This window comes from Cynocephalus volans, chromosome X (assembly GCF_027409185.1).
Source record: "Cynocephalus volans isolate mCynVol1 chromosome X, mCynVol1.pri, whole genome shotgun sequence".
NCBI lineage: Eukaryota > Metazoa > Chordata > Mammalia > Dermoptera > Cynocephalidae > Cynocephalus > Cynocephalus volans.
The window spans coordinates 53,563,578-53,635,666 of NC_084478.1; the positions used below are offsets into that span (position 1 = coordinate 53,563,578).

The 72,089-nt window shown below is 36.8% G+C and overlaps 2 protein-coding genes across 2 annotated transcripts; both read left to right on the forward strand.

The window, feature by feature from the left end:
• The first annotated feature begins 22,682 nt into the window (after positions 1-22,682).
• Positions 22,683-27,956, forward strand: LOC134367992 (histone H2A-Bbd type 2/3). The gene is made up of 3 exons (XM_063084623.1): positions 22,683-22,875; positions 24,521-24,628; positions 27,619-27,956. Exons 1-3 carry the CDS (start codon positions 22,683-22,685, stop codon positions 27,954-27,956), a joined length of 639 nt encoding a protein of 212 aa, XP_062940693.1.
• Positions 27,957-30,531: 2,575 nt separating this feature from the next.
• LOC134367993 (lanC-like protein 3) lies at positions 30,532-45,208 on the forward strand. The gene is made up of 4 exons (XM_063084624.1): positions 30,532-30,631; positions 36,766-36,975; positions 38,063-38,270; positions 45,049-45,208. The coding sequence occupies exons 1-4, from the start codon at positions 30,532-30,534 to the stop codon at positions 45,206-45,208; spliced, it is 678 nt and encodes a 225-aa protein (XP_062940694.1).
• The last annotated feature ends 26,881 nt before the right edge of the window (positions 45,209-72,089 follow it).

Consider the following 72,089-nt stretch of genomic DNA (forward strand, 5'->3'; position numbering starts at 1 on the left):
GAGAGAGAAAGAAAAAGCACACAAAGATTATTTAAAGATTTAATAGTTGAAAACTTTCCATATTTAATGAATAGCATCAATCTCGACATCCAAGAGGTTCAAAAAGCTTCAAGTTGGATAAACTCAAGGAAATCTATACCTAGACACATTATAGTCAAATTGTCCAAGGGCAAAGACAAAAAGAGAATCTTAACAGAAGCTGGAGAAAAACGACTCATCGTGTACAAGAAATCCTCAATAAGATGAACAACTGACTTATCATTGGAAACTGAGGATTCTAGAAATCAGTGAAGTAAAATATACAGAGTGCTGAAAAAAAAAGTCAATAAAGAATTCCATGTCCAGCAAAACTAGTCTTCAAAAATGAAGGAGAAATCAAGACTTTCCTGGATAAACGAAAACGGAATTTCTCACCAGTAGCCCTGGCTTACGAGAATGATGGCAGTTTTTCAAGTTGAAATGAAAGGATAATACACAGTAGCTTGAACTCACATGAAGACATAAAGAACACTGGTAGAACTAAGTAAACAGAGAAGTATAAAATATCAGAAATGTATTTTTAAATATAATCCAAAGAGCTTCTTCAGATTTATTGTTCTGTATGCATTAATTTGTATGTGAATATATAGTTCTATGCAATTTTATCCCAGGTGTAGCTATGTGAAATTACCACTACAATCAAGATATTGCATTGTATTATCAACATGAGGCTCCCTAACACTACCCTAAAACAGCTATACCCAGCAACTGCCAACCCCCAATTAAAAAAATAATAAACTTTATTTTTTAGAGTAATTTTAAGTTCACAACAAAATTGAGTAGAAACACAGAGAATTCCTATGCACCTCCTATTCCTACACATACGAAACCTACCCACTACCAACATCCCACACCAGAGTGGTACATTTGTTACAACTGATGAATCCTTGTTGACACATCATCACCTAAATTCCATAGTTTTCCATTAGGATTCATTTATGGTGGTGTACATTCTATGTATTCTATGAAGTTTCTAATGCATAGTGACCTATATCTACCATTATAGTATCATACAGAATAATTTCACTGCCCTAATAATCCTCTGTGCTTTGCCTATTCATCCCTTCTTCATCCCTAACCCTGAGAACCATAAGACTTTTTGCCATTTCCATAGTTTTGCTTTTTCCAAAAAGTTAGTTGGAATTATACAATACAGAGCTTTTCGGATTTGTGAAGCAAATAATTCAAAATATATAATAAAAGGAAAAAAGTAAGTTAAAGTGTGCACTAGAAAATATCTAACAGAAAAGAACAAATTGCAAAGTAGCAGATGTATATCCTATTTTACTAGTAACTATGTTTAATGCAAATAGCTTAAAAGCTCCAATCAAAAGCAAAGATTGGGAAAATACATTTTTAAGACAAAACAAAACATGATTCAACTACATCCTATCTGCAATATACATACTTTAGACCCAAGCACACAAACAAGATGAAAGTAAAATAGTGAGAAACAAATAAAAAATATTTGCCATGCAAATAGTCACCAAAACAGAGTTGGAACTGCTATACCTGAAGAAAAAGTCTGAGAGAATAGACGAGAGAAATATATCATTCAATGGCACTACTTAAAGCCTTTAATATCCCACTTAAAAAGTGGATAGGACAACTAAGTAAAATATCAACAAAGAAACAGAGTACTTGAATAAAAGTATAAACCTATTTGTCCTAAATAACCAACGTACAGCACTCCAAACAACATAATGCATGTTCTTCCCAAGTGTGCAGAGAACATTCTCCACAGTAAACTTTATTCTTGGCCATAAAACAAAACTCAGTGTAATTTTAAAAACCTGATATACTTCACAGTATATTATCTGACTACAAACAGAATTAGATTAGAAAACAATAACAAAGAGAATTCACAAATACATGAAAATTAAACAACACATTCTTAAATAACAAATGGGATTAGGAAGAAATCAATGGGAAATTAGCAAATACTTTATGATGAATGAAAACAAAGTCCAACACACTGAAACTAATAAGATGCTTCTAAAGCAGTGCTTAGAGGGACATATTTAGCTATAAACACTCATATTAAAAATGAGAAAATTTCTGAAATCAGTGACCTAATTTTCCACCTTAAGAAACTAAAAAAAAAACAAAAAACAAAATAAAAACAAAAAAAACGCAAAACAAAAAACATCAAACTAAACACAAAACAAGAAAAACAAAAGGAAATAATAGAGATTAGAACACAAATAAATAAAATAGGAAATTAAAAAATCATTGTAGAAAATTAATAAAAAGTTGGTTTTCAGAAAAAATCAACAAAATTGAAAAACATAGCTAGACAAATCAAGGAAATAAAAGAGAAAGCTCAAGTTTCTACAGTCAGAAATATAATAAATGACATATAAATAGTTTTGCCAAAATAAAAATAATTATAAAAGAATATTATTAACACTTATGTGCCAAAATTTTAGATATCTGAAGTTAATAAATTCCCAGAAAAACAAAAACTATGAAAACTGACTCACAAAGAAATAGACAATCTGAATAAACTTACAATAAGACTTTTCATTCATAATGATGACAATAATAAAAATAAATCCCACAAGAAAATTTCAGGCCCAGATGGCTCCAGTGTTTTAATACTATCAGAAACTTCAAGAAGACTCAATACCAATTTTTTACAAACTCTTCCTAAAAATGGGAGGAGAGAGCACTTAATATGTCTATGAGAATTACATTATCCTGACACTAAAACAAGACAAAAAAAAAATTAAAGACTAATGTCTCTCTGACTATAGACCCAAAAACCCTCAACAAAAATTCTAGCCAGCAAAATACAGGAACGTTATAAAGCATCATACTTGATGACCAAGTAAGATTTATTCCAGGAATGCAAGTTCAATTTAACATCTGAAAGTCAATCAGTATAATACACCATATTAATGGAATAAAAGGCAAAATTATATGATAACCACAATAGACACAGAAAAATATTTGACAAATTCTGCACACTTTTATGATAAAAACACTAAAAAAAATGAAGAATAGATGGAAACTTCCTCAGCTTGATAAAGAACACATATTTAAAATCCAGGTATGGTGAAAGACTAAATGCTAAATCAGGAAAAAGACAGAACGTACACTTTTGCCACTTCTATTCAACATTGTACTGAAAGTTTTAGTGAGAGTAATTAGGGAAAAATATTAAAAAGGAAAGAAAAACTATCTCTAAATTTAAATGACATGATCTTGTGTATATAAAATCTAAAGAGATTCCTCAAAAATTATTGAGTAATAAATAATTTTAACAAGTTTGCAGTACACTAGATAAATACAAAACTTTATATGTATCTTTATCTCTGGCAATAAACATTTCAAAAATAAAATTAAGAAAACAACTCTATCTACAATTGCATCAGAAAGAAAAAAATACCTAGGAATAAATTTAATAATAGCAGTGCAAGACCAGTACATTTAAATGCACAAAGCATTGCTAAAAATATATTAAAGGAAGTCTAAATAAATGAAAAGACATCCCATGTACATACACAATATGACAATATATTTGAGATGACAATATTTTCCTAATTGATTTACATATTTAATGAATTTCTTATCAAAATCCCAGCTGATTCTTTTGCATAATTTGAAAAGCCATTTCTAAAATTTTAATTGTAAATATTAGAGACTCAGAATAGTCTGAACAATCTTGAAAAGAAGGAACAAACTTAGAGGACTCATGCTTCCCAATTTCAAAACTTACTACAAATTACACTAATTAGTACAGTGTAGCACTGGCATAAAGATAAACAGATAAACCAATGGAATATAATTGAGAGTCTAGAAATACATTCTTTATATTTATGGTCAATTAATTCTGATGAAGGTGCCAAGAAAAACAGATACAATGGAAAAAATAGTATTTTCAACAAATTGCTCTGGGACACCTGAATATCCACATGCAAAAGAATTAAGTTGGACTCTCCTATGGTCTGAATGTTTCTATCTCCCCAAAATTTGTATGTTGAAATCCTGCCACCCAAGCTGATGGTATAGTGGCAAATTCCTTGTCCTTTCCTTGTTTTAATCCTCATTTTAGTTTTACAGTTAAAATATGCTTGCTTATAAGAAATATCTAGAGTTGTGTTAAAAGTTAACAGCCGAATGCATTTCTAAATTCTACAGCTCTGCAGTTTGCAATTCTGTCAGTTTTTGACCTTCCTGTGTGAATGAGAGACTGAGATGAACCTCGGCCTGTCACCATTTCCCATGTGGATGAGTGACGAAGTTGCTCTCTAGCTCGCTTTGCAGAAAGCCCCCTAACCACATCCCCCATCTCCGTAACCCAGTTTGCCCACCTGGTGAAGCCGCCGACCCCAAGCCCCTTACTCACATTTAACCACCTAGTGAAGACCCCAATTTGGGGACTCTGCCTGGATACAGACAGAGAGCCAATAGAAAAGCTTGCTTGCTTGCTCAAGAAAGGTATATAACTCCAGTTCTCCCTGCATTCAGGGCTCAGGTTTTGGGGACGGTAGTTCCCCTGAGACCACTGGAGTAATAAATCACCTGACTTCTCCATTTCTCGAAATATCTGTGTTTCCTTTGGCGACTTTTCTATAACAATGGTATTGGGAGGTAGGGTATCCTGGGAGGTGGTTAAGTCATGAAGACTTTGACGTCATGAATGGGTTCAGTGTCCTTAGAAAAGAGACTCCAGAGAGGTAGCTATCACCTTCTATGATTAGGAAAAAGGCCCTCCCCAGACACAGATACTGCCAATGCCTTGATCTTGAACTTCCCAGCTTCCAAATTGTGAGAAATAAATTTTTGTTGTTTATAAGCTACTCAATTTAAGGAATTTTGTTATAGTAGCCCAAACAGATCAAGACAGACTCCTGACACATCATATAAAAAAATTAACTCAAAATTACTTGCAAAACTAAATAAAAGACGGAAAACTTTAGTACACTACAGGGGTAAATCTTTGTGACCTTGGATTTAGCAGTGATTTCTTAGATATGACATCAAAAGAATTAGCAAACAAAGAAAAAATAGATGAATTGGATTTCATTAAAATTAAAAACTTTTGGAGGATTTTCAAGATGGCGGCGGCTGCGGCGGCTGGCGCGGAGTAGCTGAGGTGGAAAAGGTGGCCACTGGGCCTCAGGCAGCCGGGAAACTTGTGGACCTTTCTCTGGCCATCTCTTAAGGGAGGACTGCTGCTGCTGGCCGGTCGTGGGGGCTCAACGCCACTTTGCCCCCGGCAGGAGAGGCTGCCTCATTTACAGGCAACAGCTTTGAAGTGTGGAGCAGGAAAAGAACTGATTCTTAGCTGCAAAAGTGAGTCTTGAAACAGGGAACACGGCGCCAGGGCTGCTGTGGATGCAGCCAGGATCCCGGAGGCTGGGGCCGCACTGAAGGCGGCCAGCTGCCCTATCCAGGATTCGAGGTTTCAGGCCGGCATTAAAGAAGACTCCTGGGAGCGCCCAAGCGGCGCCGCAACTGAACAGCCCGAGGCGGCAGCGCCGAGAACACGGAAGGCAACAAACCAGAGACAGAGCGAGCGCCCGACCTGGCACAGCACTGTGAGTGATCCCTGGCACAGCTCTGTTCGGGGGGTGGATGCCCACGCGGCTCCCCGCCTGCACCACCAGGCCACTCATTGCCCCGGTGCTGCCTCCATTTTCCCAGGTGCGGGCAGCTCCGCCCTGCTCGGCCATCACTGAGCCCATTTGCTTGGCCTGGCGCGGGGCTTTCCGGACCATGCGGGCCGACCTCCTCTCCCACTCCCTCCACGGTTCTCTGGCAGGGCTGGGGGTGTGGGGCGTCCCGACCAGTTTTGGGAGTGCTAGGAAGTACGGGCGGGCCGACTGTCACTCCACCACACCCTGGACTCCGGCCCCGGTAAAATTCCTGTTACTGGGAGGCAGATACCATCTCTGCGACCACCAGTTTGGAAAAAAGCCTAACGAATTTCTGGTTGGGATTAGTGTGGTTGGAGAGTTCCCAGGTCTGCTTGAACCTGCCGGAGAGCAGGCTGCAGGCAGGCACTAGACTCGGTTTATACCGGGGGGATACAAAGGTGAACAAGACCCGAGAAAGATCTACACAGTGCTACAAAGGCACCCAGAGAGACTGGTCGTCTGTGCCTAGCAGAAACCTGGTAGACTTCCTGGGCGAGGCGGTGCTGAGCAGGGTCTTGAAGGCCCAGCTGATAGACGAGGGGTGCAGAAGACACGCCCCAACCCAGCACAGTGTGCACAGAGGGGGGAGACGTGCGGCCAGGGAGGCGGAGACTCGACAGAAACCACACACCCGGTGGGGTCGCCACTGCACGATCTAACAGCCTGGGCCAGAGCACACTGAACGGGGAGAAGTCCTGTACAGAAAGTGAAAGCTCAACAGAGATCACACACCCTGTGGTACGTGATCCACCAGCCCAGCAGAGTACAAGCTGACCAGAAAGGTGGATCCCCGGAGAAGCCCAAGACCCGAGGCAACCACACACACAAGACACTAGAGGCCAACTGAGCAGTCACGGCGGGAGCCATACCAAATTGGCAACCACAGCAACATCCTAGTTAGTCATTAGTCTTAAACCGGTGGACTGTGAAACCCCCTGCCACAATGAATAAACACCAAAAAAAAGACACCAGAAATACAAAAAATCAAGAAAGTACACCACCAAAAGTTAATAAATCTCATACTCTAGATCCTATAGAACAAGAAGCCCTTGAAATAACTGATAAGGAATTTCGAGTGATAATTCTAAGGAAACTGAATGAGATACAAGAAAACTCAGCTAGACATCATGATGAAATGAGGAAAAGTATACAGGATCTGAAAGAGGAAATATACAAAGAAATCAATGTCCTGAAAAAAAATGTAGCAGAACTTGCTGAACTGAAGAAGTTATTCAGCGAAATAAAAAACACAACGGAGAGTTTAACCAGCAGGCTTGTCGAAGTTGAAGAGAGAACCTCTGAACTTGAAGATGGGCTGTTTGAAATAACACAAGCAGACAAAAAGAAAGAAAAAAGAATCAAGGACATGGAAGAAAATCTGAGAGAGATATCAGACAACCTCAAGCGCTCGAATATCCGAGTCATGGGTATTCCAGAAGGGGAGGAAAATGGAGATTCCATTGAAAACATATTCAACAAAATAGTGGCAGAACACTTCCCAGGTATAGGAAATTCACAGATCTTCAGATCCAGGAAGCTCAACGATCTCCAAACGTATTCAACCCAAAAAGGCCTTCTCCAAGACATGTCATAGTCAAATTGGCAAAACTCAGAGACAAAGAGAGAATCTTAAAAGCTGCAAGAGAGAAGCGTCAAATCACCTATAAGGGAGCCCCAATTAGGTTAACATCAGACTTTTCATCACAAACCCTAAAAGCTAGAAAGGAATGGGATGATATATTCAAAATACTAAAAGACAAAGATTGCCAGCCAAGAATACTCTACCCTGCAAGGCTATCCTTCCGAAATGAGGGGCAAATAGTATATTTCTCAGACAAACAAAAACTGCGGGAGTTCACTACCACAAGACCACCCTTACAAGAAATCCTCAAGGGAGTACTGGGTTTGGTTCCTGAAAAATAATTACCACTGCCATAAAAACCTAAGAAAAATCTAAACCCGCTAGTACAATAAAAATGGCATTCATGAAGAGAAAACAAGCTAACAAAAACACTATCTACAACCTAAGGAACCAACAAACAAAGAAACCAAACAGTAAATCAGAAAGCAAGGAACAAAAGACACCTAAGACAACCAAACAACCAATAAAATGCTAAGAATAAATCAACACCTTTCAATAACAACTCTTAATGTTAAAGGCTTAAATTCCCCAATTAAAAGACACAGACTGGCTGACTGGATCAAAAAGCAGGACCTAACTATATGCTGCCTACAAGAGACCCTCCTCACCCATAAAGATTCACACAGACTAAGAATGAAAGGATGGAAAAAGATTTACCATGCAAACAGAAAAGAAAAACGAGCTGGAGTGGCTATTCTTATATCTGACAAAATAGACTTTAAACTAAAAACCATAAAAAGAGACAATGAGGGACACTACTTAATGATAAAAGGACTGATCCATCAAGAAGACATAACAATCATAAATATGTACGCACCCAATGTTGGAGCAGCCAGATTTATAAAACAAACTCTATTAGACCTAAAGAAGGAAATAGACACTAATACCATAATAGCAGGGGACCTGAACACTCCACTGTCAATATTAGACAGATCATCTAGGCAAAGAATCAGTAGAGAAACACAAGATCTAAACAAGACTCTAGACCAATTGGAATTGGCAGATATCTACAGAACATTCCACCCAACAACCTCAGAATATTCATTCTTCTCATCAGCACATGGATCATTCTCCAGGATAGATCACATATTAGGTCACAAATCAAGTCTCAATAAATTCAAAAAAATTGGAATTATCCCATGTATCTTCTCAGACCACAATGGATTAAAACTAGAAATTAATAACAAACAAAACTCTGGAAACTATACAAACACATGGAAATTAAACAGCATTCTACTTAATGACATATGGGTCCAAGAAGAAATCAAGCAGGAAATCAAAAAGTTTATTGAAACTAATGAAAACAATGATACATCATACCAAAACCTGTGGGATACTGCAAAAGCAGTATTGAGGGGAAAATTTATTGCATTAAATGCTCACTTCAGAAGAATAGAAAGATGGCAAGTGAACAACCTAACACTTCACCTTAAAGAACTAGAAAAACAAGAACAATCCAATCCTAAAGTTAGCAGACGGAAAGAAATCATTAAGATCAGAGCAGAACTGAATGAAATTGAAAACCAAAAAACAATTCAAAAGATCAACGAATCAAAAAGTTGGTTTTTTGAAAAGATAAATAAAATTGACAAACCATTAGCATGGCTAACAAAAAAAAGAAGAGAGAAGACTCAAATAACAAAAATTAGAAATGAAAAAGGCGATATTACAACTGATTCATCTGAAATACAAGGAATCATTCGAGACTACTATAAACAACTATACGCCAACAAATTTGAAAATCTGGAGGAAATGGATAAATTTCTGGACACACACAAGCTCCCAAAACTGAACCGTGAAGACGTAGAAAATTTGAACAGACCAATAACAATAAAGGAGATTGAAGCTGTTATCAGAAGGCTCCCAACAAAGAAAAGCCCAGGACCAGATGGATTCACAGCAGAATTTTACCAAACATTCAAAGAGGAATTGACACCGATTCTTTACAAACTATTCCAAAAGATTGAAACGGATGCAAATCTCCCAAACTCATTCTATGAAGCAAACATCATCCTGATACCAAAACCAGGTAAAGATATAACCAAAAAAGAAAACTACAGGCCGATATCCTTGATGAATATAGATGCAAAAATCCTCACTAAAATACTAGCAAACAGAATACAGCAACACATACGAAAAATTATTCATCACGATCAAGTGGGATTCATCCCAGGGATGCAAGGTTGGTTCAACATACGCAAATCAATAAATGTGATACACCATATTAATAAACTCAAACACAAGGACCATATGATCATCTCTATAGATGCTGAAAAAGCATTTGATAAAGTTCAGCACTCATTCATGACAAAGACCCTCTATAAGTTAGGTATAGAGGGAAAGTATCTCAACATAATTAAAGCCATATATGCCAAACCCACTGCCAATATCATCCTGAATGGGGAAAAGCTGAAAGCTTTTCCTTTAAGAACAGGCACTAGACAAGGATGCCCACTCTCACCACTCCTATTCAACATAGTGTTGGAAGTACTAGCCAGAGCAATCAGAGAAGAGAAGGAAATAAAGGGCATCCAGATTGGAAAAGATGAAGTCAAACTGTCCCTGTTTGCAGATGACATGATCCTATATATCGAACAGCCTAAAACCTCTACAAAAAAACTGTTGGAATTGATAAATGATTTCAGCACAGTAGCAGGATACAAAATCAACACACAAAAATCAGTAGCATTTCTTTTCTCCAATAGTGAACATGCAGAAGGAGAAATCAAGAAAGCCTGCCCATTTACAATAGCCACCAAAAAAATAAAATACTTAGGAATTGAGTTAACCAAGGAGGTGAAAAATCTCTATAACGAGAACTACAAACCACTGCTGAGAGAAATTAGAGAGGATACAAGAAGATGGAAAGATATTCCATGCTCTTGGATTGGAAGAATCAACATAGTGAAAATGTCCATACTACCCAAAGTGATATACAAATTCAATGCAATCCCCATCAAAATTCCAAAGACATTTTTCTCAGAAATGGAAAAAACTATTCAGACATTTATATGGAACAATAAAAGACCACGAATAGCCAAAGCAATGCTGAGCAAAAAAAATAAAGCTGGAGGCATAACACTACCTGACTTTAAGCTATACTACAAAGCTATAATAACCAAAACAGTATGGTACTGGCATAAAAACAGACACACTGACCAATGGAATAGAATAGAGAATCCAGAAATCAACCCTCACACTTACTGTCATCTGATCTTTGACAAAGGCACCAAGCCTATTCACTGGGGAAGGGACTGCCTCTTCAGCAAGTGGTGCTGGGATAACTGGATATCGTTATGCAGGAGAATGAAACTAGATCCATACCTCTCACCATATACTAAAATCAACTCAAAATGGATTAAGGATTTAAATATACACCCTGAGACAATAAAACTTCTTAAAGAAAACATAGGGGAAACACTTCAGGAAATAGGACTGGGCACAGACTTCATGAATACGACCCCAAAAGCACGGGCAACCAAAGGAAAAATAAACAAATGGGATTATATCAAACTAAAAAGCTTCTGCACAGCAAAAGAAACAATTAAAAGAGTTAAAAGACAACCAACAGAGTGGGAGAAAATATTTGCAAAATATACATCTGACAAAGGATTAATATCCAGAATATATAAGGAACTCAAACAACTTTACAAGAAGAAAACAAGCAACCCAATTAAAAAATGGGCAAAAGAGCTAAGTAGGCATTTCTCTAAGGAAGAAATCCAAATGGCCAACAGACATATGAAAAAATGCTCACCATCACTCAGCATCCGGGAAATGCAAATCAAAACCACATTGAGATACCATCTAACCCCAGGTAGGATGGCTAAAATCCAAAAGACTATGAACGATAAATGCTGGCGAGGCTGCGGAGAAAAAGGAACTCTCATACATTGTTGGTGGGACTGCAAAATGGTGCAGCCTCTATGGAAAATGGTATGGAGGTTCCTTAAACAATTGCAAATAGATCTACCATACGACCCAGCCATCCCACTGTTGGGAATATACCCAGAGGAATGGAAATCATCAAGTCGAAGGTATACCTGTTCCCCAATGTTCATCGCAGCACTCTTTACAATAGCCAAGAGTTGGAACCAGCCCAAATGCCCATCATCAGATGAGTGGATACGGAAAATGTGGTACATCTACACAATGGAATACTACTCAGCCATAAAAACGAATGAAATACTGCCATTTGCAACAACATGGATGGACCTCGAGAGAATTATATTAAGTGAAACAAGTCAGGCACAGAAAGAGAAATACCACATGTTCTCACTTATCGGTGGGAGCTAAAAATTAATATATAAATTCACACACACCCATACACACATACACACACAAACCGGGGGGGGGGGGAAGAAGATATAACAACCACAATTATTTGAAGTTGATACAACAAACAAACAGAAAGGACATGGTTGGGGGGGAGGGGGGGAGGGAGAAGGGAGGGAGGTTTTGGTGATGGGGAGCATTAATCAGCTACAATGTATATCGACAAAATAAAATTAAAAAAAAATAAATAAAAAAATAAAAATAAAAATAAAAATAAAAAAAATTAAAAACTTTTGTGTTCAAAGGATCTCATTATGAAAGAGAAAAAATATCTAAAGATTTGGAGAAAATATTTGCAAATCACATATCTGATAAGAGGCTAGTCTCCAGAATATATAAGGAAGTCTTACAACTCAGCAATAGAGTAACATATAACTCAATTTTTTTAATGGGCAAAAAAATCAAAAAGATATTTTTTCTAAAGAATATATGCAAATGGTCAATAGCACGTGAAAAGATGACTGACATGTCTTTTCACGTGCTATTGCATTTGCTAAAATGCAAATTAAAGTCATGAGTTACCACTTCACATGCACTAGGATGGCTATAATAAAAAAAGATTGACAAGAACAAATGTTGGTGAGGATGTGGAAAAATTGAGACTTTCTTACACTGCTGTGGGAATGTAAAATGGTGCAGCTACCTTGGAAAATACTTTGGAAATTTTTTGAAATGTTAAATACATAGTTGCCGTGTGTCCAAGAAATTTCACTACTAGGTATATGCCCAACAGAAATGGTAACATATATACACAAAAATACCTATTCATTATTGTGAAAAGTGCAAACAATCCAAATGTCCATCAACTGATGAATCAATAAACAAAATGTGTATGCTGTGCAATGGAGTATTATTAAGCAATAAAAGAATGAAATATTGATACCTGCTACAGCAAGGAAGAACCAGAAGCATGCTAAGTGAAAGAATCAGTCACAAAAGAGCACAAGTTACATGATTTCATTCATATAAAATGTACAAAATAGGCAAATCCACAAATACAGAACATATATTGGCAGTTGCCATGGCCTACAGAAGGAGGATTTGGGGGAAAATAGGGAGTGACTGTTAATGGTTATTGGGTTTTCTTTTGTGGTTATAAAGATATTCTGAAATTAGATTGTGGTGATGGTTGCACAACTCTGTGAATATATTAAAAACCACAGGATTGTAAAAAAATTATATGCAACATTTGTCCACTTTGATATATGTAAATGTCATTAAAACCCCTTTAACATGTAATAATAATAATGTAGGGAGATGTGGAGTGAATGAAGGTATAGATGAAATATCATCATGTTAGTTTTTTTAATAGCTTTGATGTGGCATAATATATATCAACTCCCTTAAAAGAAGTGCTTTGAGAGTTGTTATTATGATAATGCAGCAAAGTAGTGCTTATGGAATAGTTAGACAAGTTTGTTTTGTGAAGATACAGAGAGCAGGTGCTTAAATTTTGCCTTCAGGATAAAAAAGCCCTAAGCATTTCAGAGTGTAATGCTTTCCCAGGAGGAGTTCCTAAGTTGGGTGATGACTACCAAACCTGAAGCAGAACTCAGTCAGAATCGTTCAAATTGCCTTCACAGATATAAGGATTTTAAATATATATATATATATATATATATATATGTATACACACACACATATATATAAGGAAATAATCTCAGTAGAGAAATAGACTAATTTCACTTTACCTGCAGAGTAAAGCCTTTCACAGTGAGGATATTGTTGGGAGTGCCCATTTGCTTGTCTGATTTCTAACCACTAACCCCACAAGATAGTCAGTTAGTTGTCATTCTCTGTGGAGAAAACGGATAAAAATAGTTGCAGAAGAAATTAGTGGAGTAGTTAAGATGAATTCTTAAGCCATGTGTGTCTATTCAAATCTATGTTTTGCTGTTTAATAATCTTGTCACTTTGGGCAGATTCTGAACTGCTGTGTATAAATTTCCTAATATAAAAAATGGTGATAAGGAGTCAACCTTTTACAGTTGTTGATAGTATTAAATGAGCTACTATTTCTGAAATGCCTGGTGTGTAGTGAGGGTAATATAAGTATTAGCTATTATTATCATTAAGAATAGTGTTATTAACTATTTTTGAAAAATCACCCAGGTCTCTCTTTGATAAATATGAAATGCTTGCAAGGATTAGCAAGCAAGTATGGTAAATAAAGAGCATGAAAAACTATGACAAAAATAATAAAACAAAATACTAATCTAAGATATAATGCATATATAAAAAGTAAGAAACAATAACTACCTTAAAAACATTTTAATTAGTATTTTCAGAAATATTTGGTAAGAAAGGAAGAAAAAGAAAAAAAAGACAGTTATAGATAAATCAGAAAATAATTAAGATTATAGCTAAAATATGATTTCTGACATTTTTCATCAATAAAGTATTGTATAACAAAATAAACTGTGTAATAAAAATATAATAAAAATAAAAATATAATAAAATAATTTATTTTATAAATAATTATATAATAAAATATACATGAAGGTTGAATATATAACATAGTAATTATAATTAAGGAAATAACCCAGAATATAAAGGACAAAAACAAGAAACACAATAAAAAAGCATAAAGAGAAAGAAAATACAATAAAAAAAAGTTTTGTATAATTGAGGAGAGATTCAGAAAATTCAATTCTGACTAGTTGGAGTTCCAGAGGGTGAGAACAATTTTAGAAGTTAAGAAAATCGATAGCAAAAGAATAAAAGATTTCAAGTTTCATATGTAAAAAAAAATGTACAAGAATTTTCAAAAACATTTTGAAAAATGAATTATTTGATTTGGAGAAAACATGCATGCCCTACCAGGTATCATAACATAGTAAAGATACAGTAATTAAAAATGTGTGCTTTTGGTGTAATAAAAAAATGCAATAATGCAACAAATTATTAGACCTACATAAAAAAACATGTATAAATGCTAAAGTATCATAAAGATAATATTAAATTCATGATTGCCTGACAGTTGACTATACTTTATATAACAAGTAGTGTAGGGCTTGACTGTAGAATAAACGTATACTGAACCATATGCAAATTCCTAGTGGATTTATATTACATGTATGTTTAAAAACTATACAAAATTGTAAGAAAGTATAAAGTATTTAAAAATAATTTTATGACTGAAAACATAGTTAACATGTTGTAACCCAGAAGCCATAATGGCAAATATTGCTATGTTTTACTAAACAAATATTTTAAAATATTGGATAGCAAAGGATACAAGAAACAAAAGTAAGTTGGATTTAAATCTTTTGATTTCAACCTCACACCAGCTGGCTCTTAATTATGTGGAAATTTATGATCTGATATGAATCCATTTAATAGAAGAATGAGTTTTCTCATTATCAGTCAAAATAGTTAATTCTGAAGAGTAATTTAATAGGATGCCAGACAGACTTATGGGTATTTTTGTACAGATATTAATCCCACTGCCTAATACTCTGTCATTTGGAATCCAAAAGGCCTAAAATTGTATCACCTGGTGAAGTCATGAATAAAGACTTAATCAGTGAAACATCAATCTTTTTTTGAAGCATTATGTGATGCGAGATGTAAGACAGGCACCTAGACTAAGAGTGAAGATGCTTATCCTTGGCAATAAAGAGGAAGGATATAAGAACACCATGTAAAACTTCTTTACTTCAAACTTATGTGTAGTGTCAGTAGAGTGTATTCACGCTGCTGATGTGATTATCACTTTTGCAGTTATTTGGATAATTAATTCAAGTACCTCAAATCCTATAAGGATAGTCATTCAATGAACAAATACTTACTGGGTACCTACTGGGGCTGCATTTGTTAGGCACTAGAAATTTAAAAGAAGGAGAAGCAGCAGAAGTAGAAAAAGAAGAAGGGGCAGGAGGAGGAGGTGGAGGAGGAGGAGAAAAAGGAGGAGCAGGAGGAGCAGCAGCTTCTGCTGCTTTTGTCCTAAAGTAACCCCCCAAACAATGGAGGAATAAGAGCTGGGATTTATGGAGTGCCTACTAAGTGCCAAACACTATGAAATATTCTTGATGTACATCATCTCTAATTATAAAAATAGAAAAAAAATGCTATTTGGGGATTATTACCTAAATTTGGAGGAGGAGGAACCTCAAACTTTGTTTAAGAAAGCCATATGGTGCCAATAAAGGAGTATGATACAAATGAGAATCTGCTCATGACAGATCAGTACATTATTTCATACTATATTCAGATAGGTGAAACATTCACTTGGATAGCTAACATCCATTGTCTTATACATGCCTGTTACCAAACCCAACAGTAGGTAATGAAATAAGAAGTTTAGTGATATAGGCAAATTTCAATTTCCATGTACTTTTTTTCTGAATAAATTCCTTATTTCACAATTTTATTACACTTATTACTTAGGTTGCACAAACTTTTAGAACATTACTTATCCAGACGTTTTTCTCAGTTCAATCGTAGGTCATTGTTTCTGTAAGTTTCAAGAAGCTTTAGCAATATTCTGTGCTATAAGTGCTCATGTGTATGCATGTGCACACACACACACACACAAATATACAGAGGTTCTTCATTCTAACAATATATATGTAGTCATTCCGTGTTTTGCAAATGTCCTTAGCTAAATTTAATAAATAAAAGAGCAAATTAAAAAAAAATCAAAGGCTTTTCTGATGCATAGATGTGGAAAATTCTTTCTTTGATGGCCTCCAATAAATCACAACATTTTAATGTCCAAAATTTTGACTAGTCTCCTCCCATATTGACCATGAACTTGCCCATGTGATTTCATTTGGTCAACTTGACATCAATAAATACGAGGCAAACAGAGGTGTAATAAGGTCTTTACACGCTGGAGGCTTCTTTCATAACCCTCAGAAAAACATGCTGTGAAGTGGTCAAGGACAAAAATAATGAGAAGTAAGGATCTTCCATCTCAGTTGTTCTAGCTGAGCCTTGCCCCCAGTTGACCCTTGAGAAAAATGCAGTTGCAAAATGAACTCAAGTAAGACCAGCAGAAACCCCTGGTCAATCAATACAATCGTGAAAAATAGTAAATTGTTCTTGTTTTATGTTGCTAAATTTTAGGGCAATCTATTTTGCAGCATCAGATAACCGAGGCACTTGTTATCTGCTTTTTCCTCAGTTTTTTCATGAGCTGGCAAGTCTCTTAAACTCTGAGATTTTTCCTCATTGATAAAATCAGGGTAATAATAATAGGCAACAATTGTATAGAGTTTACTATCTATTCCTCACCACATCCAATCCTCATTGCACCTCTATGGGCAGTACTGTTTTATTGTCTACATGTTTTGGAAGAGGAAATGGAAGAGAGAGAATCAAATGCGTCCAAAGTCTACTAAGAAATGGCTGTAGAGTCTGTGCTTTCAGTTACTATTCAATACAGCCTACTGTGTTCCAATCTTTAAACAAGAAGAGAAGTTCTCTATTTTTTTTTTCCATTAGTGTCCTGCATGTCAGTTTTGATACATATCAAGTAGATTTTGAATATGACCAGTAGTTCTTTCTGGTCAGTTTGTGGGATTTCTCTCTCTAGCTGCCTGTATTTTTGTGGTTTTGCTAGAGGAACCCTCTCCCCTGTAAAATCCTACACTGTTCTATTGTACTCTGGAGGGCAGTCCATCTGCTTCTGCTGCTTTACAACATAACACGCTCTGCTTAGGAACCTAAAAAGACATAAATGTGGAACTACAAATCCGTGCTCATCAGTGCCATATAACACAGCTCCTGTTCAGTAATTATGTATGATAAACATTCTGATTATAATACATCTTATCCACTGAGGTGGTCTGCTAACATACACATAATACTGGTTTACTGGTATATTAGGCTATATACAGGTTTTTAATGTGCTATCTCCTGAACAGAGAGATTTCTTTTTATCTCTTTCAAGATTGTTCAAACGACAGTGTCTTGCATCCTGAATGCACAATTTACATTCAATTAAAATTTGAGGCCTCAGACTCTCCTAATTTGCTCCAAATAAGTTTGCTTTCATACCAGTGGTCCATTAAGAGCTAGTACTTTTCAGGCTGTACAGATTTAATACTGACAAATTATGAAAATTATACTTCTAAATAATTTTATTTCTCAATTTTCTCTAAGTAATCTTTCCCCACATGTTTTAGTAAGCAATATTTGTTCATCTGAACATGCTAAATCAGACCTCACAAAAGTGAACAAAATGAATTCATATCCACTACAACTAAGCATAGTACTGGTTATTTGTACCACAGAAACAAGACTTGGGATAGTCAAGCCAAGAACCTACTCACTCTAAATTTTTGACAAATTAGAAAACATTCCTTTAAAATACATCAAAGAAAATTAGTGTCATAATGCTAAATAGTTGTATGAAATTTATGAAACAGGAATAAAGCCCCTCTTTGTGGTCATATTTAAAAATATGAGTCCAAGAAAGTGATCAGTATTAATACTTTTAAGAGTATTTGGCATCCCTGAAATATACGGCTGTTAAAATAATACGGTGTCTGCTTATGACAGCTAGCACACCTGGATTTTTAATTAAAAGTGCCCCAAAACTTATAATATTGAGCATTCAATTTGAATTTAGAGGAAATGGATAATAGCTTCTTCTGGGAAAACTAAAAGCTCAAAGTCAATGTAATGAGATTTTAGCAAATATTGCATGCAAGATCTTCTCCTTCTTTTTCAAGTTCTCTTTTACTCTCTAGGAGGTAATTCCATTTGCATGCATAAGAAACTTGACTTGTTCCCATAGAGGATTCTGGAGAATTTACATTCTGATTTACTCTTCCTTTGCCAAGAAAGACTCACTGTATACACCTGTGGTCTATATAAAGTCCCTAACACTAAAGAAAGAGAAGGAAGTTAAACATTAGGAAAATAACTGTGGGTTCTTGAAATAATATTTACATGATGCTGTTTTTCTGTTCTACCCTTAAAGATGTTTTCTTACAAATATGCCTTATTTAAGAGATGTTTATTGTGTCTACTTATTTAAGATATATCTATTTAGCTACCTACCTATCTACCTTTCAAAATCTCTAAACTAATATTACCCAACTCACTTCACATTCCTTTTAATTTTCCACATGCTTGAAGATCTAAGAGTCACTCTATAGGCTATAGCATTTATTATCAACACATTATAAAAAGCACACATTTAAGTATTATTTGAAGGAAATGGTTAATGGACTTCTGTGGACAGCACACAAGGACGTGTTCACTTGGTGAACTCGCAAACGAGTTAGCCAAGAAATGTCAAGGAACAATCCTTGACAACACTTGAAGTCATGAGAAAACTTTCTTGGGATGTTCCCAGGAGACACAATATAACCAAGTGCTTCAGAAGGGAGGCAACGGCCTTCTGCTCTTGAGAACAGTAAAGCAGAATTTATGCATTAATGCTTATCTTGCATGCACTAGCTTGCTAAATGTAATAAAAGCTGTAACAGCGGCTGGGTCGGTGCTATTTGCCTGAGAGAGCAGTAGCCCCCCACTCTTCACCTGCATCTCGTCTGCTGCGTCTTCCTTCGCGTCTCTGATCATTTTAATCAACATCTGGGGCCCAAACGAGGGGCACGAAAGGTAAGACGTGGGAACAGACGGAACTGAGGAGGTTTTAACAGACAGCGAAGAGTTACGCCATCTCTTCCGGAAATTTAGAGTCGGGGCATAATGGGGAATTCCCCAGCAGTGTTAAGTGTTAAGTGTTAATGATCAGTGTTAAGAGATTATATGGCAGTATTGAAATCATTGTTGACTGCTTCAGGATTAAAAATTAAAGAGAAGGTTTTACTTTCATTATTAAAAATGATACAGAAACATTGCTATTGGTTTACTCCAGACAATAAGAACCAATTTGATTTAAAAATTTGGAGGCAGGTCGGTAGAGCATTATGGAGAGCTCATCAGGCTGGAGAAGTTATATCGGCAGAGGAATGGGCAGCTTTTAACATGGTGGTTTTAGCCTTGCAACCTCTTCAATCTGATTCAGATGACAGCAGTCAGCATTCTCAATCTGATTCAGTAAAGCCACAAAAGAAAATTTTTTCTCCACATATGCATGAGACTCCTGCTGAGCCTTCTGCCCCTCCCATGCCCAGTTCAGAGTCTGATGATCTTTCTGATTTTTCTGATGATGAGACTGAGATTCCAAAACCTGAATTAGAAAAGAAATGTCTGATTCAATCTAAATCATACCCACCATTACCTCCGACCCCTGACGATCCAAAATTGGATGCTTTGGACGATCTTATTCAAAAACTGGAGGCTTGCTTACAGGATGCACAAGCTTTCCCTGCTGTACGGCAGAAATCAATCCCTCCGTCTGCTTCTGCCCCTGGCATTCCACATCGTATTTTTAAGTTTCCAAATTCGCCTCAAATGACAAATGTTATGTTAGATGCTGATTCAGGGGCTCCCCAAAAGACTCTTCCTGACATGCCTCCTAATGGACTTTTTAATTTTCCCATTTTAAGACAGGAAATGCCTCCTAATGAAGAACTTCCTAATGGAATTTTTCAAGTGCAATATGATCCTGTCGGTTTTCAATATTTAAAGAGACTTAAGCAGGCTGTTAGTACTTATGGTACTGCCTCCCCTTATGTTACTGGACTTTTAATGTCTTTTGCTGAGGACAATTTACTTATCCCAAAAGATTGGGAAATGCTTGCTCGTACGACTTTAGAATCTCCTCAATACATACAGTTTAAATCATGGTGGCGAGATGAAGCAGAAAGGGTGTCTCGCCTAAACGCTTATCAGTGTAATGGAGGGCCTGACGTGGAACAGCTTACAGGTACTGGTGCCTGGGCTGATCTTCAACAGCAATGTCAGATGAACCCTGCTGCCCTTGCCCAATTAAAGGCAATTTGACTTACGGCTTGGCAGTGGATTCAAGACTCAGGACAATCCCCCCAAACTTTTGTTAAGATAATACAAGGTCCTAATGAACCTTATACTGATTTTTTGGCCCGGCTTCATGTTGCTGTCAAAAGAGCAATTAGTAATGAGTAAGCTCGGAAATTTTACGGGTTCAATTTCCAGATTTGAAATTTATTCATTATATGGATGATATTTTAATTGCTATGCCTCCAACTTTTTCTTGCCCCAAATTGTTACAGATTATTCATGCCACACTTCAGGATTTTGGTCTTTTAATTGCGGAGGATAAGATTCAATCACAACCTCCTTTTTCTTATTTAGGACAAAAGATTGATGAACAAATCATTATTCCCCAAAAGGTACAAATTCGAAGGGATTCATTGAGGACTTTAAAAGATTTTTAGAAGTTATTGGGAGATATAAATTGGCTTCACCCTTCATTGGGTATCCCAACATATGCATTGCATCATTTATTTTCAACACTAAAGGGTGATCCAACCTTAAACAGCCCTCGAGTGTTATCCCAAGAGGCCGAATCTGAGTTACAACAATTGGAAAATATTATCCAACAAGCTCAATTGCAAAGAATTACTGACTATACAAATTTACAACTTGTGATTTTTCATACACCTCATTCACCCACCGGTGTGTTACTACAACAAGATAATATTATTGAATGGCTTTTTCTTCTGCATAAAACTACTAAATCATTGGAAACATATATAGATAAAATTTCTGTTTTGATTACTAAAGGACGGCTCTGTTTACGTTAATTAACTGGTCAAGATCCTTGTATTATTGTACTGCCTTTGTCTCACAAAGAGATACAATCCTTGTATGCTTTGAATGTACGGTGGCAATTGGCTGTTAGTGAATTTTTAGGAAGTTTTACATCTCATTATCCTTCTCATAAGATGCTTCGATTTCTGCAGAGAACATCTTGGATCCTTCCTCATTGCGTTACATTTTCTCCTATATCTAATGCAAAAACTTATTTCACAGATGCTAACAATTTTGGCCTGGCAGGATATACGGACACAGTAAACCATAAAGTCCTTCAAAGTCCTTATACTTCGGTTCAGAAAGCTGAATTATACGCTATATATTTACTTTTAATTGATGTAGGAGATATTCCTTTAAATATTCTTTCAGATTCCCAATATGCTGTCCAAGTGGTACAAACTATAGAAACTGTTACTGTTCCTTCTGATTCTAATGAATTACATGCTTTATTTCGCTTACTGCAGCAAGTTATTCGCTCCCGTTGTTCACCTCTTTTTGTTACGCACATTCGCGCTCATACCAATTTGCCTGGACCGTTAAGTAAAGGTAATGCATTAATCGACACTCTTGTAGGTTCTGTTTTGCAGGCCACTGAGGCTCATTCCCGTTTTCATTTTAATGCTCGCTCTTTGCATCATGATTATCATATTTCATGGACTCAAGCCCATGGGATAGTACAACAATGCCCCATATGTCAAAACTTAGATGCAGTTCCTTTATCGGCCGGGGCCAAAGACCATGGGAGTGATCCTTTACAGTTATGGCAAATGGATGTTACTATCATTCCTGAATTTGGTAAATTGAAACATGTTCATGTTTCTGTGGATGTTTTTTCAGGTTTTATGTGGGCAACACCACTGGCATCGGAGAGTGCTGATGCAGTTATTTCTCATCTCCTGAAGACCTTTGCTGTCATGGGAATTCCTATACAGTTAAAAACAGATAATGCCCCTTCATATTTATCTAAGAAATGTCAGTTATTTTTCCAGGCTTATAATATTAAACATTTTACTGGTATACTTTATAACAGCACAGGTCAAGCCATAGTTGAACGGCGTAATAGAACACTTAAATCTTTATTACAAAAACAAAAAGGGGGAGATTATATGGAATCCCCAAGATGACGAATAGCCCAAGTGCTATTTATTCATAATTTTTTGAATAGAAATGCAGAAAATTCAACACCAGCTGAAAGATAATGGGCACATGTATCTAGTGAACCACTACAAAACCTATATATTATTATGATACACTAAAATCCCTTTGGCTTCTGGCAGTAGTTAACCATTGGGGCAGAGGATATGCTTATATCTCCACAGATACTGAATCCTTTTGGATACCAGATAAGAGGATTAAGCTGAGAAATGGCTCAAAAGAGAAAGAAGGAAATGGAAGAGGTTCGGAAAGGCATAGCAGATCTACAGATTGACCCAAATAGCCAGAAAATGTTTCGTTATCCACTACCAAGCACTCAAATGGCGACTATACCAACTTGGAGACAAATAAAGAAATTGACTCAAGAAGCAAATAAGATCACTGAACAACATGGTCATGGGGGTAATGCATCGGCAATGTTTTTGGCCATGATGGCTTTGGTGTCCACTCAGGTTGGTTTTGTCACTGCTGATAATCATACTTATTGGGCCTATATTCCACATCCTCCCATTAATCGGGCTATTTCTTGGTATGATGCCCCATTGTTAGTGTATACTAATGACTCTAGATAGATGCCTGAACCATATTCCCAGCGAGGACCTTTAAAGCCTGAAGAGGAAGGGACTAATGTTACAAATTATACAGTGGGATCGGGGGACCTCCTATTTGTATTGGACATGGTGATCATTGTCTTAAAATTGCACCCAGGCATGGTTAACTGTTGCAAAAAATACTACAAATAAGGAACAGTTATGACGACTGTTTTTGTTAAGTGCCTATAGTTTCCACAATTCTTTATTTGATCCAAATGCTTCTGTACCCCATATTCCTCCCTGTCAAACACCTATTCTGAATCACTTGCCCCAATGGGCTCCCTGGACTACTTGTAGGGGAGAAACAGCCCAAATATTCGTTAATACTTCCTATGGAAATGTCATTGATTGGAGTCCAATTGGCTCCACTCGGACCAAAGGACACACTTCAGATCTAAAGTGGAATAAACATAATCATACTACAAGTACTACAGAAAATGAGTCTATTGTATGGCACGGTGGAGGATTTGCACCTCCATTTCCTCATTTACCATATTATCCATTACAAAAAGATTTGTGGAAACTTCCTGCATCTTTATATCCTTTACATACATGGATTGGAGGTATGACTAGCAATTCCTCATCAAACTATTCCTTAAACTTCACTGTGAACAGTTTCATATATGTTCACATTTGTGTATGATTACCTTATTTATCGATGATTGGACAAATTAATTGGAACCAAACCACTGGTGAGATAAAATGTTTAGGTAATTGCTCATTATATACTTGTTTAAATCATACCATGAACATTAATTTTTCTAAAGACAGTTTATATATCTTGAAGGCAAGAATTGGCATTTCGTTACCAGTAAAATTTAATCGACCATGGCAGGACACCCGTGCTGCTGGTTTCTTACAATATGTAGCTGAGTCTTTGCTAAAACATTCCCGTTGATTTATTGGAATGTTAATAGCTGTAATAGTAGGGATAATCTTTGTAACTGCTACTGCAACAGCAACAACAATAGCTTTACAAAGCTCTATTAAAACTTCGCAAGAAGTGACAGAGTGGCATAAAAATTCACATGATTTATGGTCCACTCAATGCCAAAGTGACACACAAATACATGAAGAAATAGCTGATTTACACCAAGCTATGACAATGTTAGGAGATCAAGTTATCAGCCTACAAAGACAAATTCAAATGAAATGTGATTGGAATCAGACTAACTTTTGTATAACCCCAGTGCCTTATAATGAATCTTATTGGAACACAGTTAAAATGCATTTACTGTATCATAATAATTTAACGCAAGAGATTTTGCATTTACAATCTCAAATTCAAAACACTTTTCAAAAGGAAGTTCAACCTCTTTCACAACAAAGTGTTTTTAAAGGTCTGCTTGATAAGTTATATCAATTAAATCCTATCCCTCATTTAAAAGCGGCTTTCGGATCTGTTGCCGGTATGCTTATAGTAATTGCATGTTTACTTTTCCTTTTAAATATAGCCTACAAACGCCGCCGAGAACAAGAACGAATGAGTGAGCAAAGGCATGCTATTTTCACTGTCATTTACCGCAAAAGGCAAAAGCAAAAAGGGGGAGATGAAGGAAATGGTTAATGGACTTCTGTGGACAGCACCCAAGGACGTGTTCACTTGGTGAACTCGCAAACGAGTTAGCCAAGAAATGTCAAGGATATCCTTGACAATGCTTGAAGTCGTGAGAACACTTTCTTGGGATGTTCCCAGGAGACACAATATAGATAACCAAGTGCTTCAGAAGGGAGGTAACAGCCTTCGGTTCTGGAGAAAGTATAGCAGAATTTATGCATTAATGCTTATCTTGCATGCACTAGCTTGCTAAATGTAATAAAAGCTGTAACAGCGGCTGGGTCGGTGCTATTTGCCTGAGAGAGCAGTAGCCCCCCGCTCTTCACCTGCATCTCGTCTGCTGCGTCTTCCTTCATGTCTCCAATCATTTCAATCAACAATTATTTTTAATTTTTTTGACCCATATGTTTTCCAATAAATGATCCTTACCTAGATATTTTGCTAAGCAAAATATGTTTATTAGTTTGCACTAAGAACAATTTAAATGAATAAGTGTATAAACATATACTATATTTGTATATAAATGAACGTATTTACATACATATATAAATACATGTGTACACCTTTTAATGTGATTCTGTTTCAGAGTCTCTTATGAGATCCATGGAAGAAAAAAATCATTGTTGGCTAAGGGTTCAACAAAAGAAAGGAAATAAAGATCTCCAGATATCTTTTACAGTTATTAAATCATTTCATATTCCCCAAAAAGAACTGAGAGTAGAAAAGTGTAGACATTCATATATATTTATTTTGTATTGATCATTCTACATTTTTTCGGCCATTCTTCAGGGAATATAATTAGCTTATGACAGATTTTCTTCTATAGTTTCTACTCAAAGACAATACTTACCATGCATTACTTATTATCTATTTGTTTATCCATTCATCTTTTAAACAGACATTAAATATATATCATATCCACTTCTGTCCAATTGTTCCATACAGAGATGCTATATAGTTTATCACTGTCAAATGTTGCTTACTTCTCCTCCCAAGATGGAGACTGACAGTGAGATTATTGTAGGAAATCTCCAGGTACATTAAGGTGAAGGATGGAAGTTAAACAACCTCTGAATTCCTGCCACTTTATACTTGTTCTCTTGCCACTAATCTATAAATTTGCTCCTGCCTGTGTGCATAAAGCATTTATATCTATCAGACAACCAGGGGAAAATAATATTTTATCTGACTAATTGATGCAGTCATCACAAAATATGCCTCAGGCACTTAGTCTATCCCTAAAGAATGGAGAGCCCTGTGCAAACACAGAAATAATAAAACTCCCTGGTCCAGGTGTCAAATAGTTGTTGTCTTCCCAGAGGGCAAGAAATACTTCATTAGCTTGAGCCAAAAAAATGAGAATCCAACAAAAAGACTGACAAACCAGATTCTGTGTTGACTCCCACCCAACAGAGAGCACATCTCTATCAACTATCCATCTACTTAAAGGGATATGCAAATGGTCAGATCAGGAAACAAATTCTCACAACACAACCAAGCAATTGCACTTTTAGGTCCATACCCAAGACAGTTGAGGTGATGAGCTCACGGAAATCCTTGCACACAACATCTTCATAGGAGCATTATTTCTACTAGCCAAGAGGTGGAAATGATCCAAATGTCCATCAACTGATGAATGTATAAACCAAATGTGATTTATGCATACAGTGGACTAATTTAGAGTCATAAAAATGAATGAAGTACTGATACACCCTATAATCCAGATGAACCTTGCAAACATATGGCGGAGGGAATGAAGCTAGACGCAAGAGGCTACGTGTTGCACCATCCAATATATTAAAAATGTGTAAAAGAGGCATACCTACGCAGACTTTAAGTAGACTAATTTTCACCAAGGGCCAGTGGGAGGAGAGAATAAGTTTGGCTGCTTAACAGGTATGAAAGTTTTTTCAGGGGGTGGGAGCGGTGTGATGAAATTATCTTGGAATCTGATAGTGATGATTGTTTCACAAAATTGTAAAAGTACTTAACCAAAACACTGAATGGTACGGTTAAAATGGTTAAAATGGAAACTGTCATGTTATTTGAACTTTAGATGAATGGAAAAAATAAAGCCAAACCCAAATTTCCAAACATGGTTATCCACAATGATAAATAAGTCATCAGCTGTAAACGAACCGAAAACAAACCAGGAACTCTAAATTAGTAAAGAGGAAAAGACAAATTCTTAAAACATAACCAAGTACCATCGGTGCATTGGACTCACACAGGAGAGCCAGGGCAAGGCATGCTTGGGCTTGAATAGTGCATGTGGTTCAATTCTGTCATTGAAAGTTATGTGGCTCTAGTAGGACATATAAGCGCATCTTCCGAAGCAGGTAGAGAGAATTATCAAAGAAGCATATAATCATGACACACATACAGATAGGAATAACATGGTATAATATTTATTAGATAAGGAAATTGGCAAATATCAGAAGCAGTTCAAAGAACAATCCAATGTACAGAATCAGGAATACTGAGATGTAAATGTCATAGGAGGCAAAAGAGGTTTGATTACAGTGTCAGAGGGCAATAAGTGAGCCTCTACTGGAGGTTGTGCATGTCTATCAGTGACCTCCAACTTACAGAGGGCTATAAAAGAGCTCAAAGAAAATGCAAGACCAGTCTCAGATGGAAAACGTGGAGTGGTGTTCTATGGAAGAGGAAAAGATTTCCATTCCAACACAAACTTTTTGCTAGAATGGGAAAGCCAGGGAGCAAGTTAGAGTTTCCTCAACAAGAGGGCCCCGTCACTAGGTGACCAGGTTGCTATATTGGGCATTTCTAGGCTGAGGACTGCTGAGTGGGCAGCCATGACATCACAAAGTCTAGGTTGTCACAAAGGCAGCTACCCTGACCCATGAGGGCCTGCAGCCTGGCCCTACAGTGGGCGGGAATAAGCACTGGTATCGCGAGAGACCCAGGCCAGTGGGAAAATCAAGCTGTGCCAATAGAAGCAAAATCTAGCAACCGTCATGGCTGGGAGAAAAGTCAGCAGGAAATCCCATGGGCGGAGGAGGCGGACCCTCTCCCGCTCCTCAAGAGCAGAGTTGCAGTTCCCGGTTAGCCACGTGGATCGCCTCCTGCGAGAGGGAGGCTGCTCCAAGCGCCTGAGCTCGTCAGCACCTGTTTTCCTGGCAGCAGTTGTCGAGTACCTGACAGCCAACGTCCTGGAGCTGGCGGGCAAGGAGGCCGCCAACTGCCGCAGGAAGCGCATCGCCCCACAGCACGTGCAGAGGGCATTGGACAGCAACCAGCAGCTCCAGAGCCTCTTTCAACATGGTACCGAACCTCAGGTCGAGGAGATGCCTAAACGCAAGAAAAAGTAGCACTCCCTGGGTACCAAGGCCTGGCGGGACCTCATCAACAGCCCCATCCCACCTCCAAAACTCCCCTAGATGAGGAGCCAGTGGTGCTGCCACCTGCAAATGCTAATAAATGATGAAAATCCATGCCAGGGCTCCTGACTCCTCTGATTGTGTCTTTTGAGATGGAGGGGTCCCTAAGACATCGAGCGGGAGCTGTCCCACACAGAGTTGCAGGATGGAAGGTGTGGTCGGCGTGGGCTGTTTGAATCAGCGATTTCAGAGGAGCCGTGTCTGATGGTGACAGTGCGGACCGTGGCCCTGGAGGGACGAGCTGGCCGGGCTAAAGGGGAGAGAAGTCGTCTTCACAGGCCTCGAGAGGCCAGGAAGTTGGCGGGGGCCTCCTAGGCAAGCTGAATTCCCAGCAGGACGCTGGGAACTGGGGTGGAGCTAAAGGCCACGACTGGGGTGGGGAAGGATTGGTTCACAGTAGGGAAGGTCTAAAGTCAGAAGGCGATGGCAATGGGGTGGGCTGGAGAGGGTGGCACACAGGGTGGCATGAACTTGATGGGACGGGGCTTTCACATGAAGACTGAAGAGGGATGGGAAACCATAAGGAAATAGAGGAAAAGGAATCATGGTCAGGTTGATTTCACTTCTTATTTATTTATACCCTGCACATTCCAAAAGAGGACTTGGCACACAGATTGGGGGCTACTGCTGTGATCCTTTGTGAGCTACGGATACGGATCCACCTGTCCTCTTTCGGACACTGGTAAATTCAGTAGTAATATTATATCAAAGGTACTGTCTGGCCTCAAACAGGCAACTCAAGCAGTTCTTCCTGCTTAGGAAAGATTAATGAATTGACTTCTCTGTTAACGTGTTCCATCACGAACACGATTATCGATCCCATTCTCAGATGAAACACCTAAGCTGTCTAAGATCTTGTGTTTCTTAGAACAACATAGAGCTGTCACTAGCTGCATATGCGTCTAGAGAGGTAGAAGTATACTCTGTGTAAATTTTGTCCCAAGTGATGGACCCGCAAGGCTTTTTAAAACTTTCATTGTGCCGTTTTACGTTAGAAATAGGTATCACAGGAAGTCCCCTAGCCATCTGTCCGCTTGCCTGTGGGCTGACAGTCCATGGCACCCAAGAGGGCCTTCCTCTGCTGCCTGCTGGCCTTTCTCAGATGGTTGGTCACAGGCTACCCAGCGACTTCAACAACAGTTCAGAGGACCTGGGTTTCAGATCCCAGGTCGCCGCTCTCTTGTCATGTGATCTTTGGCATTCATCTATTCCCTCTGAGCAGAGGTTTCCTCGTGTGTAAAAGGGTAGTAAGAATCCCTTCATCTCTGGGTTTTCCCAGAGATGAAGGCCACGTGTGCTGTAAACTGCTGCTTTGCATGGCACGTGGCCCACGGTAGAACTTCATCCGTAGCTGCGTCGATCTCCTCCCCTAATACCAGCTGCTCAGGTGCCCGAACCCAAGGCTCAGGTGGGCCTGGTGCTCAGGCGATGGCCCAGTGCCCGGGCTCACCCCGTGCCGAGCCTTGTGGGGAGGCGGTTGAGTGCCATGCAGAGGAAGAAGATGGGGGTGCATGAAGCAAGCACTCCCAACTCTGGGTTCCTCTCTGCTCCTTCTGCTGGCCACATACTCTCTCACTGCCCCTTCCCACCATCTGTCTAAGCAAAAGAATCTTGCTTGGCCTCTGGCTGATTCACAGGAGAGGCCCCAGAAGGAAGGAAATAACGTCTGGGGTGTGCTCAGGGCTCTTTGGGAGATGTGTTCCTCTAAACCCAAAATGCCTTTCGTGCCACATGATACGCATTGAACCTCGTATTTACAGACACCCACCAGATGCCCACCACCCCATAAATGTGTGTTTCCTCACAGAGGGCCACGGAACAACCCTAGCCTTAGCAAAGCTCATGTCTTCCTCTTCTATACCTGGGAGTAGCACACAGGTCACTCCCGGCAAACACATTTGGAGAGTCACCCTCAGCTGATCACATAACAGTGACAGCATCACCTCCTCCCCTCCCTGAAGTGAAACATCTTTGTGTCCAAGACATGGGCTTCTCGCATTCCATTGTCTTTAAGTCAACAGTGAGTACTTCTAGGCTGAGTGATGCCAGAGAATTAATCGGTATACTCAGATCTTGACGTGGTAGGTAAATAGCTGTCTGATGCTTCCAAAGTGTATTTTGCAAATGGCCGTGGCTTGATGTCGAACCAAACATAATCTCCTGGATACTTCACCAGCAGGCACATCTGAGGGATTCATTGAAGGCAAGAGAAGCCATAGTTGGTGGGTTAACCATGCCGGGTTAGTGGTGCTGTGTTGCCAGGTGGTCACCTTACATTCCATGAGGCAGTCGCCTTCAACGGGCAGTGTGAGTCGTGGAAGAAGCCACGTTTCCCGGGCTCTTTCAGGCTCTTCGCTTGATGCCTGAGTTGGCATTTGCAGGTTGAGCTCGAACGAGTCCCCGTTGGCCAGCTCTCTGCACAGCCGTGGGCGTGGGAGGATCGGCAGGGAGATCCTGACATCCCTTTACGCTCATGCTCAGCAGAGCTTGGGACTTCACGGCAAACATGGGGGCCAAGACCAGCGTAGCAGCAGCCTCCCCTAGCACCCGCCACACCCCTTTCCCTGGAGAACTGGAGCTTCCACTTGAGGGATACTCAGCTGGAAGTGAGTGGCTGGAGGCTGCAGCCAGGTTAGTGGAGGACCCAACCTGAAGTGAAATCGTGCTGGGATAGCCAGTCTAGGGAGGAGCCAATGCGTATTCCGTGAACTAAGAGTACACCCAGGTGTGAAGAGGATGAGTGAAGGGGATGGGGGTGATTGCAGCCTAGAGTAGGACATTGAAAGAAGTGCAAGGTGAAGCCTGCTTCGGTCCTAGGATGAAATATTGTAAGAAATGCCAGTGTGGAATGTGAAGCCAGCCAAGGCATTACACATCTGCAATCTCTTCTTTTCAAAAGAACCTTTTTAGACAGTGCCTTTTTGAAGGGCAGGAGCCATGTTTGGCATTTATTTTATATCACTCAGGGCCAGGACTGGCTACATAATTTGGGGGGCTCGGTGCAAAATAAAAGAGCAGGCCCTTTTTAGAAAAATTATTAAGAACTTCAAGATGGCAACAACAGAGCATTAAACACAGCATGGTACCCTTTTAAGGGTTGTTGACTGTGGGCCTGCACAGGAGGCATGCCCATGAAGCTGGCTTTTCCTAAGGCTGTGCATACAGTATCAATGACCACTTTCAAATGAATGGATGTAGTCAATGAATGAATGTGAATTTTAAAAGGTTAAATTCTTTTAAAATCATTCTTTAGTTTGTGGAAGATACTTTGTTCCTGAAACTGAAGGAGGACGATGCTATAGATAACTGTTTTCAGTGTTTGACTGGAAAACTTTGGCTGAGCAAAGAGCCTGTTGCTATGTAAGTGTTAATTACAGGGAGTTTTAAAGGATAACTTTTAAAAGAGGAACAAATCATGACTCTCATACAAATATAAAATGAACCTATGTCAAACATTTTAGCTCATTAATATTTTTATTTTAATTTATCAATACACAATGTAGTTGATTTTTGTGTCCATTTACCAATTCCTCTTTTTGCTCACCCTCTCCTCCCTCCCCCACCATTAACATCATATATGTTCACTTATTTTAACAAGTTCAAGGAATTGTTGTGATTGTTCTGTCTTCTTTTTTTCCCCTCCCATTTATTTGTATGTAGAACTATTTAATTATTTTTATTAGCTCCCACAGATAAGTGAGAACAAGCAGTATTTCTCTTTCTGTGCCTGGCTTATTTCACTTAATATAACTTTCTCTAAGTCCATGCATGTTGCTGTGAATAGTAGTATTTCTGGTTTTTTTTTTTTTTTCTTCTTCTTCATAGCAGAGTAGTATTCCATTGTGTAGATATACCACATTTTCCTTATCCACTCATATGATTATGGGCACTTTGGCTGGTTCCAACTCTTGGCTATTGTAAATAGCACTGCAATAAACATGGGAGTACAGGTATCCCTTCCACATGATGATTTCCATTCCTCTGGGTATATACCCAGCAGTGGAATAGCTGGGTCATATGTTAGATCCATCTGTAATTGTTTGAGGAAACTCCATACCATTTCCAAAAAGGCTGCGCCATTTTGCAGTCCCACCAATAGTGTAGGAAGTTTCCTTTTTCTCCGCATTCTTGCTAGCACTTGTAATTCTCAGTCTTTGGGTTATTAGCCATCCTAACTGGAGTGAGATGGTATCTCAAAGTGGTTTTGATTTTCATTTGCCAAATGCTTAGTGATGTTGAGCATTTTTTCACGTGTCCATTGGCCATTCATATATCTTCCTTTGAGAAATGCCTATTCAGTTCCTTTGCCCAATTTTTAATTGGGTTACTTGTATTTTTGCTGTTAAGAGTTCCTTGTATGTTCTGGTTATTAACTCTTTGTCAGATGTATATTTTGCAAATATTTTCTCCCACACTGTAGGTTGTCTTTTCTCTCTGTTAATTGTTTCTTTTGCTGCACAGAAGCTTTTTAGTTTGATATAAACCCATTTGTTTATTTTTCTTTTGGTTGCCTGTGCTTTTGGGGTCATATTCATAAAGACTATACCCAATCCTACTTCTGGGAGTGTTTCACCCTATGTTTTCTTTAAGGAGTTTTATTGCTTCAGAATGTACATTTAATTCTTTAATCCATTTTGAGTTGATTTTGGTATATGGTGAGAGGCACAGGTCTAGTTTCTTTCTCCTACATATGAATGTCCAATTTTCCCAGCACCATTTACTGAAGATGCAATCTGTTCTCCAGTGTGTAGTCTTAGTACCATTGTGAAAGATCAGATGGCTGTAGGTGCTTGGGTTGATTTCTAGATTCTCTATTCTGTTCCACTGGTCTGTGTATCTGTTTTATGCCAGTACCATACTGTTGTGGTTACTATAGCTTTGTAGTATAGTTTAAAGTCAGGTAGGGTTATGCCTCCAGCTTTTTTTTTTTTTTTTTTCCCTCAGGATTGCTTTGGCCATTTGTGGCCTTTTGTTCTTACATGTGAATGTTAGGATTGTTTTTTCCAATTCTGAGAAAAATGTCATTGCAATTTTGATGGGGATTGCATTGAATCTGTAGATTATTTTGGGTAGTATGGATATTTTCACAATGTTAATTCTTCCAATCCAAGAGCATGGGATATCTTTCCATCTTCTTATGTCCTCTTTAATTTCTCTGAACAGTGATTTACAGTTCTCATCATAAACATTTTTCACACCCTTGATTAAATTTATTCCTAGGTATTTTATTTGTTTGGTGACCACTGTAAATGGGCTAGCTTTCTTGATTTCTCTTTCTGCTACTTCATTGTTTCAGTATAGAAATGCTACTCATTTTTTCATGTTAATTTTGTATCCTGCAACTTTGCTGAAATGATTTATCTCTAAGAGCTTTCTTGTAGAGTCTTTAGGCTGTTCTGTATATAGGATCATATCATCTGCAAACAAGGACAGTTTGACTTCATCTTTTCCAATCTGGATGCCCTTTATTTCTTTCTCTTCTCTGATTACTCTGGCTAGTACTTCCAACACTATGTTGAATAGGAGTGATGAGAGTGGGCATCCTTGTCTTATTCCTGTTCTTAAGAGAAAAGCTTTCACCTTCTCCCCCATTCAGGATGATATTGGCAGTAGGTTTGTCACACATGGCTTTTATTGTGTTGGGATACTTTCCTTCTATATACTTTTTATAGAGAGTCTTTATCATGAATGAATGTTTAATTTTGTCAAATGCTTTTTCAGTGTCTATAGAGATGATCATTTGATTTTTGTCTTTGATTTTATTGATGTGGTATGTCACATCTATTGGTTTGCATATGTTGAACCAACCTTGCATCCATGGGATGAATTCCACTTGATCATGGTGTATAATTTTTTGTATGTGTTGTTGTATTCTATTAGCTAGTATTTTATTGAGGATTTTGGCATCTGCATTTATCAAAGATATTGGCCTGTAGTGTTTCTTTTGTTGTTGTTGTTTCTTTGTCTGGTTTTGGTATCAGGGTGATATTTGCCTCATAGAAAGAGTTTGGGAGAATGGCCTCTGTTTCAATTTTTTGGAATAGTTTGCAGAGAATTGGTACTAATTCTTCTTTAAAGTTTTGGTAGAATTCTGCAGTGAAGTCATCCGGTCCTGGGCTTTTCTTTGTTTGGAGACTGATGATAACAGCTTGAATCTCTTTGATTGTTACCGGTCTGTTCAGATTTTCTATGTCTTCTGGGCTCAGTCTTGGTAGTTTGTGTGTGTCCAATAATTAATCCATTTCCTCTAGGTTTTCAAATTTGTTGGTGTATAGTTGTTTATAGTAGTCTCTAATGATTTATTATATTTCAGAAGTATCTGTTGTAATATCACCTTTTCCATTTCTAACTTTTGTTATTTGCGTCTTTTCTTTTCATTTTTTAGTTAGCCTTGCTAATGGTTTGTCAATTTTATTTATCTTTTCAGAAAACCAACTTTTTGTTTCATTCATCAGTTGTATCATCTTTTGGGATTCTATTTCATTTAGTTCTGCTCTGATTTAATTATTTCTTTTCATCTACTAACTTTGAGTTTGGGTTGTTCTTTTTTTTCTAATTCTTCAACATAAAGCATGAGGATGTTTACTTGCATTATTTCCATTCTCCTGAAGTAAGTATGTAATGTGATAAATTTCCCCCTTAGTACTGCTTTTGCAGTATCCAACAGGTTTTGGTATGATGTGTCATTATTTTCATTATTTTCAACACATTTTTTGATTTCATGCTTAATTTCTTCTTGGACCCATATATCACTAAGTAGAATGTTGTTTAACTTCCATGTATTTGTATAGTTTCCAGACTTTGTTTGTTATTGATTTCCAGTTTAATCCATTGTGGTCTGAAAAAATACACAGAATAATTCCAATGTTTTTTAATTTGTTGAGACTTGATTTGTGACCTAATGTGGTCTGTCCTGAAGAATGTTCCATGTGCTGATGAAAAGAATGAATATTCTTAGGTTTTTGGATGAAATGTTCTATAGATAATTTGCTAAGTGCAATTGGTCTTAAGTATTGTTTAGGTCTTGTGTTTTTCTGTCGATTGTCTGCCTAGATGATCTGTCCAATGTTCAGAGTGGTGTGTTCAGGTCCCCTACTATTATGGTATCAGTGTCTATCTCTTTCTTTAGGTCTGATAGTGTTTGCTTTATAAATCTGGCTGCTCGGGTGTTGGGTGCATATATATTTATGATTGTTATTTCTTCTTGTTGCATAGATCCTTTTATCATTATGTAGTAGCCTTCTTTATCTCTTTTTACGGTTTTTGTTTTAAAGTCTATTTTATCTGTTATAAGAATAGCTACTCCAGCTCTTTTTTTGTTTCTATTTGCTTGGTTATCTTTTTCTTTCCTTTCACTCTTAGTCTATGTGTGTCTTTACTGGTGAGTTGAGCCTTGAAAGCAGCATATTTTTGGGTCCTTCCTTTAATCCAGTCAGTCGGTCTGTGTCTTTTGAGTGGGGAGTTCAGTCTTTTTACATTAAGAGTTATTATTGAAAGGTGTTGATTTACTCCTGGCATTTTATTGATTTTGTTTGGATGTTTTAAATATATTTTGTTCCTTACCGTTTGTCTTAAGTGTTTGTTGGTTTCTTGGGATGGTTGATAAACTTCTTTTTCTCTTTGTTGTTAGCATTTTTATTCTACTGGTGGGTTTTGTTCTTTCTTGAGTATTCATGGTAGTGATGGTTGTTTTTCAGGTACCAGACCTAGTACTCCCTTCAGAATTTCTTGTAAGGCTGGTTGTGTGTGTAGTAGTCAACTCCCACAGTTTTTGTTTGTCTGAGAAATATATTATTTGACCTTCATTTCAGAAGGATAGCCTTGCTGGGTAAAGAATTCTTGGGTGGCAGTTTTTGTCTTTTAGTATTTTGAATATATCATCCCATTCTCTTGTGGCTTTTAGAGTTTCCAGTGAAAAGTCTGATGTTAGTCTAATAGGGGCTCCCTTATAGGTGACTTGACACTTCTCTCATGCTTCTTTTTAAGATTCTCTCTTTCTCTTTGAAGTTTGCCAGTTTGACTATGACATGTCTTGGAGAGGACCTTTGTGGGTTGAATATGTTTGGGGATCTTTGAGCCTCCTGATTATGAAGATCTGTATCTCTCCTGTACCTGGGAAGTTTTCTGCTATTATTTTATTGAATATGTTTTCAATGCCATTTCCTTTTTCTTCCCCTTCTGGAATATCCATGATTTGGATATTTGAGTGCTTAAGGTTGTCTGTTATCTCTCTTAGATTTTCTTCCATTTTTAAAATTCTTTTTTCTTTTCTTTTTTTCTTTTTTTGTTTGTCTGCCTATGTTATTTTGAACCAGCCATCTTCAAGGTCAGAAATTCTCTCCTCTGCTTGTTCTAGCCTGCTAGTTAAACTCTCTGTTGTGTTTTTTATTTCATTGAATGAATCCTTCAGCTACACAAGCTCTGCTATGTTCTTTTTCAGGGCATTGATTTCTTTGTACATTTCCTCTTTCAGCTCCTATATACTTTTTCTCATTTTGTTGTGCTGTCTAACTGAGTCTTCTTGTATCTCATTCAGTTTCCTTAGAATTGTTGCTTGAAATTCCTTGTCAGTCATTTCAAGGACTTCCTATTCTATAGGATCTAGAACTTTAGAGTTATTATGATCCTTTTGCAGTGTCATAATTTCTTGGTTTTTCATATTCCCAGTATCTCTCCACTGGTGTTTATTCTTTGTGGCGAAGGGTTTCATGATTCACTTGTTCCACCCTGGTATCTGCAGCAGTGGCAGGGAGTTTTGCTGTCACCCAGCTGCCTGTCGCTGCCTCAGGGCCTGGGTGTTGTCACTTCAAGCCTCTTGGGGGCAGGGACTCACCTAGCCTGGATCCTGAAGGGGCTTACATGTTGGAGCTGGTGCCTCGGAGCCTGAGAGTCATCAGTTCTAGCTCATTAATTAATGAGGGGACCAGAAGAGTGTTACAACTGGTCCAAGGTAAAATATAAAGAGCAGATACATTTATATAGGTTATTAGGAATGCCGAAATGAATGAAATGAAATGCAAAACTGTCTTCTTCCACAAAGGCAGAGCAAAGTCAGTTTAGCCTCTACCAGACAGAATGTGACTTTCTAGGGACAGGGATTATTTACATTACTATCAGTTTTCTACCAGGTAATTTCTAACTCTACAGAACTGTAAAATAGCCTAGTCAAAGCAATGAAAGGTGAGATAATTCTGATGAATAAGCTAGTCAACATACCACATTTCAGTTTTTCCCAGTTTTTACACAGGAGAAAGGTAGGCTATGAAGGAGAGAAAGTGAGCTTGTATTACTAATCTCCTCCCTGAATATGAACAGCTGGAACTTGCGGAAAATTGTTTCTATTAATAGCTATGCCTTCTCTTTGTTTCTGTTCCTGCCTTTGTAATTGATACTAGTTTTGTTGACAAGTTTTAAAGGAATATATTTTTTCCTTGGAAGAAACAAGTTGGAAAGGACTCACTTCACAGCTGGAGTAGAAGTCTTGGCAAGGTTGTTTGGGAACACTGTTGTTCTGGGAAAGACTCCCAGTTTTGCTCTTCAGAAAAGGTATATAGTTATGAGTACTTAAGCATTACAAATTCTGAACCTCTGTTGGGGAATGGGTTAGCTGTATAAACATTTAGTCATTCTAAATAGCCTTATATGTACAACACTTACCAGAGTATGCATCATTAAATATTAACCCATTTGTAAAATAAATTATGGGTTTTATCAATCTGTGTACTTATTTCAATTAAAATGTTGCTCTTTCTCTAGAGGCCAACCCTATAATACAGTTAAAACAAACTAAATCCCACAGGGAAGATAAGACTCCCCGCCTTGCAGAACATTCTATATAGCCTTACTACTCAAAGTGTGGTCCCCAGAAGGGTGCTCATTATAAGTGCAGTATCTCAGGCCCCACCTCAGATCTACCATATTAAAATCTGTGTTCTACCAATACTCAGGTGATTCCTGAGCATTTTATAGTTCGAGAAGTTCTTCTTTATAGTATTAAGCCCTGAAAGTCACCTCTAATGTCTTTGATGTTTTCACAGGAATTGCCTATCTGTTTGCCAAAGCTTATCTGGTTTCCAAGAAACCACCATACCTGGACACATGCATCCGGTGTGGGGAACGCATGTGGCAAAAGGGCCTGCTGAAGAAGGGGCTAGGGATTTGCCATGGTGTAGTTGGCAGTGCCTATGTCTTCTTGCTGCTGTACTGGCTCACGGGAAACTCTAAATACATCTACCAAACACAAAGGTCAGCTGTTCTTCATTTTGTTTTTTTCCAAAATTTTAATCTAATTAATGTTGTGAATTGATATAGTCACATGGTTTTTAAAAGTGCAAAAAAGAACACATCCCCTGTGCCCTTTAGCCATGTAATTGACTTCCCTGGAGACAATCAGCATTACCAGTTTCCTGGTTATCTTCCCAGAAATACTCTGCACATACAAGGGTACTACAAAAAACTTTATTGAAAAATGGAATTAAAAGATAATACAAATCTTTCCATGAAATTTTTGAAGTACCCTCACATATGTATATATGTATGTGTGTATATGTATATTTTCATAGGCTCTTACTATTTTGTATGTATAACAGTACTATGCATACTGTTTTCAGCATATAATTTTAAAATTATTTTTAATTGGCACATATTAGTTGTGCATATTTATGGGGTACAGAGTGATATTTTGATACATGTATATAATGTGTGATGATCAAATCATGGTAATTAGCATCACCTCAAAAATTTATCATTTCTTTGTGCTGAGATCATTCAAAATCCTCTCTTCTAGTTATTTGAAAATATGCAATAAATTGTTTGTAATTATGGTCACCTAACCATACTATAGAATACTAGAACTTATTCTTCCTATGGAGCTGTAAGTTTGTATCCATTGATCAACCTCTCCACTACCCCACTACCCCACACCTCCTCTACTCACTACTTTTCCCCACCTCTAGTAACCACACTTCTGCTTTCTAATCTATGAGCTCAATTTTTTAGTTTCACATGAGTGAAAACATGCAGTATTTTCATTCTGTGCCTGACTCATTTCACTTAACATGTCTTCTAGTCTCATCCATGTTGCCATGAATGACAGGATTTCATTACTTTTCTATGGCTGAGTAGTATTCCACTGTGTATATATACTACATTTTTTTATAAATCCATTCATCTATTGATGGACACTTAGGTTAAACCTATATCTTGGCTATTGTGAGTAGTGATTGAAGCTTACAATTTTAAATGAACAATTTTTAAGGGACATTCTTCATTTCAATTTGTATAGATCTATGTCATTGTTATAAATGTCTATATATTTATTCACTATGTGTATACTGCAATTAATTTAACCAATCTTTAAATAATGGACACTTGATATATGTGCAGTCTTTACTAATACAAAGAGAATTGCCCCAAATATCCAATATGTACATTTCTGATCGCTTGCATAAATGTTTTTGTCAGAGAAATTTTAGAACTGAAATTATTAGGTCCACAGATATTTCTTGGTCTATAACTAGCTTGTCTTTATCCTTGCCTATTATTTTCTGATTGTGATGTTTATATTAAGAATTGAAACTCTTTGTCAATTTATGCTATAAATAATTTCCTACTTTGCCATTTTTCTTTCAACTTTGTTCATAGTCTTTTGAAGTTTTGAGTATTTTTCTTGTCAAAGTTGTCAACCTTTCCTTTAAGATTTCTAGGTTTTGTGTTAATGCTAAAAAGACCTTTCCCACTCCAACATTACAAAAAGATCAATTTACATTGATATTAGTACCTTAATGATTTTATTTTAACATTCAAATTTTTGATTCATCTAAAAATGTACTTTTTTAAATGGTGTCAGATGGGTATCTATCTTTGTTTACTGAAAAAATGAAAAAAATGTAATAGCATCTATTGACTACCCCCATGATTTGAAATTCCAATTTTATTGTAAACTGGATTTATATAAATATATGAGTTTGTTTCTGGACTTTCTTCTGTTCCATTTATCTAGTTATATATTTCATTATTCATTTATTTCTAACTTTTCTTAGTTATTCTCTCTCAATTATTCTTCCAGTTGTATGTTAGAAGCAATTTGTCAAATTTTTAAAATATCCTATGGAAATTTGATTGGAATTTCATTGAATTTACAGGTTCCTGAGAATTATAATCTTTGTGAGTTTTTCTATTCAGGAACATAGTATACATTTAAGGTTTTAAAAATGTCATTTAGTAAAGTTTTGATCTTATGAAGAAGGTCTTGTATGTTTCTTATTAATTTTATCCCTAGTTATTCATGTTTTCAGGTTTATTGTAAGTGGAATTTTTTCTTCCATTATATTTCCAGGTTGTTTATCACTGGTATTTATGAAGGCTCTTTGAAACATGCAGTTTATTAATTCTAAGATGTACTTCTTCATATAAATCTTATAAGTATCTTAGTTTTCATAAATATCATAATATGTCCAGCACCTTAATGAACTCCATTACTGTTTCTATTAGTTTTTCATTAGATTCCATTGGATTTTTTAAATAAACACACATGATCTGCAAATAATTATGATTCTCTTACTTCCTTCCTCATATGTATACTTTTTTTGTTGTTTCCTATTGCATGAGTCCTCTATGCGTGCATCCCCAAAGTGTTCAGTAGTAAGAGGAATAGTAAACATTCTTGGTTTTATGATTATTTTATTAAGAATGCTTTTATGTTTTGCCATCATCTTTTATATTAGCTTCTTATAATGTATATTATGTCAGATTGCGACAGTCCTCTGTTCAAGGTAATTCAATGGCTTCCCATGTGACTCAAAGTAAATGCCAAAGTCTCTTCTATGAATGAGTGTCCTACAAGACCTAGCTTCCTATTATCTCTCTGATCTCATCCCCTACTCTTCTTCCTCCTGGTTCTCTCTACCACAATGGGCTTCTTTGTAATTCTACCAGTGTGCCAGGTAACTTTCACCTTAAGGCCTTTGAAGTTTTGGTTCTTTCACCTATAATGCTCACTTTCTACATATATCTCTTAGCTCCCCATTTCATTCACACCTTTACTCAAAAGTCATTTTCTCAGAAAGGCCTTGCCAAGCCAACTTATCTAATATTCAATATTTAAAAGAAACCATAAAAAATCTTCTATGATATTTGCATGTACGCACTGACGGAGAAATGCTAACATATGTAAGTCCTCTATTTGAAGCTCTATTGTTTAGGAATCCTGTTAATATATTTGATTCATGGCTCCATAATCTGTTTAGGTGGAAGCCTGACCTGTTGTTGCCCAAATGTAGCAAAAGAAAGTCATTTTGGATTTTATCCAGGCCAATGGGATTTTACCTTTGAGATAAATTTCATCAGAGGTTCTCATGCCCTAGAAAGTCTATTAGAAAACATTGGAACAACCCCTCTATTTTCTGACAGGCCAGTCCTAGCTTACAGAGTCTTGGTTATAGGATTCTAGAGTCCAGGTCCCCTTGGACAATTTAAATTTCACACTAAGAGGCAGAAGACTAAAAATGTACAGATATCTAAGTATTGTTTGGGCATTGCATTTCATTGCTTAGAGTACTAAAATTTCCACTTCATTATTATTTAAAGTTAAAAAATGATATGGCCCAAATTGGGTAGGCTTCCTTAATTTTGGCAGTTCCTGAAACAGTAATGTCAAACAGTATGTACCTCCATGGAACAAAAATCACTTGGTCACTACCTATTATTCTTTTAACAGACAGTTGGAATTTATGGCTGCAGAAAAATATTTGATTCCCTTTTCATTTTCTTCTATGAGTATTCAGTTATTCAGGTTTTCTACCTGTTTTATTTAGGTAGTGAATATATTTCTTTAAAACTATCTAGTCTGTATGGATTTTCAAATTTTTGACAAAGAGCTCTAATAGTATAGTTCTGTAATATTTTTAATTTCCCATATCTGTGGTCACATGCCTTTCTCATTCCTAATGCTTTTCCTTCTTGTTTAGATGCACTAGCATTTTTTTTCTATCTGTTCATCCTTTCAAGGAACTGGCTTTGGTATTGTTTATTAATGATTTTTGTTTTTCTCTTTTGATACCTAATTTATTTTCTGACTTCATTTTGTTATTTTCTAGAGTTAAAGAAATGCTTAATTACAAAACCTTTTATCTTTCTATTAAAAATAATAATAACTCAGAGATCTATCAATTTTCCTCAGCATTCAGTTTTGGTCGTAATCAAAAGGGTTTGATCTGTACTATTCTCAGTGTCTTTGATTCTTTTTAGTTCTTTACCATTTTGACTTTCATTTTGATGGAGATTTTTTTTAGAAAAGTACATTTGTTAGTTTGATTTTTGCACCATTGGGCAGATTTTTTAAACAGTCATTTTCTCTTTAATATTAACATTTTTCAGAAATGATAACACACAGTAAAGGTCAGAATACAAGGAAACTGCTGCTCTCGTACATTATTGGTACTATTGGAAATTGCTGTGTATTTGTTGGGAAAATGGAACAATTTGGTCAGGCTCCCTGTGCCTCAGAGCCGGTTCAGGGTAGTTCAGTAAACATTGCGTTTGTAGGTAGAGTAACTGAGCCTGCAAGGCAGCACTGCTTTGGCTGGTGTTTTACTGCCTCGGGCACCTGCCCTGCATGGCCATGTTTTTCCAGACCTGCAGCTTCCGAGGACTGTGTGGCTGGTTACCTAGCTCAGAGACCTGGCTGTGTGGGGTCTGGTGACCCAGCCTGGTGTGTGAAGGGTTTGTGAACCAGTCTGTGAATGGGCTTGAGTGGTCTGGGAGCTCGAGAACAAGCCCTAGCTCAACCATCAGCCCAGTCAGTGCAGGATTACCGGCAGGTAAAAGAGCCGTGACAACTAGTGTGGTCACCTAGCTTAATGATTGGCATCACAAATGGGATTAAGAGCTAGACAGCTGGTGCTGTGAGCAGGATACGCAACATCAGCCTTAGCCTTAGCCTGACAGTAGCCAGACAGTATTTTTTAGAAATTATTTTGGACAGCACAAAAATATTTATCATATTTTTTAAGTAAAAAAAAAATGCATGACACCAGATTGTATACATTTTAATAATATATAATAATGTAATAAATCAGTCAATGCTTATAGGAAAAAAGGTCAGAAAAAGAACAAGCAAAATTAACTGTGGTTTTCTTTCATAGTATGGTAGAATGGTTTTCTCTGTTTTGCAAATATTCTATCATGATATGCTTATGTGGAAAAATATTTTCCATTTATCAAATGGTTGCTATATGCTCAAAGCTTAATATGTAGTATCATTAATCTTTACAGATAATCTTATGCAAATCTGCAATGTCACCATTTTAAAGTCAAATGAAAAAATTTGCTAAAAGTCATGTAACATGAAATTATCAAATTTGGTATCTCAACTCAAAGCCCTTCCTTTTTCTATTATGCCAGCAGTTCTTTATCTAGGGTTCATGAAATTGAGAAAAAGATTACATCTCAAACTGAAATATAGCATTTTCTTCAATTCTGAATATAGGTAAAAAAAACTACAATATAAAATAATTTTTTTTAAAAGTCACAGAAGTATTACCAATAGCTCTGACTCTGCAACCGATAAAAGTCATATTCTCATGTCATATTACTCTTGTTGCAAACGTTGTGAAATATATTTTACTCCTATCAGTATTTTAAAATGTCAGTAATTAGAACCACTACTAGTTCTTGTTATTTATTGTTTATTAAGAATATATGTGCTATTGTATTACAAATTTGGTTTTAAAAAATTTGCTAACTGTGCTTTATATAAGTAATTTCCTTCAGAATCTTGTGTATGTTATTCTATGCATTTGAACACTTTTTCTGAGAAGCAGTCTAGACTACCAAATGACACATAGCACTAGAAAGGTTAATGACCCCACTGCCCCCGCCGAATGTGTAGGTGCTGACTTCATTACATGATTACAAATTTTGAATTAACTGGTAAGATGCATCATTATTCTACTATTTAAAATTTAAAATTCCTTTTAAAAATTGTTGCATATTCAGAAAAACAGTTGACAGAAAAATTATACTAAAAAGAATTGCAATCTGTTTCCTGCTGATTTAAGTTTCCATCATAATTCCCAGAGCCCTAAAGAGAACAAATAAGTAAATACTCTTCATAGGATACCCTATGTAGTAGCAATATCTAAATTTACAGCAGTATCAGCCCTCGAGCCTTACCAAGCTATAAGCTCCAGCCTCTGAATTGGTGATTATTTTGTTGTTGATGGGAATTAGTAGAGCAAATTGGTATAAAGATGAGGTAGGTGATAGCACTTTAAAAGTTGTAAACTACTAGAAAAATGTTATTCATTGTAAATAATAAGATTTGTGGCAAATGTAGGGTAAAGAAAATAGGTCTTTCATAGATAATTTAGAGACCTGTGAGTTATTTTTAAGATTGATGTCTTAAAAATAATCTTATAGCTGAGTTTGCTATTTGATGTTATGATTATTGCTTTTTTTATGACTTATTGCTATTTTTTATTGCATAAAACTCATTGCTTTCCTTTTCCCATTCATCTTATTTTTTGTTTGCCTAAAGCACAAATTATATAAGATCTTGTCCATTTATTTTCAGTCTCTGTTCCCTCTGTCACCTGTAAATAAAACCTAGCTCAGAAATGATATATCTATAGAAATATAGCATATTTACTTTTTAAAAAGCAACAGTCATATATCAATTTTCTTCTATTCAAGATAAATAGAAGTAGGGCAATTTATCTGTCTTTTTTATGTTTAATTATTGGATGACAGAAGGAATGAAATCCTCAGAAAATACCCAAACTGCTTTGCTTTGCAAACTCTGAAAATAGTTGGTTTTGCTTGCCAGCACAATTTGCTGTGAAACATTCACACTTACATAACATATCCTCACTTTTTTTTTTTTCTTACAGAGAAAAAGGTTTTCTTTAAAAGAGAAAATAATGCTAAAACTTTGATTTAGCAGAAGAGGAAGAAGCAACCCCAAGGCCAATAATATGAAAACACTCATGCTAAAACTGTTCATATTTTCTTCTTTTTCTCATAGGTTTGCTCAATTCTTATTTACTGAGGAATTCAAGACTGGTTCTCGGGTCCTTGAAAGTATATACAGCTTGTACGAAGGCTTCTCCGGGACGGTGTGCTTTCTCATTGATCTGCTACAGCCCAAACAGGCTGAATTCCCTCTCTTCAGCGTCTTTGTTTAGAAGGATCCATCTTCCACTGTGGCCCTGCAGAAGTCCCCTAAGATTTCCTGAGCCTATCTAAGGCAGTTTCCACATAAGCCACATTCAATGGTATCACAACCAGGAGCCTTAACATTGCCACCAGAAGGAAGACAGCAGGCAGGAGAAGGCAACGTGATACCAGACTTGAGAGAGAAACTGCAAAATAAAGACACCCCAACTCACCTAAGAACAGTAGAGATTTAATATTTCAGGGAATAGATTTGAAACCAGAGATAAGAAAAAAAAAAAAGAAATGATCACTTTTTCATTTATGACATAGAAAACAAAACTGAAATGAGAACTATAGCAATAAAATGCTAATACCTTCACAGTCAGAGAGAGAATTTGACCATTCGTGGGTGCCCTCCAACTCTAAATTCAGAAATAAAGACAATCAAAAACTAATGTAGTTGCCCAGCCAAAAACTGCTAGGAGGGATAAAGTGTCAGGATGAAGTGTCAGATTGCTGCAGGACATAAAGGAAACTCTTGGTTGTCCTATGCTTTTATTGATTGAAATTCATGATTTTTACTGAATGGAGATAGATAGTTGCATATCAATGCTTTTTTAAATCATTACCCTTAGTTTAAACACTGAAATTCAAAGTTTCCTTAGGCCTTAGAACATCTCTTTTCCTGTTCACGTTTTCTTTCCTAAGCTCAATTAGAATAGTAAAATTCATAGGCTAGCAAATACTGTAGCAAATGTTGTTGTCAAGTGTTTCTCTAAATTTGAAGTGTGAGTTATGTATTTTCTATTGTTAGTAATTTTTAAAATGCTTTTATGTACGTAATCCCTATGAGGCTATTAGCCGAACTGTAAAATATACTCTTGGTAAAAGTCTTTCATCTTAAAGATCATGGTAACCAGTACAAAGGCATGCCATTTCTGCCTGTGATGGAATACTGTCTTCCCTGGGGCAGGCAGACACAGGCTGAGAAAGGCAACAGTGATTGTGGAAAGAATGCTGCTCCATTTCATATAATTACATTAAAAGATGAGTTAGCTCCCTGGCTGCTCACCTAACCTTCCTAGACACAGGGTCCACTAGAAATTGGTACAATACTCATTGAACCAGGTTGTCATATCAAACTCAACCCTGCTATGTATATAGACATAGAAGCTGTGAAACTGCTTTAAGTAAACAGTAGTTTGCAGAACACTGTAGGAGAATCTGTCACTTCAATACGTGGAACGTTAGTTTACCTGTTCCTAGAATTTGGTCACTTGGCAATTTCATATATCAGACTAACGAGGAAATTGTGTACTGCATAAGATTTAATTATTTTAAGTCATACATATTTGGATAAATATGTGTGTATCTATATGTACTTGTGTGTATAGTGTGTGTGCATGCATGTGTATTCTACATCTATCCCAACGTAAACCCAAACACTTATTCAGTAGTTCCTAACTTGAATGATAGTTGGACTCAGAGAGGAGTTACTCTGTTGCCTAAAAATATTTGTGTGTGTGTTGGTATGTGTATATGCATGCACGTGTGTGTGTGTGTGTGTGTGTGTGTGTGCGTGTGCGTGTGCACTAATTTTTTGGAAGAGAGGACCTGTAGCATTCATAAGATTCTCAAAGAATCTAACCAAAGAAAGGTAAGAATCATCTTTGTGTATTTTATGACTGTGTGTGTTTGCACTTATCAAAATAAACTAGGATAAAATAATGTTGAAGAACATTCACCTTTTTAGCTTATTGTTCCATTTTCACATCCTCAGATATAAGCATATAAAATTAGCCTCAGTTGTTCATCTATGAAATGCTCAGTTTGGAGTAGTACCATACAGATAGCAGCTTTCAGATGACTTCCAAACTTGGGTTCCAGAACTTCTGTCATGAATAAGCCAGCATTCTACAAAATGGTCTTTTGAAATGATGGTGATGCTTTTCATCATCTCATTTTAAGTTCATTTCATTTGGTCCCTAGAGGCTGAAGATAAAAACCATCCAATATACAGAACTTTATGGAACACATGCTTTTTTCATCATCCAGCAACCCCTCAAAATGTGTTTGGTAATTGCTCCAAAGTTTCACAGATAGGAAGGGACAGAACAGGATTCAAACTCAGAGTTTCACTTTCCAAATTTATTTATTCGGTATTCTAGAATAGAGTCTAAAATGTAGACTACAGCAATGAACAAAATACCATTTTCCCTTAAAGTTACCTTTGTTTCTGTTTGCTGCTCCTTCCGCCATTCATCCTTGAGACCTAAGCCCTAAAGCACTGAGTGATACTCTACTTCATCGTATCAGCTCCATTTCTAGGGACTTCAGAAAAAACTGGACCTCTTTCCTGCTTACCCACCCTTTTAAGGTCTGGTAGGGGGATTTTGACATTGTGCTGAGCATTGTGAAAAGACAAGTCCTTTTTGTATGTCAAATCCAAGAAAAGTCCATGTTTGGGTGCTATCTTTATGAAATAATACCTCAGTAAATTAGAAACAAGGATAAGCTTGTTTAGCACTTAAACATGTTGTTGAAAGTTTTCATTTTCCTGAAAAAATAGAATCATAGATTTGGAAAGGTCCTCTTCCATCTTGTTTTCTCAAGAAGGAGGAAAAAAGACTCAAGTGTCGCTGTAGGAAAGTGTGGTGTGTCATTTCTTATTTAATTTTCCAATTAGTCCTGTTCTATGTAGTAGCATTCTTAATGTATTTTAAGAATTCAAGAAGCATGTTGCTTCTTGAAGCTATGGGGGCATTTTTACCACCCCTAGCATAATTTTAATATTATTTGCTATATGTGGCATGAACAATGATAAATTCTGAAGTGAAAATGTTTGAGAATACATTGAAAGAGTCACTCAGCAATGGGGAGATTGGATTATACTTTGATAACAAGATATTTGGGAAACCATTAAAACTCTGCATATTTTGTTTCATTAATGCAGTTACATATCTTCTTTTCCACACACACCCCCAAATATTTTATGTCTTTACTTTGCCTGATCCTGTTTCTGTCATCGGTTCTTAATTTTTCTGTTCTTCTTGTAACCTGGTAATTGAGGAGAACAGAGATTTGACAGCATATACTTCCCTGTGCTTCTTCAGGTAATTAACTATACTATTAAGATAATAGTATTCACTTACTGATAAGTCGAGAAGCAAATATGCTAAATCGGAACTCTTCCACTGGCAACTTACTTCTTTAACCTTCCTTGACATGCCAAGATTTCAATCAAGGTGGTACTCAAGCTGTTTTAATTTCTTTATTTTTTTAAATGTAACTTTGTTGATATACAATGTGGTTGATTATTGTGGCCCATTACCAAAACCTCCCTCCCTCCTCCCTCTCCCCGCTCCCACCCAACAATGTCCTTTATGTTTCCTTGTCGTATCAACTTCAAGAAATTGTAGTTGTTATGTCTTCTCCCCCCCCCCCGCCGGTTTGTCTGTGTGTGTGTGTGTGTGTGTGTGTGTGTGTGTGTGTGTGTGTATTTATTTATTTATTTTTAGCTCCCACCAATAAGTGAGAACATGTAGTATTTCTCTTTCTGTGCCTGACTTATTTCACTTAATATAATTCTCTCAAGGTCCATCCATGTTGTTGCAAATGGCAGTATTTCATTCGTTTTTATAGCTGAGTAGTATTCCATTGTGTAGATATACCACATTTTCCGTATCCACTCATCCGATGATGGACATTTGGGCTGGTTCCAACTCTTGGCTATTGTAAAGAGTGCTGCGATGAACATTGGGGAACAGGTATACCTTCGACTTGATGATTTCCATTCCTCTGAGTATATTCCCAGCAGTGGGATAGCTGGGTCATATGGCAGATCTATCTGCAATTGTTTGAGGAACCTCCATACCATTTTCCATAGAGGCTGCACCATTTTGCAGTCCCACCAACAATGTATGAGAGTTCCTTTCTCTCTGCAACCTCGCCAGCATTTATCGTTCAGAGTCTTTTGGATTTCAGCCATCCTAACTGGGGTGAGATGGTACCTCAGTGTAGTTTTGATTTGCATTTCCCAGATGCTGAGTGATGTTGAGCGGTTTTTCATATGTCTGTTGGCCATTTGTATATCTTCCTTAGAGAAATGCCTAATTAGCTCTTTTGCCCATTTTTTAATTGGGTTGCTTGTTTTTTTCTTGTAAAGTTGTTTGAGTTCCTTATATATTCTGGATATTAATCCTTTGTCAGATGTATATTTTGCAAATATTTTCTCCCACTCTGTTGGTTGTGTTTTAACTCTGTTAATTATTTCTTTTGCTGTGCAGAAGCTCTTTAGTTTGATATAAACCCATTTGTTTATTTTTCCTTTGGTTTCCCATGCTTTTGGGGTCGTATTCATGAAGTCTGTGTCCAGTCCTATTTCCTGAAGTGTCTTTCCTATGTTTTCTTTAAGAAGTTTTATTGTTTCAGGGTGTTTATTTAATTCTTTAATCCATTTTGAGTTGACTTTAGTGTATGGTGAAAGGTATGGGTCTTGTTTCATTCTCTTGCATATTGATATCCAGTTCTCCCAGCACCATTTGTTAAAGAAGCAGTCTCTTCCCCAGTGTGTAGGCTTGGTGCCTTTGTCAAAGATCAGATGGCTGTAGGTGTGTGGGTTGATTTCTGGATTCTCTATTCTCTTCCATTAATCAGTGTGTCTGTTTTTATGCCAGTACCATACTGTTTTGGTTATTATAGCTTTGTAGTATAGTTTAAAGTAAGGTAGTGTCATGCCTCCAGCTTTATTTATTTTGCTCAGCAGTGCTTAGGCTATGCGTGGTCTTTTGTTATTCCATATAAATGTCTAAATAGTTCTTTCCATTTCTGAGAAAACTGTCATTGGAATTTTGATGGGGATTGCATTAAATTTGTATATCACTTTAGGTAGTATGGACATTTTCACTATGTTGATTCTTCCAATCCAAGAGCATGGGATATCTTTCCATCTTCTTGTATCCTCTCTAATTTCTCTCAGCAGTGGTTTGTGGTTCTCATTATAGATATTTTTCATATCCTTGCTTAAGTCTATTCCTAAGTATTTTAGTTTTTTGGTGGCTATTGTAAATGGGCAGGCTTTCAAGATTTCTCTTTCTGCATGTTCACTATTGGAGAATAGAAATGCTACTGATTTTTGTGTGTTGATTTTGTATCCTGCTACTGTGCTGAAATCATTTATCAGCTCAAAGAGTTTTTCTGTAGAGGCTTTAGGCTGATCCATATATAGGATCATGTCATCTGCAAACAGGGACAGTTTGACTTCATCTTTTCCAATCTGGATGCCCTTTATTTCCTTCTCTTCTCTGATTGCTCTGGCTAGTACTTCCAACACTATGTTGAATAGGAGTGGTGAGAGTGGGCATCCTTGTTTAGTGCCTGTTCTTAAAAGAAAAGCTTTCAGCTTTTCCCCATTCAGGATGATATTGGCAGTGGGTTTGGCATATATGGCTTTAATTATGTTGAGATACTTTCCCTCTATACCTAACTTATAGAGGGTCTTTGTCATGAATGAGTGCTGAACTTTATCAAATGCTTTTTCAGCATCTATATAGATGATCATATGGTACTTGTGTTTGAGTTTATTAATATGGTGTATCACATTTATTGATTTGCATATGTTGAACCAACTTTGCATCCCTGGGATGAATCCCACTTGATCGTGGTGAATAATTTTGCATATGTGCTGCTGTATTCTGTTTGCTAGTATTTTATTGAGGATTTTTGCATCTATATTCATCAAGGATATTGGCCTGTAGTTTTCTTTTTTGGTTATATCTTTACCTGGTTTTGGTATTATGGTGATGTTTGCTTCATAGAATGAGTTTGGGAGATTTGCCTCTGTTTCAGTCTTTTGGAATAGTTTGTAAAGAATTGGTGTCAATTCCTCTTTGAATGTTTGGTAAAATTCTGCTGTGAATCCATCTGGTCCTGGAGCTTTCTGATAACAGCTTCAATCTCCTTTATTGCTATTGGTCTGTTCAGATTTTCTACATCTTCATGGCTCAGTTTTGGGAGCTTGTGTGTGTCCAGAAATTTATCCATTTCCTCCAGATTTTCAAACTTGTTGGTGTATAGTTGTTTATAGTAGGCTCGAATGATTCCTTGTATTTCAGATGAATCAGTTGTAATATCGCCTTTTTCATTTCTAATTTTTGTTATTTGAATTTTCTCTGTTCTTTTTTTTTGTTATCCATGCTAATGGTTTGTCAATTTTATTTATCTTTTCAAAAAACCAACTTTTTGATTCATTGATCTTTTGTATTGCTTTTTGTGTTTCAATTTCATTAAGTTCTGCTCTGATCTTAATGAGTTCTTTCCATCTGCTAACTTTAGGTTTGTATTGTTCTTGTTTTTCTAGATCTTTAAGGGGAAGTGTTAGGTTGTTCATATGCCATCTTTCCATTCTTCTGAGGTGAGCATTTAATGCAATAAATTTCCCCCTTAATACTGCTTTTGCAGTATCCCACAGGTTTGGGTATGATGTATGATTATTTTCATTGTTTCAGTATTTTTTTTGATTTCCTGCTTGATTTCTTCTTGGACCCATATGTCATTAAGTAGAATGCTGTTTAATTTCCATGTGTTTGTATAGTTTCCAGAATTTCGTTTGTTATTGATTTCTAGTTTTAATCCATTATGGTCTGAGAAAATACATGGGATAATTCCAATTTTTTAAAATTTGTTGAGACTTGATTTGTGACCTAATATGTGATCTATCTTGGGGAATGATCCATGTGCTGATGGGAAGAATGAATATTCTGAGGTTGTTGGATGGAATGTTCTGTAGATATCTGCCAAGTCCAATTGGTCTAGAGTATTGTTTAGATCTTGTGTTTCTCTGCTGATTCTTTGCCTAGATGATCTGTCCAATATTGGCAGTGGGGTGTTCAGGTCCCCTGCTATTATGGTATTAGTGTCTATTTCCTTCTTTAGGTCTAATAGAGTTTGTTTTATAAATCTGGGTGCTCCAACATTGGGTGCGTACATATTTATGATTGTTATGTCTTCTTGATGGATCAGTCCTTTTTTTTTTTTTTTTTTAAATTTTATTTTGTCGATATACATTGTAGCTGATTAATGCTCCCCATCACCAAAACCTCCCTCCCTTCTCCCTCCCCCCCTCCCCCCCGACAATGTCCTTTCTGTTTGTTTGTTGTATCAACTTCAAATAATTGTGGTTGTTATATCTTCTTCCCCCCCCCCCGGTTTGTGTGTGTGTGTGTGTGTATGTGTGTGTGTGAATTTATATATTAATTTTTAGCTCCCTCCAATAAGTGAGAACATGTGGTATTTCTCTTTCTGTGCCTGACTTGTTTCACTTAATATAATTCTCTCAAGGTCCATCCATGTTGTTGCAAATGGCAGTATTTCATTCGTTTTTATAGCTGAGTAGTATTCCATTGTGTAGATGTACCACATTTTCCGTATCCACTCATCCGATGATGGGCATTTGGGCTGGTTCCAACTCTTGGCTATTGTAAAGAGTGCTGCGATGAACATTGGGGAACAGGTATACCTTCGACTTGATGATTTCCATTCCTCTGAGTATATTCCCAGCAGTGGGATAGCTGGGTCATATGGCAGATCTATCTGCAATTGTTTGAGGAACCTCCATACCATTTTCCATAGAGGCTGCACCATTTTGCAGTCCCACCAACAATGTATGAGAGTTCCTTTCTCTCTGCAACCTCGCCAGCATTTATCGTTCAGAGTCTTTTGGATTTCAGCCATCCTAACTGGGGTGAGATGGTACCTCAGTGTAGTTTTGATTTGCATTTCCCAGATGCTGAGTGATGTTGAGCAGTTTTTCATATGTCTGTTGGCCATTTGTATATCTTCCTTAGAGAAATGCCTAATTAGCTCTTTTGCCCATTTTTTAATTGGGTTGCTTGTTTTTTTCTTGTAAAGTTGTTTGAGTTCCTTATATATTCTGGATATTAATCCTTTGTCAGATGTATATTTTGCAAATATTTTCTCCCACTCTGTTGGTTGTGTTTTAACTCTGTTAATTATTTCTTTTGCTGTGCAGAAGCTCTTTAGTTTGATATAAACCCATTTGTTTATTTTTCCTTTGGTTTCCCATGCTTTTGGGGTCGTATTCATGAAGTCTGTGTCCAGTCCTATTTCCTGAAGTGTCTTTCCTATGTTTTCTTTAAGAAGTTTTATTGTTTCAGGGTGTTTATTTAATTCTTTAATCCATTTTGAGTTGACTTTAGTGTATGGTGAAAGGTATGGGTCTTGTTTCATTCTCTTGCATATTGATATCCAGTTCTCCCAGCACCATTTGTTAAAGAAGCAGTCTCTTCCCCAGTGTGTAGGCTTGGTGCCTTTGTCAAAGATCAGATGGCTGTAGGTGTGTGGGTTGATTTCTGGATTCTCTATTCTCTTCCATTAATCAGTGTGTCTGTTTTTATGCCAGTACCATACTGTTTTGGTTATTATAGCTTTGTAGTATAGTTTAAAGTAAGGTAGTGTCATGCCTCCAGCTTTATTTATTTTGCTCAGCAGTGCTTAGGCTATGCGTGGTCTTTTGTTATTCCATATAAATGTCTAGATAGTTCTTTCCATTTCTGAGAAAACTGTCATTGGAATTTTGATGGGGATTGCATTAAATTTGTATATCACTTTAGGTAGTATGGACATTTTCACTATGTTGATTCTTCCAATCCAAGAGCATGGGATATCTTTCCATCTTCTTGTATCCTCTCTAATTTCTCTCAGCAGTGGTTTGTGGTTCTCATTATAGATATTTTTCATATCCTTGCTTAAGTCTATTCCTAAGTATTTTAGTTTTTTGGTGGCTATTGTAAATGGGCAGGCTTTCAAGATTTCTCTTTCTGCATGTTCACTATTGGAGAATAGAAATGCTACTGATTTTTGTGTGTTGATTTTGTATCCTGCTACTGTGCTGAAATCATTTATCAGCTCAAAGAGTTTTTCTGTAGAGGCTTTAGGCTGATCAATATATAGGATCATGTCATCTGCAAACAGGGACAGTTTGACTTCATCTTTTCCAATCTGGATGCCCTTTATTTCCTTCTCTTCTCTGATTGCTCTGGCTAGTACTTCCAACACTATGTTGAATAGGAGTGGTGAGAGTGGGCATCCTTGTTTAGTGCCTGTTCTTAAAAGAAAAGCTTTCAGCTTTTCCCCATTCAGGATGATATTGGCAGTGGGTTTGGCATATATGGCTTTAATTATGTTGAGATACTTTCCCTCTATACCTAACTTATAGAGGGTCTTTGTCATGAATGAGTGCTGAACTTTATCAAATGCTTTTTCAGCATCTATATAGATGATCATATGGTACTTGTGTTTGAGTTTATTAATATGGTGTATCACATTTATTGATTTGCATATGTTGAACCAACTTTGCATCCCTGGGATGAATCCCACTTGATCGTGGTGAATAATTTTGCATATGTGCTGCTGTATTCTGTTTGCTAGTATTTTATTGAGGATTTTTGCATCTATATTCATCAAGGATATTGGCCTGTAGTTTTCTTTTTTGGTTATATCTTTACCTGGTTTTGGTATTATGGTGATGTTTGCTTCATAGAATGAGTTTGGGAGATTTGCCTCTGTTTCAGTCTTTTGGAATAGTTTGTAAAGAATTGGTGTCAATTCCTCTTTGAATGTTTGGTAAAATTCTGCTGTGAATCCATCTGGTCCTGGAGCTTTCTGATAACAGCTTCAATCTCCTTTATTGCTATTGGTCTGTTCAGATTTTCTACATCTTCATGGCTCAGTTTTGGGAGCTTGTGTGTGTCCAGAAATTTATCCATTTCCTCCAGATTTTCAAACTTGTTGGTGTATAGTTGTTTATAGTAGGCTCGAATGATTCCTTGTATTTCAGATGAATCAGTTGTAATATCGCCTTTTTCATTTCTAAGTTTTGTTATTTGAATTTTCTCTGTTCTTTTTTTTTGTTATCCATGCTAATGGTTTGTCAATTTTATTTATCTTTTCAAAAAACCAACTTTTTGATTCATTGATCTTTTGTATTGCTTTTTGTGTTTCAATTTCATTAAGTTCTGCTCTGATCTTAATGAGTTCTTTCCATCTGCTAACTTTAGGTTTGTATTGTTCTTGTTTTTCTAGATCTTTAAGGGGAAGTGTTAGGTTGTTCATATGCCATCTTTCCATTCTTCTGAGGTGAGCATTTAATGCAATAAATTTCCCCCTTAATACTGCTTTTGCAGTATCCCACAGGTTTGGGTATGATGTATGATTATTTTCATTGTTTCAGTATTTTTTTTGATTTCCTGCTTGATTTCTTCTTGGACCCATATGTCATTAAGTAGAATGCTGTTTAATTTCCATGTGTTTGTATAGTTTCCAGAATTTCGTTTGTTATTGATTTCTAGTTTTAATCCATTATGGTCTGAGAAAATACATGGGATAATTCCAATTTTTTAAAATTTGTTGAGACTTGATTTGTGACCTAATATGTGATCTATCTTGGGGAATGATCCATGTGCTGATGGGAAGAATGAATATTCTGAGGTTGTTGGATGGAATGTTCTGTAGATATCTGCCAAGTCCAATTGGTCTAGAGTATTGTTTAGATCTTGTGTTTCTCTGCTGATTCTTTGCCTAGATGATCTGTCCAATATTGGCAGTGGGGTGTTCAGGTCCCCTGCTATTATGGTATTAGTGTCTATTTCCTTCTTTAGGTCTAATAGAGTTTGTTTTATAAATCTGGGTGCTCCAACATTGGGTGCGTACATATTTATGATTGTTATGTCTTCTTGATGGATCAGTCCTTTTTTTTTTTTTTTTAATTTTATTTTGTCGATATACATTGTAGCTGATTAATGCTCCCCATCACCAAAACCTCCCTCCCTTCTCCCTCCCCCCCTCCCCCCCAACAATGTCCTTTCTGTTTGTTTGTTGTATCAACTTCAAATAATTGTGGTTGTTATATCTTCTTCCCCCCCCCCTGGTTTGTGTGTGTGTGTGTGTATGTGTGTGTGTGTGTGTATGTGTGTGTGTGAATTTATATATTAATTTTTAGCTCCCTCCAATAAGTGAGAACATGTGGTATTTCTCTTTCTGTGCCTGACTTGTTTCACTTAATATAATTCTCTCAAGGTCCATCCATGTTGTTGCAAATGGCAGTATTTCATTCGTTTTTATAGCTGAGTAGTATTCCATTGTGTAGATGTACCACATTTTCTGTATCCACTCATCCGATGATGGGCATTTGGGCTGGTTCCAACTCTTGGCTATTGTAAAGAGTGCTGTGATGAACATTGGGGAACAGGTATACCTTCGACTTGATGATTTCCATTCCTCTGAGTATATTCCCAGCAGTGGGATAGCTGGGTCATATGGCAGATCTATCTGCAATTGTTTGAGGAACCTCCATACCATTTTCCATAGAGGCTGCACCATTTTGCAGTCCCACCAACAATGTATGAGAGTTCCTTTCTCTCTGCAACCTCGCCAGCATTTATCGTTCATAGTCTTTTGGATTTCAGCCATCCTAACTGGGGTGAGATGGTACCTCAGTGTAGTTTTGATTTGCATTTCCCAGATGCTGAGTGATGTTGAGCAGTTTTTCATATGTCTGTTGGCCATTTGTATATCTTCCTTAGAGAAATGCCTAATTAGCTCTTTTGCCCATTTTTTAATTGGGTTGCTTGTTTTTTTCTTGTAAAGTTGTTTGAGTTCCTTATATATTCTGGATATTAATCCTTTGTCAGATGTATATTTTGCAAATATTTTCTCCCACTCTGTTGGTTGTGTTTTAACTCTGTTAATTATTTCTTTTGCTGTGCAGAAGCTCTTTAGTTTGATATAAACCCATTTGTTTATTTTTCCTTTGGTTTCCCATGCTTTTGGGGTCGTATTCATGAAGTCTGTGTCCAGTCCTATTTCCTGAAGTGTCTTTCCTATGTTTTCTTTAAGAAGTTTTATTGTTTCAGGGTGTTTATTTAATTCTTTAATCCATTTTGAGTTGACTTTAGTGTATGGTGAAAGGTATGGGTCTTGTTTCATTCTCTTGCATATTGATATCCAGTTCTCCCAGCACCATTTGTTAAAGAAGCAGTCTCTTCCCCAGTGTGTAGGCTTGGTGCCTTTGTCAAAGATCAGATGGCTGTAGGTGTGTGGGTTGATTTCTGGATTCTCTATTCTCTTCCATTAATCAGTGTGTCTGTTTTTATGCCAGTACCATACTGTTTTGGTTATTATAGCTTTGTAGTATAGTTTAAAGTAAGGTAGTGTCATGCCTCCAGCTTTATTTATTTTGCTCAGCAGTGCTTAGGCTATGCGTGGTCTTTTGTTATTCCATATAAATGTCTAAATAGTTCTTTCCATTTCTGAGAAAACTGTCATTGGAATTTTGATGGGGATTGCATTAAATTTGTATATCACTTTAGGTAGTATGGACATTTTCACTATGTTGATTCTTCCAATCCAAGAGCATGGGATATCTTTCCATCTTCTTGTATCCTCTCTAATTTCTCTCAGCAGTGGTTTGTGGTTCTCATTATAGATATTTTTCATATCCTTGCTTAAGTCTATTCCTAAGTATTTTAGTTTTTTGGTGGCTATTGTAAATGGGCAGGCTTTCAAGATTTCTCTTTCTGCATGTTCACTATTGGAGAATAGAAATGCTACTGATTTTTGTGTGTTGATTTTGTATCCTGCTACTGTGCTGAAATCATTTATCAGCTCAAAGAGTTTTTCTGTAGAGGCTTTAGGCTGATCAATATATAGGATCATGTCATCTGCAAACAGGGACAGTTTGACTTCATCTTTTCCAATCTGGATGCCCTTTATTTCCTTCTCTTCTCTGATTGCTCTGGCTAGTACTTCCAACACTATGTTGAATAGGAGTGGTGAGAGTGGGCATCCTTGTTTAGTGCCTGTTCTTAAAAGAAAAGCTTTCAGCTTTTCCCCATTCAGGATGATATTGGCAGTGGGTTTGGCATATATGGCTTTAATTATGTTGAGATACTTTCCCTCTATACCTAACTTATAGAGGGTCTTTGTCATGAATGAGTGCTGAACTTTATCAAATGCTTTTTCAGCATCTATATAGATGATCATATGGTACTTGTGTTTGAGTTTATTAATATGGTGTATCACATTTATTGATTTGCATATGTTGAACCAACTTTGCATCCCTGGGATGAATCCCACTTGATCGTGGTGAATAATTTTGCATATGTGCTGCTGTATTCTGTTTGCTAGTATTTTATTGAGGATTTTTGCATCTATATTCATCAAGGATATTGGCCTGTAGTTTTCTTTTTTGGTTATATCTTTACCTGGTTTTGGTATTATGGTGATGTTTGCTTCATAGAATGAGTTTGGGAGATTTGCCTCTGTTTCAGTCTTTTGGAATAGTTTGTAAAGAATTGGTGTCAATTCCTCTTTGAATGTTTGGTAAAATTCTGCTGTGAATCCATCTGGTCCTGGAGCTTTCTGATAACAGCTTCAATCTCCTTTATTGCTATTGGTCTGTTCAGATTTTCTACATCTTCATGGCTCAGTTTTGGGAGCTTGTGTGTGTCCAGAAATTTATCCATTTCCTCCAGATTTTCAAACTTGTTGGTGTATAGTTGTTTATAGTAGGCTCGAATGATTCCTTGTATTTCAGATGAATCAGTTGTAATATCGCCTTTTTCATTTCTAATTTTTGTTATTTGAATTTTCTCTGTTCTTTTTTTTTGTTATCCATGCTAATGGTTTGTCAATTTTATTTATCTTTTCAAAAAACCAACTTTTTGATTCATTGATCTTTTGTATTGCTTTTTGTGTTTCAATTTCATTAAGTTCTGCTCTGATCTTAATGAGTTCTTTCCATCTGCTAACTTTAGGTTTGTATTGTTCTTGTTTTTCTAGATCTTTAAGGGGAAGTGTTAGGTTGTTCATATGCCATCTTTCCATTCTTCTGAGGTGAGCATTTAATGCAATAAATTTCCCCCTTAATACTGCTTTTGCAGTATCCCACAGGTTTGGGTATGATGTATGATTATTTTCATTGTTTCAGTATTTTTTTTGATTTCCTGCTTGATTTCTTCTTGGACCCATATGTCATTAAGTAGAATGCTGTTTAATTTCCATGTGTTTGTATAGTTTCCAGAATTTCGTTTGTTATTGATTTCTAGTTTTAATCCATTATGGTCTGAGAAAATACATGGGATAATTCCAATTTTTTAAAATTTGTTGAGACTTGATTTGTGACCTAATATGTGATCTATCTTGGGGAATGATCCATGTGCTGATGGGAAGAATGAATATTCTGAGGTTGTTGGATGGAATGTTCTGTAGATATCTGCCAAGTCCAATTGGTCTAGAGTATTGTTTAGATCTTGTGTTTCTCTGCTGATTCTTTGCCTAGATGATCTGTCCAATATTGGCAGTGGGGTGTTCAGGTCCCCTGCTATTATGGTATTAGTGTCTATTTCCTTCTTTAGGTCTAATAGAGTTTGTTTTATAAATCTGGGTGCTCCAACATTGGGTGCGTACATATTTATGATTGTTATGTCTTCTTGATGGATCAGTCCTTTTTTTTTTTTTTTTAATTTTATTTTGTCGATATACATTGTAGCTGATTAATGCTCCCCATCACCAAAACCTCCCTCCCTTCTCCCTCCCCCCCTCCCCCCCAACAATGTCCTTTCTGTTTGTTTGTTGTATCAACTTCAAATAATTGTGGTTGTTATATCTTCTTCCCCCCCTCCCCCGGTTTGTGTGTGTGTGTGTGTATGTGTGTGTGTGAATTTATATATTAATTTTTAGCTCCCTCCAATAAGTGAGAACATGTGGTATTTCTCTTTCTGTGCCTGACTTGTTTCACTTAATATAATTCTCTCAAGGTCCATCCATGTTGTTGCAAATGGCAGTATTTCATTCGTTTTTATAGCTGAGTAGTATTCCATTGTGTAGATGTACCACATTTTCCGTATCCACTCATCCGATGATGGGCATTTGGGCTGGTTCCAACTCTTGGCTATTGTAAAGAGTGCTGTGATGAACATTGGGGAACAGGTATACCTTCGACTTGATGATTTCCATTCCTCTGAGTATATTCCCAGCAGTGGGATAGCTGGGTCATATGGCAGATCTATCTGCAATTGTTTGAGGAACCTCCATACCATTTTCCATAGAGGCTGCACCATTTTGCAGTCCCACCAACAATGTATGAGAGTTCCTTTCTCTCTGCAACCTCGCCAGCATTTATCGTTCATAGTCTTTTGGATTTCAGCCATCCTAACTGGGGTGAGATGGTACCTCAGTGTAGTTTTGATTTGCATTTCCCAGATGCTGAGTGATGTTGAGCAGTTTTTCATATGTCTGTTGGCCATTTGTATATCTTCCTTAGAGAAATGCCTAATTAGCTCTTTTGCCCATTTTTTAATTGGGTTGCTTGTTTTTTTCTTGTAAAGTTGTTTGAGTTCCTTATATATTCTGGATATTAATCCTTTGTCAGATGTATATTTTGCAAATATTTTCTCCCACTCTGTTGGTTGTGTTTTAACTCTGTTAATTATTTCTTTTGCTGTGCAGAAGCTCTTTAGTTTGATATAAACCCATTTGTTTATTTTTCCTTTGGTTTCCCATGCTTTTGGGGTCGTATTCATGAAGTCTGTGTCCAGTCCTATTTCCTGAAGTGTCTTTCCTATGTTTTCTTTAAGAAGTTTTATTGTTTCAGGGTGTTTATTTAATTCTTTAATCCATTTTGAGTTGACTTTAGTGTATGGTGAAAGGTATGGGTCTTGTTTCATTCTCTTGCATATTGATATCCAGTTCTCCCAGCACCATTTGTTAAAGAAGCAGTCTCTTCCCCAGTGTGTAGGCTTGGTGCCTTTGTCAAAGATCAGATGGCTGTAGGTGTGTGGGTTGATTTCTGGATTCTCTATTCTCTTCCATTAATCAGTGTGTCTGTTTTTATGCCAGTACCATACTGTTTTGGTTATTATAGCTTTGTAGTATAGTTTAAAGTAAGGTAGTGTCATGCCTCCAGCTTTATTTATTTTGCTCAGCAGTGCTTAGGCTATGCGTGGTCTTTTGTTATTCCATATAAATGTCTAAATAGTTCTTTCCATTTCTGAGAAAACTGTCATTGGAATTTTGATGGGGATTGCATTAAATTTGTATATCACTTTAGGTAGTATGGACATTTTCACTATGTTGATTCTTCCAATCCAAGAGCATGGGATATCTTTCCATCTTCTTGTATCCTCTCTAATTTCTCTCAGCAGTGGTTTGTGGTTCTCATTATAGATATTTTTCATATCCTTGCTTAAGTCTATTCCTAAGTATTTTAGTTTTTTGGTGGCTATTGTAAATGGGCAGGCTTTCAAGATTTCTCTTTCTGCATGTTCACTACTGGAGAATAGAAATGCTACTGATTTTTGTGTGTTGATTTTGTATCCTGCTACTGTGCTGAAATCATTTATCAGCTCAAAGAGTTTTTCTGTAGAGGCTTTAGGCTGATCAATATATAGGATCATGTCATCTGCAAACAGGGACAGTTTGACTTCATCTTTTCCAATCTGGATGCCCTTTATTTCCTTCTCTTCTCTGATTGCTCTGGCTAGTACTTCCAACACTATGTTGAATAGGAGTGGTGAGAGTGGGCATCCTTGTTTAGTGCCTGTTCTTAAAAGAAAAGCTTTCAGCTTTTCCCCATTCAGGATGATATTGGCAGTGGGTTTGGCATATATGGCTTTAATTATGTTGAGATACTTTCCCTCTATACCTAACTTATAGAGGGTCTTTGTCATGAATGAGTGCTGAACTTTATCAAATGCTTTTTCAGCATCTATATAGATGATCATATGGTACTTGTGTTTGAGTTTATTAATATGGTGTATCACATTTATTGATTTGCATATGTTGAACCAACTTTGCATCCCTGGGATGAATCCCACTTGATCGTGGTGAATAATTTTGCATATGTGCTGCTGTATTCTGTTTGCTAGTATTTTATTGAGGATTTTTGCATCTATATTCATCAAGGATATTGGCCTGTAGTTTTCTTTTTTGGTTATATCTTTACCTGGTTTTGGTATTATGGTGATGTTTGCTTCATAGAATGAGTTTGGGAGATTTGCCTCTGTTTCAGTCTTTTGGAATAGTTTGTAAAGAATTGGTGTCAATTCCTCTTTGAATGTTTGGTAAAATTCTGCTGTGAATCCATCTGGTCCTGGAGCTTTCTGATAACAGCTTCAATCTCCTTTATTGCTATTGGTCTGTTCAGATTTTCTACATCTTCATGGCTCAGTTTTGGGAGCTTGTGTGTGTCCAGAAATTTATCCATTTCCTCCAGATTTTCAAACTTGTTGGTATATAGTTGTTTATAGTAGGCTCGAATGATTCCTTGTATTTCAGATGAATCAGTTGTAATATCGCCTTTTTCATTTCTAATTTTTGTTATTTGAATTTTCTCTGTTCTTTTTTTTTTGTTATCCATGCTAATGGTTTGTCAATTTTATTTATCTTTTCAAAAAACCAACTTTTTGATTCATTGATCTTTTGTATTGCTTTTTGTGTTTCAATTTCATTAAGTTCTGCTCTGATCTTAATGAGTTCTTTCCATCTGCTAACTTTAGGTTTGTATTGTACTTGTTTTTCTAGATCTTTAAGGGGAAGTGTTAGGTTGTTCATATGCCATCTTTCCATTCTTCTGAGGTGAGCATTTAATGCAATAAATTTCCCCCTTAATACTGCTTTTGCACTATCCCACAGGTTTGGGTATGATGTATGATTATTTTCATTGTTTCAGTATTTTTTTTGATTTCCTGCTTGATTTCTTCTTGGACCCATATGTCATTAAGTAGAATGCTGTTTAATTTCCATGTGTTTGTATAGTTTCCAGAATTTCGTTTGTTATTGATTTCTAGTTTTAATCCATTATGGTCTGAGAAAATACATGGGATAATTCCAATTTTTTAAAATTTGTTGAGACTTGATTTGTGACCTAATATGTGATCTATCTTGGGGAATGATCCATGTGCTGATGGGAAGAATGAATATTCTGAGGTTGTTGGATGGAATGTTCTGTAGATATCTGCCAAGTCCAATTGGTCTAGAGTATTGTTTAGATCTTGTGTTTCTCTGCTGATTCTTTGCCTAGATGATCTGTCCAATATTGGCAGTGGGGTGTTCAGGTCCCCTGCTATTATGGTATTAGTGTCTATTTCCTTCTTTAGGTCTAATAGAGTTTGTTTTATAAATCTGGGTGCTCCAACATTGGGTGCGTACATATTTATGATTGTTATGTCTTCTTGATGGATCAGTCCTTTTTTTTTTTTTTTTTTAAATTTTATTTTGTCGATATACATTGTAGCTGATTAATGCTCCCCATCACCAAAACCTCCCTCCCTTCTCCCTCCCCCCCCTCCCCCCCAACAATGTCCTTTCTGTTTGTTTGTTGTATCAACTTCAAATAATTGTGGTTGTTATATCTTCTTCCCCCCACCCCCGGTTTGTGTGTGAGTGTGTGTGTATGTGTGTGTGTGAATTTATATATTAATTTTTAGCTCCCTCCAATAAGTGAGAACATGTGGTATTTCTCTTTCTGTGCCTGACTTGTTTCACTTAATATAATTCTCTCAAGGTCCATCCATGTTGTTGCAAATGGCAGTATTTCATTCGTTTTTATAGCTGAGTAGTATTCCATTGTGTAGATGTACCACATTTTCCGTATCCACTCATCCGATGATGGGCATTTGGGCTGGTTCCAACTCTTGGCTATTGTAAAGAGTGCTGCGATGAACATTGGGGAACAGGTATACCTTCGACTTGATGATTTCCATTCCTCTGAGTATATTCCCAGCAGTGGGATAGCTGGGTCATATGGCAGATCTATCTGCAATTGTTTGAGGAACCTCCATACCATTTTCCATAGAGGCTGCACCATTTTGCAGTCCCACCAACAATGTATGAGAGTTCCTTTCTCTCTGCAACCTCGCCAGCATTTATCGTTCAGAGTCTTTTGGATTTCAGCCATCCTAACTGGGGTGAGATGGTACCTCAGTGTAGTTTTGATTTGCATTTCCCAGATGCTGAGTGATGTTGAGCAGTTTTTCATATGTCTGTTGGCCATTTGTATATCTTCCTTAGAGAAATGCCTAATTAGCTCTTTTGCCCATTTTTTAATTGGGTTGCTTGTTTTTTTCTTGTAAAGTTGTTTGAGTTCCTTATATATTCTGGATATTAATCCTTTGTCAGATGTATATTTTGCAAATATTTTCTCCCACTCTGTTGGTTGTGTTTTAACTCTGTTAATTATTTCTTTTGCTGTGCAGAAGCTCTTTAGTTTGATATAAACCCATTTGTTTATTTTTCCTTTGGTTTCCCATGCTTTTGGGGTCGTATTCATGAAGTCTGTGTCCAGTCCTATTTCCTGAAGTGTCTTTCCTATGTTTTCTTTAAGAAGTTTTATTGTTTCAGGGTGTTTATTTAATTCTTTAATCCATTTTGAGTTGACTTTAGTGTATGGTGAAAGGTATGGGTCTTGTTTCATTCTCTTGCATATTGATATCCAGTTCTCCCAGCACCATTTGTTAAAGAAGCAGTCTCTTCCCCAGTGTGTAGGCTTGGTGCCTTTGTCAAAGATCAGATGGCTGTAGGTGTGTGGGTTGATTTCTGGATTCTCTATTCTCTTCCATTAATCAGTGTGTCTGTTTTTATGCCAGTACCATACTGTTTTGGTTATTATAGCTTTGTAGTATAGTTTAAAGTAAGGTAGTGTCATGCCTCCAGCTTTATTTATTTTGCTCAGCAGTGCTTAGGCTATGCGTGGTCTTTTGTTATTCCATATAAATGTCTAAATAGTTCTTTCCATTTCTGAGAAAACTGTCATTGGAATTTTGATGGGGATTGCATTAAATTTGTATATCACTTTAGGTAGTATGGACATTTTCACTATGTTGATTCTTCCAATCCAAGAGCATGGGATATCTTTCCATCTTCTTGTATCCTCTCTAATTTCTCTCAGCAGTGGTTTGTGGTTCTCATTATAGATATTTTTCATATCCTTGCTTAAGTCTATTCCTAAGTATTTTAGTTTTTTGGTGGCTATTGTAAATGGGCAGGCTTTCAAGATTTCTCTTTCTGCATGTTCACTATTGGAGAATAGAAATGCTACTGATTTTTGTGTGTTGATTTTGTATCCTGCTACTGTGCTGAAATCATTTATCAGCTCAAAGAGTTTTTCTGTAGAGGCTTTAGGCTGATCAATATATAGGATCATGTCATCTGCAAACAGGGACAGTTTGACTTCATCTTTTCCAATCTGGATGCCCTTTATTTCCTTCTCTTCTCTGATTGCTCTGGCTAGTACTTCCAACACTATGTTGAATAGGAGTGGTGAGAGTGGGCATCCTTGTTTAGTGCCTGTTCTTAAAAGAAAAGCTTTCAGCTTTTCCCCATTCAGGATGATATTGGCAGTGGGTTTGGCATATATGGCTTTAATTATGTTGAGATACTTTCCCTCTATACCTAACTTATAGAGGGTCTTTGTCATGAATGAGTGCTGAACTTTATCAAATGCTTTTTCAGCATCTATATAGATGATCATATGGTACTTGTGTTTGAGTTTATTAATATGGTGTATCACATTTATTGATTTGCATATGTTGAACCAACTTTGCATCCCTGGGATGAATCCCACTTGATCGTGGTGAATAATTTTGCATATGTGCTGCTGTATTCTGTTTGCTAGTATTTTATTGAGGATTTTTGCATCTATATTCATCAAGGATATTGGCCTGTAGTTTTCTTTTTTGGTTATATCTTTACCTGGTTTTGGTATTATGGTGATGTTTGCTTCATAGAATGAGTTTGGGAGATTTGCCTCTGTTTCAGTCTTTTGGAATAGTTTGTAAAGAATTGGTGTCAATTCCTCTTTGAATGTTTGGTAAAATTCTGCTGTGAATCCATCTGGTCCTGGAGCTTTCTGATAACAGCTTCAATCTCCTTTATTGCTATTGGTCTGTTCAGATTTTCTACATCTTCATGGCTCAGTTTTGGGAGCTTGTGTGTGTCCAGAAATTTATCCATTTCCTCCAGATTTTCAAACTTGTTGGTGTATAGTTGTTTATAGTAGGCTCGAATGATTCCTTGTATTTCAGATGAATCAGTTGTAATATCGCCTTTTTCATTTCTAATTTTTGTTATTTGAATTTTCTCTGTTCTTTTTTTTTTTGTTATCCATGCTAATGGTTTGTCAATTTTATTTATCTTTTCAAAAAACCAACTTTTTGATTCATTGATCTTTTGTATTGCTTTTTGTGTTTCAATTTCATTAAGTTCTGCTCTGATCTTAATGAGTTCTTTCCATCTGCTAACTTTAGGTTTGTATTGTTCTTGTTTTTCTAGATCTTTAAGGGGAAGTGTTAGGTTGTTCATATGCCATCTTTCCATTCTTCTGAGGTGAGCATTTAATGCAATAAATTTCCCCCTTAATACTGCTTTTGCAGTATCCCACAGGTTTGGGTATGATGTATGATTATTTTCATTGTTTCAGTATTTTTTTTGATTTCCTGCTTGATTTCTTCTTGGACCCATATGTCATTAAGTAGAATGCTGTTTAATTTCCATGTGTTTGTATAGTTTCCAGAATTTCGTTTGTTATTGATTTCTAGTTTTAATCCATTATGGTCTGAGAAAATACATGGGATAATTCCAATTTTTTAAAATTTGTTGAGACTTGATTTGTGACCTAATATGTGATCTATCTTGGGGAATGATCCATGTGCTGATGGGAAGAATGAATATTCTGAGGTTGTTGGATGGAATGTTCTGTAGATATCTGCCAAGTCCAATTGGTCTAGAGTATTGTTTAGATCTTGTGTTTCTCTGCTGATTCTTTGCCTAGATGATCTGTCCAATATTGGCAGTGGGGTGTTCAGGTCCCCTGCTATTATGGTATTAGTGTCTATTTCCTTCTTTAGGTCTAATAGAGTTTGTTTTATAAATCTGGGTGCTCCAACATTGGGTGCGTACATATTTATGATTGTTATGTCTTCTTGATGGATCAGTCCTTTTTTTTTTTTTTTAATTTTATTTTGTCGATATACATTGTAGCTGATTAATGCTCCCCATCACCAAAACCTCCCTCCCTTCTCCCTCCCCTCCTCCCCCCCAACAATGTCCTTTCTGTTTGTTTGTTGTATCAACTTCAAATAATTGTGGTTGTTATATCTTCTTCCCCCCCTCCCCCGGTTTGTGTGTGTGTGTGTGTATGTGTGTGTGTGAATTTATATATTAATTTTTAGCTCCCTCCAATAAGTGAGAACATGTGGTATTTCTCTTTCTGTGCCTGACTTGTTTCACTTAATATAATTCTCTCAAGGTCCATCCATGTTGTTGCAAATGGCAGTATTTCATTCGTTTTTATAGCTGAGTAGTATTCCATTGTGTAGATGTACCACATTTTCTGTATCCACTCATCCGATGATGGGCATTTGGGCTGGTTCCAACTCTTGGCTATTGTAAAGAGTGCTGCGATGAACATTGGGGAACAGGTATACCTTCGACTTGATGATTTCCATTCCTCTGAGTATATTCCCAGCAGTGGGATAGCTGGGTCATATGGCAGATCTATCTGCAATTGTTTGAGGAACCTCCATACCATTTTCCATAGAGGCTGCACCATTTTGCAGTCCCACCAACAATGTATGAGAGTTCCTTTCTCTCTGCAACCTCGCCAGCATTTATCGTTCATAGTCTTTTGGATTTCAGCCATCCTAACTGGGGTGAGATGGTACCTCAGTGTAGTTTTGATTTGCATTTCCCAGATGCTGAGTGATGTTGAGCAGTTTTTCATATGTCTGTTGGCCATTTGTATATCTTCCTTAGAGAAATGCCTAATTAGCTCTTTTGCCCATTTTTTAATTGGGTTGCTTGTTTTTTTCTTGTAAAGTTGTTTGAGTTCCTTATATATTCTGGATATTAATCCTTTGTCAGATGTATATTTTGCAAATATTTTCTCCCACTCTGTTGGTTGTGTTTTAACTCTGTTAATTATTTCTTTTGCTGTGCAGAAGCTCTTTAGTTTGATATAAACCCATTTGTTTATTTTTCCTTTGGTTTCCCATGCTTTTGGGGTCGTATTCATGAAGTCTGTGTCCAGTCCTATTTCCTGAAGTGTCTTTCCTATGTTTTCTTTAAGAAGTTTTATTGTTTCAGGGTGTTTATTTAATTCTTTAATCCATTTTGAGTTGACTTTAGTGTATGGTGAAAGGTATGGGTCTTGTTTCATTCTCTTGCATATTGATATCCAGTTCTCCCAGCACCATTTGTTAAAGAAGCAGTCTCTTCCCCAGTGTGTAGGCTTGGTGCCTTTGTCAAAGATCAGATGGCTGTAGGTGTGTGGGTTGATTTCTGGATTCTCTATTCTCTTCCATTAATCAGTGTGTCTGTTTTTATGCCAGTACCATACTGTTTTGGTTATTATAGCTTTGTAGTATAGTTTAAAGTAAGGTAGTGTCATGCCTCCAGCTTTATTTATTTTGCTCAGCAGTGCTTAGGCTATGCGTGGTCTTTTGTTATTCCATATAAATGTCTAGATAGTTCTTTCCATTTCTGAGAAAACTGTCATTGGAATTTTGATGGGGATTGCATTAAATTTGTATATCACTTTAGGTAGTATGGACATTTTCACTATGTTGATTCTTCCAATCCAAGAGCATGGGATATCTTTCCATCTTCTTGTATCCTCTCTAATTTCTCTCAGCAGTGGTTTGTGGTTCTCATTATAGATATTTTTCATATCCTTGCTTAAGTCTATTCCTAAGTATTTTAGTTTTTTGGTGGCTATTGTAAATGGGCAGGCTTTCAAGATTTCTCTTTCTGCATGTTCACTATTGGAGAATAGAAATGCTACTGATTTTTGTGTGTTGATTTTGTATCCTGCTACTGTGCTGAAATCATTTATCAGCTCAAAGAGTTTTTCTGTAGAGGCTTTAGGCTGATCAATATATAGGATCATGTCATCTGCAAACAGGGACAGTTTGACTTCATCTTTTCCAATCTGGATGCCCTTTATTTCCTTCTCTTCTCTGATTGCTCTGGCTAGTACTTCCAACACTATGTTGAATAGGAGTGGTGAGAGTGGGCATCCTTGTTTAGTGCCTGTTCTTAAAAGAAAAGCTTTCAGCTTTTCCCCATTCAGGATGATATTGGCAGTGGGTTTGGCATATATGGCTTTAATTATGTTGAGATACTTTCCCTCTATACCTAACTTATAGAGGGTCTTTGTCATGAATGAGTGCTGAACTTTATCAAATGCTTTTTCAGCATCTATATAGATGATCATATGGTACTTGTGTTTGAGTTTATTAATATGGTGTATCACATTTATTGATTTGCATATGTTGAACCAACTTTGCATCCCTGGGATGAATCCCACTTGATCGTGGTGAATAATTTTGCATATGTGCTGCTGTATTCTGTTTGCTAGTATTTTATTGAGGATTTTTGCATCTATATTCATCAAGGATATTGGCCTGTAGTTTTCTTTTTTGGTTATATCTTTACCTGGTTTTGGTATTATGGTGATGTTTGCTTCATAGAATGAGTTTGGGAGATTTGCCTCTGTTTCAGTCTTTTGGAATAGTTTGTAAAGAATTGGTGTCAATTCCTCTTTGAATGTTTGGTAAAATTCTGCTGTGAATCCATCTGGTCCTGGAGCTTTCTGATAACAGCTTCAATCTCCTTTATTGCTATTGGTCTGTTCAGATTTTCTACATCTTCATGGCTCAGTTTTGGGAGCTTGTGTGTGTCCAGAAATTTATCCATTTCCTCCAGATTTTCAAACTTGTTGGTGTATAGTTGTTTATAGTAGGCTCGAATGATTCCTTGTATTTCAGATGAATCAGTTGTAATATCGCCTTTTTCATTTCTAATTTTTGTTATTTGAATTTTCTCTGTTCTTTTTTTTTTGTTATCCATGCTAATGGTTTGTCAATTTTATTTATCTTTTCAAAAAACCAACTTTTTGATTCATTGATCTTTTGTATTGCTTTTTGTGTTTCAATTTCATTAAGTTCTGCTCTGATCTTAATGAGTTCTTTCCATCTGCTAACTTTAGGTTTGTATTGTTCTTGTTTTTCTAGATCTTTAAGGGGAAGTGTTAGGTTGTTCATATGCCATCTTTCCATTCTTCTGAGGTGAGCATTTAATGCAATAAATTTCCCCCTTAATACTGCTTTTGCAGTATCCCACAGGTTTGGGTATGATGTATGATTATTTTCATTGTTTCAGTATTTTTTTTGATTTCCTGCTTGATTTCTTCTTGGACCCATATGTCATTAAGTAGAATGCTGTTTAATTTCCATGTGTTTGTATAGTTTCCAGAATTTCGTTTGTTATTGATTTCTAGTTTTAATCCATTATGGTCTGAGAAAATACATGGGATAATTCCAATTTTTTAAAATTTGTTGAGACTTGATTTGTGACCTAATATGTGATCTATCTTGGGGAATGATCCATGTGCTGATGGGAAGAATGAATATTCTGAGGTTGTTGGATGGAATGTTCTGTAGATATCTGCCAAGTCCAATTGGTCTAGAGTATTGTTTAGATCTTGTGTTTCTCTGCTGATTCTTTGCCTAGATGATCTGTCCAATATTGGCAGTGGGGTGTTCAGGTCCCCTGCTATTATGGTATTAGTGTCTATTTCCTTCTTTAGGTCTAATAGAGTTTGTTTTATAAATCTGGGTGCTCCAACATTGGGTGCGTACATATTTATGATTGTTATGTCTTCTTGATGGATCAGTCCTTTTTTTTTTTTTTTTTTAATTTTATTTTGTCGATATACATTGTAGCTGATTAATGCTCCCCATCACCAAAACCTCCCTCCCTTCTCCCTCCCCCCCTCCCCCCCCAACAATGTCCTTTCTGTTTGTTTGTTGTATCAACTTCAAATAATTGTGGTTGTTATATCTTCTTCCCCCCCCCCCCCGGTTTGTGTGTGAGTGTGTGTGTATGTGTGTGTGTGAATTTATATATTAATTTTTAGCTCCCTCCAATAAGTGAGAACATGTGGTATTTCTCTTTCTGTGCCTGACTTGTTTCACTTAATATAATTCTCTCAAGGTCCATCCATGTTGTTGCAAATGGCAGTATTTCATTCGTTTTTATAGCTGAGTAGTATTCCATTGTGTAGATGTACCACATTTTCCGTATCCACTCATCCGATGATGGGCATTTGGGCTGGTTCCAACTCTTGGCTATTGTAAAGAGTGCTGCGATGAACATTGGGGAACAGGTATACCTTCGACTTGATGATTTCCATTCCTCTGAGTATATTCCCAGCAGTGGGATAGCTGGGTCATATGGCAGATCTATCTGCAATTGTTTGAGGAACCTCCATACCATTTTCCATAGAGGCTGCACCATTTTGCAGTCCCACCAACAATGTATGAGAGTTCCTTTCTCTCTGCAACCTCGCCAGCATTTATCGTTCAGAGTCTTTTGGATTTCAGCCATCCTAACTGGGGTGAGATGGTACCTCAGTGTAGTTTTGATTTGCATTTCCCAGATGCTGAGTGATGTTGAGCAGTTTTTCATATGTCTGTTGGCCATTTGTATATCTTCCTTAGAGAAATGCCTAATTAGCTCTTTTGCCCATTTTTTAATTGGGTTGCTTGTTTTTTTCTTGTAAAGTTGTTTGAGTTCCTTATATATTCTGGATATTAATCCTTTGTCAGATGTATATTTTGCAAATATTTTCTCCCACTCTGTTGGTTGTGTTTTAACTCTGTTAATTATTTCTTTTGCTGTGCAGAAGCTCTTTAGTTTGATATAAACCCATTTGTTTATTTTTCCTTTGGTTTCCCATGCTTTTGGGGTCGTATTCATGAAGTCTGTGTCCAGTCCTATTTCCTGAAGTGTCTTTCCTATGTTTTCTTTAAGAAGTTTTATTGTTTCAGGGTGTTT

Coding starts and splice junctions, on each gene's coding strand:
- LOC134367992 (XM_063084623.1), top strand. CDS start 22,683: ATGGCTCAAAAGAGAAAGAAGGAAATGGAAGAGGTTCGGAAAGGCATA. Junction 22,876..24,520: donor TGAACAACATGGTCATGGGG/GTAATGCATCGG, acceptor TTTTAAATATAG/CCTACAAACGCCGCCGAGAA. Junction 24,629..27,618: donor AGGGGGAGATGAAGGAAATG/GTTAATGGACTT, acceptor CTGGGAGAAAAG/TCAGCAGGAAATCCCATGGG.
- LOC134367993 (XM_063084624.1), top strand. CDS start 30,532: ATGGGGGCCAAGACCAGCGTAGCAGCAGCCTCCCCTAGCACCCGCCAC. Junction 36,976..38,062: donor AGTGTTACAACTGGTCCAAG/GTAAAATATAAA, acceptor ATGTTTTCACAG/GAATTGCCTATCTGTTTGCC. Junction 38,271..45,048: donor TACATCTACCAAACACAAAG/GTCAGCTGTTCT, acceptor TTTTTCTCATAG/GTTTGCTCAATTCTTATTTA.